The 60,948-nt window shown below is 41.9% G+C and overlaps 1 protein-coding gene across 1 annotated transcript; it reads right to left on the bottom strand.

Moving 5' to 3' along the window:
* Positions 1 to 21,453: 21,453 nt before the first annotated feature.
* Positions 21,454 to 24,515, bottom strand: LOC147431560 (putative folate-biopterin transporter 7). Its single transcript, XM_086494115.1, has 2 exons — positions 23,011 to 24,515; positions 21,454 to 22,589 (listed from the first exon to the last, which is right to left on the bottom strand). The coding sequence occupies exons 1-2, from the start codon at positions 24,167 to 24,169 to the stop codon at positions 21,523 to 21,525; spliced, it is 2,226 nt and encodes a 741-aa protein (XP_086350241.1). The 5' UTR covers positions 24,170 to 24,515; the 3' UTR covers positions 21,454 to 21,522.
* Between the last annotated feature and the right edge of the window lie 36,433 nt (positions 24,516 to 60,948).

The raw sequence follows: 60,948 nt of genomic DNA, 5'->3' as shown, positions 1-60,948 counted from the left end.
GGATGATGTATTTCTCATTGTGGTTCTTTATGTTGATGATTTGCTGATCACTGGACCAAATGAGAGACATATTGCTGAATTTAAGGCTGATTTGAATGCTACTTTCAAGATGAAAGATTTGGGGCTGTTGCATCATTACTTGGGTATACAGTTTAAGCAGTGTGATGGTGGTATTGCCTTGTGTCAGAAAAGTTACATAGAGACATTGCTATGTAAGTTTGGACTTGAGGATTGCAAACCTATTGCCACTCCCATGGAAACAAGTTTGAAGTTGAGTCTACATGATGCTGGCGATCCTGCTGATGTCACTCTTTACCAAACTGCTGTTGGCTGCCTCATTTATGTATGCAACACGAGGCCAGATATTCAGTTTGCAGTCTCGCAGGTCAGCAGATTTATGCATAGCCCAGGGTCTAAGCATTGGCAGGCTGTCAAGAGGATTTTCCGCTACCTTAGTGGCACTTTACATCTTGGCTTGTTTTATCCCAAGGGGGGATCATTGCCGCCAGACTTACATGCTTTTTCGGACTCAGATTGGGCTGGTTGTTTTGACACGCGAGTGTCCACAAGTGGTTTTTGTTTCATGCTTGGCAGTTCATGTATATCATGGTTGAGCAAGAAGCAACCTACTGTGGCCACTTCGAGTTGTGAGGCTGAGTACAGGGCAGTCTTCACAGCTACGGTTGAGTGTGTATGGCTCAGACGCCTTATGGCTGACTTGGGTGTTGGACAGGACACTGCCAACACTATCTACACTGACAGTCAGAGCGCATTGGCAGTTGCGAGGAACCCAGTTTTTCATGCTCGCACAAAGCACATTGAGGTGCATTACCACTATGTCAGGGAGAGGCTCTCAGCAGGAGAGATCAGCTTGGCTTATGTGCCAACACAGGACAACCTTGCAGATCTTTTCACAAAGGCATTGTCTCGTGAGAAGCTTGAAGCTTTCCGCAAAGCTTTGGGCTTACTCCCCTTTGTGGACTGATCCTGTCCTCAGGGCATGGCACTTCCCTTTACTCATGTGCCAGCTCTCGTTCACCGCATCACTCCAGGGGGGATTTGTTACCATATACATGTGGTAGTGATGTGTGTGAACACACTAGGACCGCCGGGGCATTTTTTCCCTCTTTAGGAGGTTTTTTCCCCCGTGCATTGTATATACGCCCATCACTCTAGGGCTAACAATCTTTCCATTGCACACTAAGTAACACACTCTCTATTGTGTGCCTTGAGCTTCCTTCGTCTTCTCCAAGCTGTGTGTGTTTCTCTGCAACCCTAATTCCAACAGAAAGAAATAACAATGTTTGATTGATGTATGTCCCATCCAAAATGAGATGCCAATGCACATAGAAAACAAACAATAGTCATACGACAAGTTGGAGAAAAAGTATCTTCATAATCTATGCCTTTGTGTTGTGCATAGCCTTTTGTAACTAGTCGAGCCTTATAGCAATCAATCTCATCATCTATCTTACATTTCAACTTGTAAACCCACTTCTTACCAATGGCACATAAAGTCCATGTGTCATTTTCTATAAGTGCATCATATTTTGATTGCATGCAAGTACTCGCTCGCTTGCTCTCTCCCGCAAGGTCACTATGTGGAAATGACTAGAAAATCCCCCTAAGTTAGTATATGTGCCTAGTGCTTCTAGAAACCCATTTTCCTTTTTGATCCCATCATTCACTGTGCATACCTTAGATTTCTGCCAGATCTTCAATTTTCACTACATTGATGGTATCATTCTACATCTTAAAGTTGTAGGGAGAGAGAGTGAGCTCTCTATACACCATTACTTGTGGTATATAGGAAAGCTTCTTTGAGTTAGTTATAGCATTGCAAGGGAGTGAGTGATTTATAACTTCCAATCAAAGTTCTACCTACTCTTGGACATCAATTGAATTGATAATTTGGATGCAACCACTATTAAAAACTCTCTTTTGAGTCTCCATTTTCATTTTGAGATTCTTTTGTAGTATTTAATTGTATGTGATTCAAGAGATCTTGTGTTTGTTTTGTTTCTTGGGAAAACATTATAAGAGGGCTGTATGGCGAGAGGGTTCCCGTAACCCTAAGATAATGTGTATATTGCAACATCATCAAACTTAATTCTGTTTCTTTGTTTGTACACCCATATCAATCATTAAATTTGAATCTAAATCCTTGCACAAAGTCTCTCTCTCTCTCTCTCTCTCTCTCTCTCTCTCTCTCTCTCTACGTATTTGGTTCTGTATTTGCAACATTGATATTAGTGTTAGTGTACACTTTCTACTCGCTTGTATTGCTCAGGGATTCTCTCTTTTGCGTCCTAGTTCGCTCTCTAACTAGGTGGTGCCGCTTCACTTGTTTGTTGGATGTGGGGATTTGTTGTTGTTTCTCTTGGTTGTGGTTGCCCAGTCCCAATTGAGTAGCACGGGAGCCTTGAGGGGTGTTTAGAGTTTGCCTCTCTTGTTGCCCACCCTGGACCATCTCAACGTGTTTTCTAAGCATATATAGATGCTATATCTTGAAGGCATAGCTCATCTAGCTTTTCCAAATCATCTATTCTTGATGAAAATTCATGACTTGTCCACTCTAGTTGTTTAGCTACTCTCAAAGTCAGGATTAAGAAGTCAATGGGTAGAATGGCATTAAGACCAAACACCATATTGTAAGATGTCATTCCAATGGATGTCTTATATGCCACTCTATATGCCCATAAAGCATAATGTAACTTCTGGTCCCAATCTGCTCGTGATTCCGTCAGAATTTTTGTCAGTACTGTGCAAAGTATTTTATTAGTAGCTCCTGCTTGTCCATTGTGATAAGGGACAGACTTCTTATGAATAATCATGAACTCGTCAATAAGATTTTCAATAACTTCATTTATGAAATGTGTGCCCCTATCACTGAAAATCTCTATGGGTAATCTATATCTTACAAATAAATTTTCATATAGAAACTATGCAGTGGTTCTGGCATGTGCTTTTTGTGTGGCTTTTGCTTCAGCCCATTTAGTGAGATAGTCTGTGGTGACAATGATATATTGTGCATGGGATGTTAAGGGGATGATGAGATTGGTCCCACAAAGTCTAAACCCCACTTAGCAAATGCCCTTGCTTCCATCATCAGCCATAATGACATCTTGTCTCTTTTTCAAGGTACATTGGCACACTGGCAATCATCACAATTCTTAACATATTCATCCGCATCCATGTGCAATATAGGCCACCGTATTCCAGTAATTAAGACAATCTTACCTGTCTTATCTCCTAAAAAATGGTCTCCGCTGATTCCTCTACGTGCTTGCTCTAAGATAGGTAAATATTTATTTTTTATTGCACATATTCCAAGTTGTCATAAAATCTAATATCTAACTAACCCAAATTATTTTCTCATATTAAATTGATAATTTAATGTTAGAGAATAAAAGATAACAAGAGTTAGAATATTGACATGTGCTCATGGATCTATCTCAACACGATGGAAAGGGGGAAATGGAAAAACCACCAGCACATTAACTGAATGCCTCTCTATAGCCCAGTGATCCGACATCACCCCTATCCCCTAGCAAACACACACCTAGACTCACAATCTAGCAACGACTATGATCCAAGACCAATCCCGACCAACCCCGTCTATATACATCCATTCACAAGGCACATCATCATGGTTTCTACTTATAACCTTCCAAAACACCTCATAGCCGCACACCTATGATAGAAAATAGATTAACCCATGCAGATGCTTTCAGGAGCACACATCCACTCTATCACAATCTACTCAATTTTATGGCATACACAAACTTTTTGAGATCATTGTTTTATACAACATTTGAATAGATAATCCCCACATACGAGAGCTACTTAGATTTATGACACCCCCATAAGCATGTGTGTTAGGGTAAAAAAAGTGATATGTTCACTAAAACAACAAGTACCAAAGGACTTAAAGACAGATATGCTCCACTTTTTTCACCTCCTGAATCCACTCTCGCTTTAAACCAGCGCTGATTTACAACCTCCCACTTGACTTCCGTATCACTGTTAGGCACCACTACCTCCTTGTTCATGGTCCTTGGCGGCCTCCTGCAACTGCAGGCCCTTCTCTCCCCTTGCAGCAGCGCCCCTTGTCCTCTCCAACTAGCAAGCACTTCCTTCCTCCACGCCACTGGCCGGCCCTCGGCCCTCGGTGTCAACCCTCCACAGGCTGCTCTCGGCCCTCCTCCTCTGTAGCCCCCTGGCAGCCCCTTACAAGCCGACCACCCTCCTCTCTTCTACCAGTCCTTGGCACCCTTCTCCTGCAGCCCCTTGGCCGCCCTTGATACCCTACTGTAGCAGCCTGCGGCCCCTGTGTGGCCCTCACTGAATATGGCAGCCCTCCTTTTCGACGCTCCTTGTGAGCTCCCCTGTGATGCTCACAATCATACCCCCAAGCCTCACACCTTCCATGGCGGCCCCTCAGGCCCTCTCGTGTCTGTAGCCGGCCATCCCGCGGCTCTCCAAAACAGTGCCACCCTCTCTGGTCTTGCAAAACTGGCCCTCTTCACCTGTGATATCGGGCCCCGTCTTGTCTTGCCAAAACTGGCACTCCTGCAGCCCCGCCACCTCCTACATCATGCAAGCTCACCGCCATCTGCTCATGCATGGCCCAAGTGGTGCAATCCTCCTGCAATCGATGCCACCCTCCATCCACATGGTGTCTCTTTCCTGTTGCAGGTCGTAGCGCTGCCATAAAAAGGCATTGCTTTTATTTTTTTAGCCTTAACTCTAGCTTACTATTAAAAAAAAAAACTAGATCTTGGCCTCGCATCCCACACCTATGTAACCGTCAAAGGTCGAAAACTTTCACCAAAAATAACTACTCTTGTTGAGTTCCTCGTCGCCTCTTTTAAAGCTCTACCCTGCATGAGGCTTTATAAAAGGAGCATTTCTCATGGCGCCGATGAATCCACGGTCGCAACCTGATATAACTCGTTCTTTTAGCATCCCGACCAATATGGTGGAAATCCATCCTTGCCCTGCTCAATATCACATGTGACATACATATTAACTTATGACTTGTTGAACCATGCATCATGCAGCTGCTCCAGCATTATGTCATCCACCTGCTAAGCCTCCTGTACGTACTTCCTGCAAGCCCTTGGGTCGACAGTATTTGGCTGCACCAACGGGGCCAAAGTCAATGCGTCCAAATGCGAGATGGTCTATCAAAGAGAAATGCTAGTTTATGGAGCTTGAAAGACTGTCGGGTTAGCTTCATTAAAGACCTCCAAAGGTTAGTGTTAAAAGTCCTTAGACCTAGGACATTAGGCAAGCTGGGGTTGTGCTTGAGGTGGGAACCCGGTCCAAGCTTGAGGTGCTTCATGACTATGGTGCTTAAGGTGCTCCATGACTAATGTACTTGAGTCTTAAGGTGTTCTAACTCTTGTTCAAGGCAAGCCTAGTCTAAAGAGGCAACAATGACACATGTCAAGCTGCTCTCCATGTTGCCCTCATAAGGTGCCTATTGGTTGGACTCTAAAGGGGTCCAATAAGCTTTTAGCTAATTAAATTAATTGTTTAAGCATTTATCAAGCCCTCTCTCTCAAAGGGGTAAGAAGGACAATTGTCCTAATGCTAGCATTGTTTCTTGATATGACTAAAGCATGTGATTGGCTAGGCTTGTAGGACTCCAATCAATTTCATTTTTGAGCTACAAGGAGGGGTCAACCAAGGCAAGTTGGGGGTGTGCTTTGGGGCGTATACTCTCTCTCACACAGACATGTGCTCATTCTCACTTGGTGAAAGTGCAAGGACTCCATCTCCTTCTCCAAGCTTGTTGAGAAGTTGAGAGCCTACACCAACACTCTTGCCTATGGAATGAAAATTGAACCAAGAGCCATGCTTCAATGCTAAAGCTTGCCATATTCTCCATCTTCATTACTATGCTAAGCAAGAAGAGTGATGATAAGTAAGGAACTATTTCTTTCTCGTCGTAAGAATGTTTTCATCTTCCTCTTCCCTACCCTCATTCCGTGCTAGCTCTCTCCACCTTTGAAGGTGTTTGAGGTCTTGGGATTGAGGCCGGGGACAAGTTAATGCTTTTATTTAGCTAAGTTATGGGCATAATTGTGGTGCATGAAGCTCTCTAGCTTCATTGCACCATTAAGGTCTCAAGGAACATAGCTTGTATTGTACCAAGTCTCTCTTTATGGGAGAAATTATAATACAAAAGTCTTTTGGAGGGGGGGGCGGCTCCACATAAATCCGGTCCTCAACTGCTTTCAAGTTCTCTAATTCTTTCTCTTACAAAGTATTGTTCATGCCAAGTTAATTAAGTATAATGGTTATGTCGCTCACTACAGTCCTCTTAATTCCGCTATTCTCAATGTTCATAGGCCATTTCCATTACACTAAGTTGGTTATCCTTCCCTCTCTTGTAGAGTTGATTTTTAATCAACGTGAAGTCTTGAGCTTCCAACTCAATGGTTGTTTGTCTAGTTCTTGTGATATTTTCAGGGGATGTCCTTGTTGCCAAATATATTGACTCCATTGAGGTGAAACTTCTATCTGAAAGAATGTGGCATATTCCAATGTTAGCTTGTTCTACATGTAGCACAATTTAGAACATAACTATGTACATCCGCATGCATATTCGGTCAATACATGCCTAGTTGCTTTAGGTGCTGGTGTATCTTCTTTTGGGAACAATGGAAGGCTATGTCTTGTACATGGGCTTCCATGAGATAGCACTCATATTCTTTTGGACTAATGCATAGTCGCAGTATTCCTTTGGAGCCTAGATGGTACAAGCATCCCCCTATTATCTGAAAGTTTGTAGCTTGCCTGATTGTTTGTCGCTTATGGGTTTGTTCAGTCTTATCAAATTTTCCAGTGTAAGTCAAAAGATTGACTACCTCTTGAGACCACTTAGGAACCATCTTGATATTGAAGAGATAAGTGTCTGGTATATCATCATCAACTCCTTCGAGTGCTTTTCCATTGGGTAACTTAGAGAGTTGATCTGCTCTTAGATGTGTTCTGCCCTTCTTTACCATAATCGCAAACTCAATCTCAAGCAATATGACAAACCATCAAACAATTCTTCATGTATTGCAAGGTTTTTTTACTAGATACAAGAGGGCTTGGTGAAGAAGATAATTTTGTTAGACACAAGATAATGCCTAAATTTATTTATGGCATATATCATTCCTAACCCTTCTCATTCCGTGGTAGGGTAATTCTTTTTTGCATTGTTCAACTGTCCAGTAGCATAGCAGAGTGGGAATTCCATTGTTCCTTCTCTAGTTAGAAGATACAGCCTATTGCAAATGTCGAGGCATGAATGTGAACATGTAATATCTTATCCCAATCTGGTGCTTTAAGTAGGGGTGCTCATATACGCGCATCCTTAGGTTTTGTGAATGACTCTTCACACTCCTTTATCCAATCAACGAAAACTACCAACTTATACAAGGGTTGTGCGATGATTGCATACATGTATATGAATCATCGATAGTATTCCATGAAAGATTGTACATGTTTGGAATTAGTTCTCCTTGGGATTTCCACAATCACCTTGGTCTTGTTAAGATCCGTAGATATACCATTCTCTGAGAAAATATGTCCCAAGATTTTGTCATGTCTTACCACCATGAAGACACATTTTTCAAGGTTTAGGTAGATTCTATAAGTCTTGCACTTCTCGAATACTTTTCTGAGATGCTCAATGTGCTCTGCCTTGAGGATAGAATGAACACAAAGGTCGTCCATGTAAATTTCTAAGAATATCCATCAGTATTCTTTAACAGCGTGCGTCATTAACATTTGGAATGGAGCCGATGCATTGGTTAAGCCAAAAGCCGTCATCATATAAGCATAGATTCCCCATTCTGTGGCGAATTCCATTTTGTATTGGTCTTCTACCGCAATAGCAAGTTGGTTGTATCCTGAGAATCCGTCTAAAAATGAGTAGGCTTGTTTACCAACCACTCGTTCAAGCACATGTTCCGTGATTGGTAAGGGATAGTTATCCCTTATGGTTGCATCATTCACTTTTTTGAGATTCACACATACACATAATTTTTTATTTTATTCTTAAGGACAACCACAATGGGTGACACCCAATCAGTGTCTTCAATCTCATAAATGAATTCTCCCTTCTTAAGCTTATCAATCTCTTCTTTGATTTGTTTGGCAAATGTGTCATTATAGGTATAGGGACGTTGTCTGTAGGGTTTAGCGTCAGGCTTCAAGGGAATTGTGTGTTGGCATATCGACGGATCCACGTTCTTGAGGTCTTTATATGACCATACAAAAAAATATCTATACTCCTTGAGAAGTTGGACAGCAGCTCTTCTTCTGTGCTCAGATCCGTTGGTATGTAGACTCGTCTTGCAACCTCTCCAGGTCCTGCTAGGTCTATTCGCTTTACGTTTTTTGGGACATCATAAGATTCATTTCCCTTTTTCTCCCTTATTGGTTGGGTCATCACTATTTTTCTATCATGGATAGATAATTTCCAATAGTGGGAAGGGACATCCATAGTTTCTATCTCACTGCTCTCTCCTTCCTCACTTCCTATCTCCGTTGTCCATACGTCCTTTAACGTTCTTTTGAGTTCTTGGTATTTCTTTTTACGCTCGACCTTGGCCCATTTTGGTTCTTTGAAATCATCCATTTCTGGTTCTTTTGGCTTCTTTGTTTTGTTTCTTTTTCAATCTTTTGAGCTTGCTTTCTCAAGTTCCTAATACCTTCTTTTGTTTTTGTGTCCTGTGTTTTTGTGAACTGACCTGAGATTTTGTCTTTTACAAGAATATTTTGCCTTTACAAGCATCAAGAATCATGTTTTACCTTTTCCTCTTGGCATCAGATTTTCTTTGACAATGTTTAAGGCTCTTTTCTTCACATAATGTAATTGCCGCTTGGGTTTTCGATTTGGAAAGTCGCAAAACCTAACATCCATTATAGTTTCTGCTTGGTCGCTAGGGTTGTCAAAGCAATCGTCATCCAGGTCGTTATCATACTTGAAATGCTTCGGAGAGTCGTAAAACAACTCTTCCTCTCTATCTTAGTCTTGTTTTCTTTTTTGGCTTGGTTCTTACCTTGTTTCTCAACTGTATTGACCATGTAATATGGGATCATGTCATTGCTATCCTCGTCACAGAACTTTGTTGTCGGACCGTCGACCACAGTGCACACATCCAAAGTTGCCAAATTGTGTTCCCATTCTAAAGGCTCTACTTCTTCTTTTGGAAAGATCTTTGGGATATAGTCATTGTCTTCTAAAACCCTTTCTAAGATACACTTCTTGAGCTTTAAGCTTCCACAATCTAAAGTGTAACATTTAATGACCTAATAACTTGTGTGTAGCGGAAAATAGCATAGACATAGTAAGCATTTCATGAGAATAGATTCCTAATGAGCATAGCAAGAGTGCTTGGATGGAGAGAGAAACAAAAAGCATAACACCTAGTTAGATAGGCATGAACAATACTTCAAAAGAGAGAGAAATTAAGCTATTGACAAAAGTTGAGGACCGGATTTACATGGAGCTGGTCCCCCCTCCATAAGGCTTTGCATTATAGGTTTCCCCCATCAAGGGAGACAAATACAATTCTTTTTGTTCCTTCAATAACTAGCTAGTGCAATGAAGATGGAAGCTTCAAGCACTAAGCAAACACTTATAAAACACAACATCAATTCCCTGATGGTCTCAGACCCAAGACCTCACACACCTTCGAAGATGGTGAGAGCTAGCGGGGTATGAGAGTAGATTGAGTGGAGGAAGGAGTAGTCTTACGAGAAAGAAGTATATCTCCTCACATAATCACTCATAAAATCTTAGCATAGCTTAGTAATTAGCATGGTAGAGGAGATGAGCATGCATTGAAGCCCCTCTTGCTAAATCCTCTTGTTGGCTTCCCATTGGACCTCTCCAAGCTTAGCCAATAGGATTTAAGAAGCATAAGTGATAGTCTTGTGACATGTGTCCCCCTTTCCCCTTTTGTGAGAGCTTTCGGTAATTAAATAATGCAACTAAACTCTCATTGGACCCCTTTGTCTCTCGGCCAATAGGAAGCAGGCAAGCCATTGGACTGTTGAATGCTCATTGGACCCCTTGGGAGACTGTCCAATAGTCTTCTAGAGAGCTTAATTTTTATTGGCTCTTTTATCAAGTGTTTTTAAATATATTGAACTAGATTTACTCTAGCCTAATTGTCATTGGCCCACCTCTATGGCCATCCAATAGGATTTGAGTGCACCTTGTTGGCAATTGGCCTAGGGAGCTGACATGTGTCCCCTATTCCCTTTGTGTAAAGGGAGCCTCTGTGTGTGTGTGTGTGTGTGTGTGTGTGTGTGTGTGTGTGTGTGTGTGTGTGTGTGTGTGTTTCTCTCATCCCCTACTTACAGGGCTCGCCCCCTCCTATGTAGGAGTCTTGAAGACTCTTTGGCACACTTACTAAGCATCCAATTTTACTAAGCTTGACCATTGGACACAACCTTTGAATTTTGGAACCTTAGCAGTTTGGAAGTCTTAATGGGCTGAACCTTAGGGTCTTTAAAGCCCATTGTTGCACATTGCTCTTCTGCAGATGGCCCCCCCTTTGGATCCCTATTTTCCCTCCTTTAAATCCCTTTGTGGTCGGTCTGCCAGCGAAACCAATGTTCTAGCTTTTTCTCCCGTGGCACTTCCCCATATTAAATGATCAGTTTAACATGAGAAAATCATTTAGGAGAATTAGATATTAGTTATTATGACACTACCTCTCTCTTGGAATCATAGTCGTCCTCGACTATGGGGTAGAGAAAATAAATCCTACTCATTAGTCCTTTTTCTAGCGGGTAGAGGATCCCTATCTTACCCTACGACATCGTTTCAGAATGGATGACTAATCCATTTGGCGCTTGAGAGCCTAAGCTTCCGCAAGCATGTCTGCACATTAGTCCTATCAATCTTTCATAGTAGAGTGACAAGCTCTACTTGGTGTTTGGAAGACGTCGTCTCCACAAACTTGATTGTAAGTATGCATACTACTTAACATTTGTGCACAATAAAGAAAAAGAGAGTCTTATAAGACAAAAACTTTGTTCATTTTAAACATTTGTACATTTGCTTACTCTAGGAAAGCATTGTAAGCATTGACAAGGTTTAGGTTATCCTTTAATTGAATGCCTTGCATCCATCTAGCATTTTCAAAAGGATAATTCTTAAACTTAATAAGATATCATCGGATAGTCTTACCGCCTCTTAATACCTTGTCTTCATGTCGGAGAATGGATTCGGATTGCAGCACCTCTTCTTGGTCCTCGATCTCCGGTGGGTCTTCAATAGTTGGTTCTTGAGGTGGCTCTCCTTTGTAAGGCTTTAGTAGGCTCACATGGAAAACATTGTGTGTGAGCCAATGACTAAGCAACTTTTAGTCAACTTGAGTTGATAGGCCATCTCATTGATTGGTCTAATAATTTGGAAGGGACCATAGTACCTTTTTGCTAACTTAGCATAGTACTTTTGGTGTCTTATAGGATTCTTGCCCGTCGTGTGCCTTAATCGAGCCTTGGGAAATTAAGCAAGACCCAATCATTTTCTTTAAAGGCTTGGCTCTTCTGTGCTTATCAGCAACAATCTTTTGCCTTTGCTGTGAGATAGAGATAGCATCCTTAATCTTTTAGAAAGATTCTTGTAGGTCTCGGCTATACTCATCTGCAACAAAGATCTTCCCGTGTACCTCAAGTAGCAGGGGACTTTTTGATCTTCCCTCAATTACCTCGAAAGGTTCTTTTCCCGTGGAAGTATATATAGTGTTATTGTAAGCATACTCCACTAAGGGTAAGTACTTCTCCCATTGGGACCTTATCTACTTCCTTTACATAGGCTTTTGGTAGATCAAGGATTGTTAGGTTAGCTATTTAAATTTGGCCATCCGTTTGGGGATGATAGGCCAAAGAGAAGTTTAGCCTTGTCCCTAAATTCTCAAAGAGACCCTTCCAGAAATTACTGGTCATTCTAGGATCTCTATCCGACATTATGGACATTGGCAAGCCATGGTACTTGAAGATTTGTGATATAAAGAGGGTTGCCATTTGATCGGCTTTGATTGTCTTTTTGACAGGTATAAAATGAGCTTGTTTGCTGAACCTATCTACTATCGTCCATATTCCCGTATTCCCATGGATAGACATAGGCAATCCAAAAATAAAATCCATGGATATGCTCTCCCATGCTGAATTAGGGATTGGCAAAGGTTGAAGCAATCTAGGTTACTTCCCTCTAGAAAACTTCGTCTTTTGGCATACCACACATTTAGAAACATACTCTTGTATGTTTGCTTTCATGGTAGGCCAACAGAAATATGTTTCAATCCCTTGTTGGGTAGATCAAATCCCTCTATGTCCCGCATAAGGAGGAGTGTGAGATTCATACATTACTTTCTCACGTAGTGAGTTAGTAACGTATAGTCTATTGCCATAGAGAAGATAACCATCTTGTAAAGTAAATGGTTTCTCTTTCTTCCCTAATGCAAGGGCTGAAATCACATCTCTAAAATCGGGATCAATAGCATACTCATCTATCATAAAAGATAGATCATTGTGAGTTGCTATGGAAACCGCATTCACTCTTGGTCGTCTTGAGAGTGCATCGGCTACTTGATTATGCTTGCTAGCAATGTGAGCAATATGAAAATGAAATTGCGAAAGGAAACTTGCCCACCTCATTTGTTTGTCGGAGAGCTTGGTCTGCGTCATGAAGTACTTAAGGCTTTGGTGATCCGTCCGCAAAATGAAAGGAGTCCCCAATAAATAGTGCTTCCATGAGTCTAAGGCATGTAGAACTGCGAGGAGTTCCTTTTCATATATGCCTAGAGCTTGCTCAACAGGGTCGAGCCTTCGACTTTAGTAGGCTATGGCGTGCCTTTTTTGGAGCAAAACAGCTCCAAGGCAATCACCACAAGCGTCACATTATTCGACCTCCAATGGCTTTGAGAGATCCGGCAGTGTAAGCACAAGTTGAGAGATTAGCTTTTCTTTAAGCTTTTCGAAAGCATTGTTCTCCTTGGTAGACCATGTATACCTGACATTTTTCTTTGTTAGGTGATGTAATGGTCCCGCGATTTGTGAGAACTTTTCTATGTAGCGTCTATAGTATGCGCACATACCTATAAAGCTTCTTAGTTCATGAAGATTCCTTGGATTAGGCCATCCTTTTATTACCTCTAGCTTTGATGGATTCATTCAGATGCCATCTTGAGAGATAATGTGACCTAAATACTGATCTCTTGTAAGAAAAACTCACTTTTTTTTCGATTAACATAAAGTTTATTCTCTCTTAAGACTGGAAATATTACCTAGAGGTGTTGCTTGTGTTTGTCTAATGAATTAGAGTAGATGATAATATCATCAAAGGACACTCTAATAAAGGTTCGGTGAGGCCTGAATAGCTTCTCCATCAAGCGGTTGAATGTGGCTGGTGCATTGGTCAAGCCAAAAGGCATAACAATATATTCGTAAAGACCAAACATAGTGCGAAATGCGGTATTTACAATGTCTTGATCAACTATCTTCATTTTATGGTAGCCACTTTTTAGGTCAATTCTACAGAAGGAGGTCGACCCTTGCAGCTTATCAAATAGGTGTTCTACCCGTGGAACGGGAAACCTATTTTTGATAGTGATCCTATTTAGTGCTCTATAGTCGACACACATACGATATGTGTCGTCTTTCTTTTTGCACTAATAACACAAGTGAGCAAAATGGAGATGAGCTAGGCCTAACCATGCCTTTCTCAACTAACTCATGCACTTGCCGCATAATCTCCTCTTGTTGAGCTTGAGAAACTCTATAAGGAGATTTATTAGGCGGTGTTCAATTGCATGGTCATCATTGCCTCGTTTAGGAGGTAGTTCACAAGGGATGTCGTCAATAAAGACATCTTGAAATCCCTTGAGAAAATTGGATAACTCTAGTTCCTTGTGATTATTTATATTCTAAAGCATTAGCTTCATTTTGAGAATCTATAACAAAAATCATGTACATGGAAATAGAGCTCTTTATTGACTTATTGAAAGCTTGCGTATGTACAATGGGTATGGTGTTACCCATCTCTTTGGCATCTATGTACATATATTTTTCCCTGTACTTAAAGTAGATTTTCCTTTCAGGGAATTTAACATTGACAGCCATGCGATCAAACCATGGTGCCCCTAGGATTACATCCTCATGCTTGAGAGGAGAGATAAAGAAGTCCTCTTTGTCCACATAGCTTTGGACATGGAGCCTCAATTTCCCAATTAAGGGAGTGACTAAAGCTTCTTGCCCCTCGAAAGCACCATCTGCGGGTAGGACATCTCCCATCTCATAGGCTTGGATGCCTAGCTTGGTGGCCAATTCTGTGGATATGAAATTGTGAGTAGAACCAAGGTCAAAGAGAATAAAAGCATCATGTTCTCTTACCTTTCCCCCAGCATGGCATAGAGGAGATCCTTTGTGGTGAGCTTCCTCTTCTTGGATTTCTACCAAGGTAGCTCTAGGAGGCTCATGGCGGGTGTTCTTTTGGGGGCAAGTGCGGTACGCATGTCCTTGCTCGCCGCACATGAAACAATGGTTATCCTTGCGATAACGCTCAAGCTCTTCAGGAGAGATTTTGTTTTTGCCTTTGTAAACTCCTTTCTCCTAGCTTTGTTTGTTATTGGAATTTCCCTCAGGAGACTTTTGGACATTGTCCTTTCCCTTAGGCTCATTGGAACGCTTGTTTTCCGTGGGCTTAAGATTTCTCTTAGCCCCTATTTGGGAATTGATGCGAGAAGCCACCATAGTATGGTGTATGACCGCAGATATGGTGCGTGGCCTTAGAGAGTTCACATACTCCGCTTAAGCCCGCGCAACATTATTGTTTTTGCTCTCCAAAATCCATCTTTTTGAAGACAGTGGCTTTGAGATGTAAGTCCCAAAACTTGTCTACATATTTGTGAATGGATTCATAGGGAGAGAGCTTCAAGCTTCGCCATTCGGTGAGTACTTTGTCTTCGGCATCGGTGGCCAAAAACTGCTTCATGATGGAAGCTCTTAAAGCTTTCCATGTTCGTGGAGCTTCACCGTTTTCCCGTAGGCTAAACCATCATTGCCCGGCAGACATGGCGTAGCTTAGAGGACTCCGTGAAGCCCTCATCTCCAAATGCCGCATCGAATTGCTGGATGAAAGCCAAAACTTTGTCCGTAGCACCAAAAGTGCCATCTTAGGTAAGAAAAGAGATGCTCTTTCCTCCCTCTTTGAACTTCTTGAGCTTGGACGACCTCTTCCATGTGGCATAGGATTTCCTATGGCCTCTTCTTTTTTATGGTTCAAAAGTTGCACCATCGCTTTCTTCAGAAGATGAAGAATTTGAGGAAGATGGAAAAGAGGGTGATTTCTCACCTTTTTTTTGCCTTGATCCTCTTTGTCTGCACCATCACTTTCTTCATAAGAGGAAGAAGATGAAGAAGATGGAGAAGAGGGTAACGTCTTTCTCGTCTTTTTTTTCTCTTGTTTTCTGTCATCCCTCTTTGAATTATGGTGTGGAGAAGTGTGCGATGGTCTTCTCCGTTTAAGAGGTGATGGAGAGTGTTTTGCCCGCCATCTTCATGGAGCCATCTCCACCGAGGTGGCAAGAGACTCACTTCTTTCTCATTCCTTTGGTGGGGGCTCTTGAGTTCTCCTTTGGGAAGGAGATGCATTTTCAAGAACCAAAATTTTGAGCCCTGCGTATAGATCCTCTTCTTCTTCCCTAATCGGAGAGAGGCCTCTTTTGGAAGTCTTGCAAGGAGGCTTCCTAGGTACTCTCTCGTCATGGTGGGGAGCTTGGAGAATCCCATGAGCACGAAGCTACCATTGCACTTCACTTTGGAGGGATGGATTGCCCATGGCTTGTTGAAGCCTAGAAACAAGGTAGTTAACAAGCATAGGGGCATCATTAGTAGCCTGCTCATTAGCAACATTAAAGCTATCAACATTAATTTCATTCTCTTTACTATTTTCATTCATTCTAACAATTTTTAGGTGTACTTTGGCACTTCAGCCCTAGTTGCTGCTCCTCTTTACCCCTTTAGAAAAGCACTCAAGCTATTGTACCCGTGGCTCGAATACCGTTAATTGCAAGGAATAGAAAAGTGAATCTTTCAACCCCAAAATAGCACCGGCTGTTGTCAAGCTTCTAATAGCTCAATAGTGGTTAAAGCCGTAGGCAAGCCCCGTAGGACTCCACTATTAATACCATAGCTCTCGACGGTAATGCCCCGTTATCTGCACGAAGGCAGGCGCACTACAAGGCTGAAAAATCCCTATTCTACTTACTCAATTGCAATTAATAATAACAACCATTTATAGCTAGCTTGAGGACCTCCCTTCTTGAGTAAGAAAAGAGAAACCTTGTGCTCTGATACCAATGTAACATTTATTGGCCTAGTAACTTGTGTGCAGCGGAAAATAGCATAGACATAGTCAGCATTTCATTAGAATAGATTCCTAATGAGTATAGCAAGAGTGCTTGGATGGAGAGAGCAACAAAAAGCATAATACCTACTTAGATAGGCATGAACGATACTTTAAAAGAAAGAGAAATTAAGCTATTGACAACAGTTGAGGACCGGATTTACATGGAGCCGGTCCCCCCTCCAAAAGGCTTTGTATCATAGGTTTCTTCCATCAAGGGAGACATTTTACAATACAATTTTTTGTGTTCCTTCAATAACTAGCTAGTGCAATGAAGATGAAAGCTTCAAGCATTAAGCAAACGCTTATAAAACACAACATCAATTCCCTCACGGTCTCAGACCCAAGACCTCACACACCGTCGAAGATGGTGAGAGCAGCAGGGTATGAGAGTAGATTGAGAGGAAGAAGGAGTAGTCTTATGAGAAAGAAGTATATCTTTTCACATAATCATTCATAGAAGTTTAGTATAGCTTAGTAATTAGCATGGTAGAGGAGATGAGCATGCATTGAAGCTTGGCCCTTGGTTGGATTTGCATCACAAAGCCAAGAGTTGTTGGTGTAGGCCTCCCTTCTCACAAGCTTGGAGTAGATAATGAGTTTTCCATTAAATCTTGAGAAGGAGAGAGAGAGAATCTTCTTGCTTCACACGAGATTGTGTGAGTGTGTGTGTGATAATGCCTTTGAAAAATCAACCCCCTCTCTCTCTTGGCCGACCCCTCTTGCTAAATCCTCTTGTTGGCTTCCCATTGGACCTCTCCAAGCTTAGCAATAGGATTTAAGAAGCATAAGTGATAGTCTTGTGAGACAGGTGTCCCCCTTTCCCGTTTTGTGAGAGCTTTAGGTAATTAAATAATGCAACTAAACTCTCATTGGACCCCTTTGTCTCCTAGTTAATAGGAAGGATGCAAGCCATTGGGCTACTGAATGCTCATTGAACCCCTTGGGAGACTGTCCAATAATCTTTTAGAGGGCTTAATTTTTATTGGTTCTTTTATCAAGTGTTTTTAAATAAATTAAACTAGATTTACTCTAGCCTAATTCTCATTGGTCCACCTCTATGGCCATTTAATAGGATTTGGGTGCACCTTGTGGACAATTGGCCTAGGGAGCTGACATTTGTCCCCTATTTTCTTTGTGTAAAGGGAACCTGTGAGTGTGTGTGTGTTTCTCTCTCATCCCCTACTTACAAGGCTCGCCCCCTCCTACCAAGGAGTCTTGAAGACTTTTTGGCACATTCATTAAGCATCCAATTTTACTAAGCTTGACCATTGGACACAACCTTTGAATTTTGGAACCTTAGCATTTTGGAAGTCTTAATGGGCTGAATCTTAGGGTCTTTAAAGCCCATTGTTGCACATTGCTCTTTTGCAGATGGCCCCTCCTTTGGATCCTTGTTTTCCCTCCTTTGGATCCCTATTGTGGCCACTCTGCCAGCTTAACCAATATTCTAGCGTTTTCTCCCCTGGCACTTCCTTATATGAAATGATCAATTTAACATGAGAAAATCATTTAGGAGAATTAGATATTAGTTATTATGACATAAAGCTCCGCACATCCATAACTATTTGGACTTACCTAACCATGCTGGGAGTTTAGATCCGGCTAATGTAGCTGAATCAACCCCCTCAACAGATGTTCTTGTTATATTCTTGTAACTATGGTTCTTCAGGTTTATTCTTGTTGTTGTCTCCATTTTTAACTGTCTCATGAATGGTTTTCCAAGTATGATGTCGTAGTTGTTCTTCTTGTCAAAGTTGACAATAGCAAATGTATGCTTATACTCAATTTCGCAAGAGGTGACAATTAATTTCTTTAGAAGCCCTAGGAGTTTCTCCATGTACCAATCTACAAGCTATAGTTTCATTTGTGTTGCTCATTAACGCGACTTTCTCCATTTTTTCATTTTTCTTTTGTAGCAATGGCTACTCCAACCCCACTGTCAAGAATTGCCATGGTGGTGACACCTTGAAATTCCATAGGAAAAGTCCTGTTTCCATCTTCTCCTTCACATTATTCTCCGACTTTGTTTATCGCTACGGTCTGGTAGTAAGGGGAGGTTTTTCGAGCTTCAGATTTCCTCTTGGATTTGTGTCGATGGATCCTTCACACCAAACTTTTTCAAACAGTTCCCTATCATCATCCACATGTTTGGTCGTATTCGTAATAGCTTAGCTAACATTATTGTGCATGTCACAGGTGTTGACAAAACGTGTATCACTCCTTTAGAGTCAACGACCTTCTTGAAAGAGAATCTCTGTGACGAGACTGCGACCACATCTGACTTGGCCTCATATTCTCCCATATAAGATGATAGTGTAGCGAATGGGATTGGTTGTCTATAGATTGAACAAATCCTTGGACTCCCCAATATGATTGCACTTATAGATTTATTTGAGATCCAACTTCAAATTCCTCTATCAGTAGAAGAAACGCTCCACCCCCATCATTGTTCTGATTCACGTGTTTACTTAGGTCACTAGCTTCATTGGTCTCTCTGATTTGTTTCCATAGTTTATCAACACCGTCGATTTTTCTACAGTCCTCTGGTAATTCGCGGTAGAATCCCTTCAAAGAATTATCCGTGGTATTCAATCCTATCTTTGGTTCTGAAACTGGGTCCTTGAGCTCTGGTTTGTGCTTGTAACTAGAATCTAATTGTATTCATTCTTGATTTGGTGGGATCATTGGTGTTGGTGGGACAAGGATCACATCCTCAGAAACTGGGTACTTGAGCTCTGGTTTGTGCTTGTAACTAGAATCTAGTGTATTCATTCTTGATTTGGTGGGATCATTGGTGTTGGTGGGACAAGGATCACATCCTCAAGTTTACTGGGTACTTGAGCTCTGGTTTGTGCTTGTAACTAGAATCTAGTGTATTCATTCTTGATTTGGTGGGATCATTGGTGTTGGTGGGACAAGGATCACATCCTCAAGTTTTTCAATTGGTGGTTCTAGTAAAGGTTGGACGGTTTCAATCATTTTTGGCACATTTCAAACCTTTGCTTTTCTAGTTCCGCATGTGGATATGTCATCCACCTTTGTTCTTGAGTTTGATTGTTTTTTGCGTCATAGGCGTTAAGGAGGGTGTCTAATGGTTCGTTAACCTTTTCTACCAAAATCGATCCTCCTAAACTAGCGCTTTGAGGTTTTTCAACTATGCTTGTCTTTGGTATTACCTCAGGGGTTCCCTTTTCCTCGTTCTTTCCTCCTTACAGATTTCTCAGTTTTTCTCTTGTTTGTTTCATTTCTTCGATGAAGGAAGTCTGTTCCCGTCCCTTCTCAATGAGAAAATTATAATACAACACTCTTGTTGGAGGGAGGACCGGGTCCAAGCAAATCCGATTGTCAACAAGTTGTCAATTTTAATGTGATTTCCTCTTCATGTGTTGCATGATTTGATGTTTTAGTGTGTAAAAGATGCAACGAAATCACTTGCAATTCTCCTCCAAAGAAAACTCTTAACAAAAAATTCTCCTTTCACTAACTAAATCTGTTGTGATTGTATGAAAATACTAGATACTCGTTTCCTACTTGCATTAGAATTAACTCTCTCTCTCCCTTCTCAATTTGTTGTGATTTACACACTAACTAAAGCATGGAAGCTCACTATCATTTCCGCCATAGACCATTCCTTTGACCTTGAAGAAATCGAAGGTGCTTCTTTCCAGTATTTGATGTGCCTTGAAATTGGGCAAACATCACATGGAATTAACAAATGATTTTCAACAACTTGGATGCATTTGTTAGTATCATGTTGATAGGTTTGTAACACCAAGCGTTGGAAGGCATGCGCACACAGTAGGGTGGAGTATTTATGAAGCCTGTGCCAGCATAGATATACCCAAGAAGGGCCAACCAAGGCCTGATTGAAGAAGCTTTGGATCTGTCCCCCACCAAGTGGATCAAGTTTAATTGGCTATTTTCACATTGTGCCACATACATGTCTGCATGTCTTTGGCTGTGGGCATGTGCATGAACACATCTTAATAAGCCTGCAAGTTGACATATGCTGGCTTCTGTCAGGACCTTGAAGCCTAATACTAAACTAAAGTATCACAGGTAAAAAGTTTAACCCAATAAGGTATTCAACCGTTCCATATACGTCAGATCTCCCAAGGACAGGTATGGCAAATCAGCCATAGTAAAGAGATACAATGAAACAAAACCATCGCTTTCATCAAAGTTCGCTTGGCAGCTCTTGTTGGTCGGAACATACCTCAGTCGAGTATGAGGAGTTCATTTTTAAATGGTGATAGGAAGAGAGATTCTCCAATGATAACAGTACTTTAACTACCGTTCCAAAAATTTGACTGCATAAAGTGGGAAAAAGCTTCCCTGAGTTTCAAAAGCAGCAAGTTCAGGTCATCCATAGCAACAATCATCTCACTCGCAAAAGGCCCCAGGATAAAATATCGTACATCCTAGTATGGCAGAAGAATGGCTGATAGCACATTATGTATTCGATACTGCCACTTTAACTGAATATTGCAAAGAGCATTGTATGTGGTTGATACCACCTCCCTCCAAAGGTTTTAGGCTGTGCACAAATGTGACACTTTCCTACATCGAGAATCGATTCATTCACCCCTTGCAACCTGTATTCTACTTGCAGAGGATCCAATTCTAAAATGTGGTGGCACAGGAAGCCATTATGGAAAAAAAATGCAGTCTTTTAACATTTTATCCTCCAGTCAGGTAATCCATAATAGCATTACCAAGATCTTACTCATTGCCTCCAATAGCTCTCCCAACATTACTTCACACCATGCACAATAACCATTTTTCTCATATACCCACAGCTCCACTGCCACTGCATTTCGCAAAAAGATTGAATCTGTCATTTCAAATTTTCCCATATACTTTTCGTCCACCACAATTAACATCAACACTAACCATGCCCTTTCCCTTACATTTTCTGCAGATAACCACTGCTTAAATTTTGCCATGCACATGTACATTACCCTAGACCACAATAATTTTCTGCTTTAACAAGCAATGAAGAATTGACTCATTGGTCTCATATCTGCAAGGCACTAAACTTTCAACATTCCAAAGTCCAAGCAAAACTATACAGCCCGTACACCATGGACAAATCATTGTACTGCCACTTTATTGGTACTGCTTGGGATGCATGATATCCAAAACAGAGGAATCAACGCCGCCAATGACTGTATAAGAATGCCCAGTGGCAATCCAGAAAAATTGTCTGCTGAGAGATGAAGGAATGAGCCCACTATTGTGCCCATGTACCCACTCATAATTGAAGCAAGACAATGGCAGGACATAAAGAATGCGAGAAGAGAACCTTCACTTCCCGCAGGGCAAAGTTGGGTCAAAAGTACAGTGAAAGGCAACACTTTGAATTGGGCTATTGCCTCCACGAAAGCAGAGGCTCCCAAAACAAAGATCTGGTCAGGAATACCCAATTTGATGTTCATGCGACTGACTAGCAGGATGTCCGACAGCATACATCCAGATAGCAAAATTTGCACAGCCAAAAGCATTTTACGAGGTGACGAGCTTTTCCAATAGCGGTTGTAAAGCAAACTTCCTGCTAACAAACCCATCTGTCCCATCACCTTCGCAAGTCCCAAAAACGTCGGGTGGATCTTTAGATGCTGTGTTTGAAAGAAAAACAGGCTACCTCCCATGGCAGGTATGCAAGCATACGAAGCTGCAAACCATGCCAAGGGCAGCGCAATCTCCGGCATACTTACCAGGCCTACAAGTTTACTTGCTTGCAGTCGTAGCACCTTAAATGCACTAGTGCTGTTTGATGAATCCTTGCTCTTGAGAGACGTTTGAGATTTGAAGTTAAATGATGACTCTTTTACAATTGAGCTCACCACAAGGTGCCCCGCTGCTAACATTGCAAACACAGAAAACATGGTGGTTGAACTCAGCCGTGACATGGCAAAACCTCCCGCCAAGTTACCTATTACACCCCCAGTTGCGAGTGCAAGCCATACAAACGACTGCAGCTCACCCTTCGAACGGCCAACCTCTTTCTGAACAGATTCAGCAACCAGTGCATCATTCACTACTTCAGCTACCGCAGCACCAACATTGCTCACCAATAACACTCCCATCAGTGGTGCAACTGAGGACCTAATACCAGAATGCAGAGCAATCGTGGACCATGAAAGCACTTGAAGGGCACCTGCAACAAAGAAACCAACATAAACATAGCACAGAAGCAAAAAGAATTTGACATTTAAAGCGTGCCAGCTCTCTATATATGCCAATACAAAATTGCCATTAATACCTATTAACTCTACCCATGTATATCAATTCAAACTCAAAGACCAAGAACATGATGAAACCCATCAAATTTAGGCTACCCTGGCCCCTCCAATTCATTTCAACTGCATGCATCACTCACTGACTTGATTGTATGCAGTGAAACAATGAGTACTTGGAAATGATCCCCTCAGGTGCGCCAAGCAGACATCTCTCAAGGACTTGACTGCATGCAGTGAGAAAATGAGAGTTCGGAAATGATACATTCTGATGCACCAAGCAGACATCACTCAAAGGACTTGACTGCATGCAGTGAAAGAGCAAGAATCTATAAATAATACCTGCAAACATGAGATAAGGCATCCTCCTTGCTCCGCCAATGTATATTACATCAGATATAATTCCGTAGGCAGGTTTGGCAACCATGGGCAAATTTACTGTTGACATCAAAAACTGTAGTGTCCCAGGATCGACTTGAAGTCCATCTTTTAAGTAGAAAGACATGGCCATCCATGGGAAACATCTGAGCCCTTGGATCCAGTATCCCAAAACCAAAAGGCACAGAAGAGAGCTTCCGTATCTATCCCCCATTTGTGCAAACCAACCCAATGCTTCACTTGCTGCAAGATTCATGCAATCTAGGGTCGTGGACAAGGGGTCTTGCTTTAACGGTACAGATATGGCAGGCACACTAAGCACGCCTGAAGCAAACCTTGTGGGAAGAAGCACTTTGGTGTACTCTTTGCCTACAAGGGAGTACCGTCGTCTCGCAAAAAGGGTGCTGTTCAATTGGGCCCTGCAATGGGCGAGGAATCTCCACCAATGCAAATTTCTGCCCATTGCATGCTGGTAAAGCAGTTGAGAGAAAGGGTCGAGGACTTCAGGGTGTGGAGCAGAGTATGTTTCTGCATGCGAGGCGAAGAACAAAGACTTCTCATATGAATCCTCCAAGAGGGGCACGTACATCTGTGTGTTGGAAAACCCCATGTCCGTAGAATGGGAAGCACATATGAGCATCTTCGCTCGTTGGCAAGAAGCCAGCATGCCATTATGTTTTCTGACATGGCTACAATGAAGGTTATCTCCTCTGTCAGGGAAGCCCAGACTATCACGGGAGATTACATTCAGAGCTGAATCTCTTCGTTTCTGTGTGAGAAGGGCAGGGTGGGGAAGATAGGGCAAGCACTCACCTGCCGACTTCTTATGCGGGGAGACTCTTCCAGCTCCATAATCACGCTCAGAGAGGTTATCTCCTCTGTCAGGGAAGCCCAGACTATCACGGGAGATTACATTCCGAGCTGAATCTCTTCGTTTCTGTGTGAGAAGGGGAGGGTGGGGACGGTAGGGCAAGCACTCACCTGCCGACTTCTTATGCGGGGGTACTCTTCCTCCATAATCACGCACAGAGAGAGACGAGTCGAGTCGAGAGCCCGAAGTACCAAATTCAGCTACATGCGAGGAGGTGAATTCCGACGCAGGCAGCGGATGGCACAAAGGCATGGAGAGGGTCTGGGCGCCTCACTTGTAGGAGGAAGGTGGGCGATGGGGGGCGAGGAATGCAAAGTGTCGAAAAAAAATGGGCAAAACACCCGGGTTGGTGGGCGACGGGCAATTGCTAAGCCGGGCAGGCCAGGCTACAGGGCAATGCCGGGAGGGCCGAGTCGAGTCAGTGGACGATTTCTGTGTGAAAGAGAGGAGGCCCGATATGGCAGGAAGGAGAAAGACGAGGTAATAACGAAAGCTCAACAGGTAGACCGTGCTACGGAGGGGGATCTAGAGGTTTCTGCGACCATTTCGCGATGCAGAAGCGGGGCAAAATATACGCGAAGGTAGAGCGGTGTGAGGGAGAGCGAGGGCGAGATAGAGATTTTCCGACTAGGAGCGCCACGTTACCCTAATGCCGAGAGCACATTTGTTCAAAAATTGTAGCGCGGTTCCACGTTGGCTGCGGGGCCCTTTTCCCTTCACACCTCAGCAATCGTTCAAGACCAACACGTGGATGGCAGATACTTCTTCTCTGTCGAATCACGGCCTGGAGGTCAGGGTTGCTTTTGGACCCCCGCCCCTCACTTCATTTGTACTTTCAATAAAATCCTAGACGATAGGCTAGTGCCTTGCATTGTGATATTCGCCTATGCTCTAGCCCTATCAACGAACAAAGAAAGTTTAGAGGAAGAAAGTTTCAAGGGCACCTTGTCTATTGCACCCAAAAGAATTTTGGTCCGCATATTCTCAAGTTTCAATACACACCTTTTAGATTGTAAGGTTTAGTCATTCCATGCATCTATCTAGATCTATATATGTATTCTATAACGGAAGAGTACCCTTTACACGTGTCAACGTCTGCGAGTTGAAGATTAAATGTCAAAAGTACGGAAAGCTCACGTGCACGGGATAAAGAGGGAGAGAGAGAGAGAGAGAGAGAGAGAGAGAGAGGCCGTCTTCGACGTCCGGCCGTACTCGTTGATCATATGGCCCTCCTATTTCACACATTGATCGTATGGGTGTAGGTCGTGAGCGACTCGTTAGAGTTGTACTTGATCATAGTGTAAGGATGTAGTCACGCGTGCAAAGTTATCAATGATATATAGCCAAGGCATAGTTACAAGAAGCCTTGCAGAGTTCCATATAAGACAAATAGTTGGTGCACGTGTGATCGTGCAAGTTTCAAAATGTAACTGATAACTATGCATTGTGTGACCATTAGTTAAGGGTTCTCCCACTGAGTAGGGGTGGGTAAGTTTGAATCCCTCCACCCACCTGAGCACTATCTAATACAGGGCATTTAATGAAGTATAAGTTGTGGGATCTAGGGCGCTAAAGTGAAGCACATTTCTTGCGAAACACAGACACCGTTCGATTTGTCCTTGTTTACTTTTTTGGTCCGTGTTTACTTTTGCCCTTGTTCGAGTTCACTTTATGAGAGAGTGGCTTTGCCCTTGGGACAAGCAACCACACGTGGGCTCGTGGTTAGGGCATAGGACTGCCAACGAGGAGATCTTGCATTCAAGTCTTCGATGGGGGGGTCACATGCCAATGCACTAACTTTTTCTCCTCTGTCCGCCTTCTTCGAGATCCCCGCAGCCCGTTTGCGATCATTGATCCCACCGGTTTGGGGTCTTAATGACCCCGTGTTAGATAGTATTGAGGCTCCACCCCCCCTTTCGGCACCCTTTTAACGTAAATACCCTCCTCCTTGCGTGGGAGAGAGAGAGATATATCACACCCAATATTGGAGCCCCATGCTCATGGAACACCCATCAATAAAGAGATAAAATTTATGTGTGGGGTGGCTGAGCCAACTAGCACTTGCACCTACAACTCCTTCACACAAAAAACCTCAACCTTCTCACATAGACAGTTCCAAATGATTTCTTCCCCTCTCTTTATTCGAGCAATAAGACTATGGTCACACGATGAGTTATTTGAACAGATAACTAAGCCTCATTCTTGGTCACACACAAAAAGGAGCATTGAATGGATATCTATACCCACCCTTCCAAATGATTTCTTCCCCTCTCTTTATTCGAGCAATAAGGCTATGGTCACACGATGAATTATTTGAACAGATAACTAAGCCTCATTCTTGGTCACACACAAAAAGGAGCATTGAATGGATATCTATACCCACCCTTCCAAATGATTTCTTCCCCTCTCTTTATTCGAGCAATAAGGCTATGGTCACACGATGAGTTATTTGAACAGATAACTAAGCCTCATTCTTGGTCACACACAAAAAGGAGCATTGAATGGATATCTATACCCACCCTTTGTAACTATGCCAATTTTGGCATAGTTGTGAATTTCAAGGCTTATAGCTGGGAGGATGAATGAATAAGTAAGCCTCGTGTGACCATGCAAGAGGCTTAGTTATTCATTTAATGCTCTGTCTCGGCATAGTTGGCTTGATTATCTATAACTGATAACTAAGCCTCGTGTGACCATAGCTTAAATAGTAGCAACCCCATAGCTCCAGTAACCTCCTCTCATATATGCACAACACCTTTTTGTCATTTTCCTCTACCCCATACCACTACTTCGACCTGAACTATGCACAATATCATGTTATCCTCTGCCCCAAAATCGTTCCATAAGGACATCACACAAAACCGAGAGGTAAAGAGAGATAAGAGCATAATGGAGGCAACAAACTATGGTAGGCAATCATGTTGTGTATGGAGGCATGAAAGGGAGATGCATATTTACTTGAAAAAACACCAAGTATGTGGGGTACGATTCTGAAGGTAGGTGTTTTGATGGAATCTCAAGTGAACTCCATCTCATTTATGACAAATAAAAGGGAAAACGGAGGGAGGTCATGGGCGAAGAGCGAGCTAGCAGCAAGACACATGCCACTAGAAGAAAAAGGAACACAGGTAGGCATAATGGCGACATTGTCACTGTCTTGTAGGAGGTATGTGGAAGCCAAGTGGGCTGGCGACGTCCAAAGAAAGGGGAAACCAAGCCCGCAAGCCAAGGTGGAAGGAGGCGGCGGAGCCAGGAACTAGTTGGATTGGCGGCATGCAGGGGAGGACGCAACGATAACACATATTCTTTATATTGAAGTCCTCACATGGAGGAGAATGACCTAGATGGGGTGTACTAGCTTAGCGCATGGATGCCATTGGAATTGTCACGTCGAGAGTTCAATCATCGACTATGAGCTGGTCTTTTACATACCTGCACTAGAATTGAGTTTAAATTTCAGAAAATCTGCGGAGATTCCATCTAATAATAGATTTGGGAAAGAGCCAAAAATAGGTGAGTCTTGAAAGTGGGTGGAATTAATAGGAATCTTGGGGAGATGCCTTGGGGCCAAGGAGGAAAAGGCAGGGCAAACACCAGATGTCGCATCGTGCAAGGCAGAAATGCAACCTAAAGATGCCAATTGTCGGGCGAGGACGTAGGAAACATGTAAATATTGTTAGATACTACTACTTCAAACATGTGTGGAAGGACAGAAACTATCGGATCTTTGAGAAACCTCTGAAAACAGCTAGCTTCTTAGAGATTATTCAAGAAAGTAGGGAAGCAATCGTTGCCATTGGGAAAAGAAGAAACTCTGAGGAATGGATCAGGACGATTGATGCCACAACGACCGGTTAGGTGATGTTTCACTCATACCTCTACAGTGTCCTGGGGTGGCCCCCCTATCAGCCAATGTATCTCAGTAGGTAGGAGAGGTCATGGCTCATCACGAGCATGACTAAAATTTATAATTTATTAGTTTTGGTAATATAATCCACACACCATTGTGAGTTTTGCAAAAAAAAAAAGATAATCACTTTAGATTCCCCTTAATGAAGACCTAAAAAAACATTGAACCCACGTTTTTGGACTACATGAGGAGTCCTTAGTAAAGCATTGGATTTTTGGTGCAATTGTGGACCATTGGATAAAACTTGCATTAGTGCCACATGGCAAAAAAAATAAATTATATATATATATATATATATATATATATATATATATATATATATATATATATATATATATATATATATATATATATATATATATATATATATATATATATATTCTAGGTCTTTGTGAGAGGTGTTGACATTTGTGTACCTCTCTCTTTAACGAGAGCCATTTATTTGGTTTAGTTATTATTTTTTATGCTTTTGAAATATATTATGATCTAAATTAGTCATTGTTACACTCGTTTCCAAAAAAGTTGTAATACTCTATTGTGAAAAAAATTAAAAATAAATGCTTTTAAGTCTTTGTGAGAGGTGTTGACATTTGTGTACTCTCTCTTTAAAGATAGCCATTTATTTGGTTTAGTCATTATTTTTTATGCTTTTGAAATATATTATGATCTAAATAAGTCATTGTTACACTCGTTTTCAAAAATGTTGTAACACTCTATTGTGAAAAAAATAGTATTAAATGCTAGTGTCACTTTCTGAAATTTTTTCTCTCCTAAAGAACCCTCTTATTATTAAATTCCTATCAATAGCATTATGTAGGCCATAGTGAACTTTCACCTTGCTTTTTATGCTTTGGAAATATATTGTATTTTATATAATTCATTGTTATACTTTTTTTTTCAAAAAACATAATATTTTATTATGATACCACATGTTTTAAAATACTAGTGTCAATTTTTTGTTTTTCTTTCACATAAAGAATCCTCTTATTATCTCGACAGTCTATGTAGTCTATGTAGGCAATAGTGAATTTTCAGCTTGTTTTATAAACAATCCTTTGAATAAATAGGGACCAACGTGAGTGATGAGTGCCTTTTGGTGTATGTCTTTTCACTTGTCTTTTTGAAAGATGTGATACCATTTATGTTTGGTGTGCCAATTTAGACTCCTATCTCTTTCCTTGGGCCTTGTATCAAGTTGGATGTAACATTTTGGTTTATGAATGCAAGTTCTACAACAGTGGGAATGAAAAAAAAAGCATCTTTTTAATAAAACCAAAAAATTATCTTTAAAAAAAACCCTTGGTTCACTTTAAGCTTCAAAAATTCGAAGGGGGTTTTCACAACGAAGATCGTCTATACATTTGTGTGTGTGCGTACCAAATGTATGTGCATCCACGCTTGCCATTACGTTGATGTGGCTTTTTTAGCATGTTAAAACATCCCTCATTGAACAAGAAGGAAGCCCTACAAATTTTTTTATCCATTATTTTTTTTGGTAAATGGTCTCCTCATTGAAGAGCTTCATATGCGACTTCTTTTTCAATGTGGACAGGGGATATTGTAACGAAAGGGAACATATTTCGGCACCTGGGAGTCCCTTGGGGGTTGATGTAACCCATAAGCAAAGATTCCTATGGGTGATGGAAGAAGGTGACGTGCAAGATGCGACGGTGGGAGTATGTGCTCCTTCGCTTTCCGAGCAGAATTAAGGTTATCAATTCCTTCTTGCTCCCCTACTTAGCCTTCAATGGGTCGTTGCTTAATCTGGCCAAGTGCAACTGGAAAGAGTTCTTGAAGCCAATTAAGAGATTCTTGTGGAAGAACAACAATAAAGGCTCAGCGTCTTGGCAGTGGGCTAAATGGGAGACTGTTGCCAGGCCTGTGGAGCAAGGAGGTCTTGGGATTCTTAATCCTAGCATTCATGCGAAAGCCCTGTGCGCAATTTTTGTGGGTGTGTTCGCAAAACAGGACCACGTGTGGGCTATTATGGCTAAGGAGATGATGGATAACTCTAAGATACACTCAAAAGGTGGTTTGTGGGAAGGGCTTGTGAAAGGCCTAGGGGAGTGGAACGTGTGATTCTCCTCCCAATCGTGTCCTATATAGGCCCTTGGCCTGGCTAAATATAGGAACTCCCTTAACGCACGTTCGTCCAAGCCCTTGGCCTTGCCCGGTCCTACCCTTAGCATGACATTACTCCCCCCTTGGAGAAGCGTTTTCGTCCTCGAAAACAAGAGGGATGAGACACTAATGTTTTCCACAGTGGCATCCTTCATGGATCCAGTTGTTTGCTTGACCGGAACATAGTTCAATAGGAGGTTCAATAAAACGAAGAATACCATCTTGATTTTCCACATTGTTGTCCATGTGCAACCATCTTGTGTTACTGGTTCCTATCTAATCATAGTGTGTAGACTCCATATAGAATGCACATGAGCAAGCTAAATGAGTTATCACAACAAAAGATGTACCTGAAAGAGTACCACTTTCCATGAAAGTAACTTGCTAACATAACTCATCAGCCAAGTTTAAGTCCTTGACTTGTTCTCAAATTTCATCAGTAAACAACTCCATTATAACTAGTATTCAAGGTTGAGAACCTAACTTATACATGAAGAGACCAAACCTAGTCGCAAACATGCTTTAACTTAAGGTAAGCAAACTCCAAGTAGAGCCACAATAAATGCTTACTAATTGGATTGCTTGGTGCTAAGGTACGCACTTTGCATATCCTTTAGCACAAAATTACACTTTGTAATTTGCCTATCTCCTTGGATAACAGACAGTACTGAGGTGTTTTTCCACACGGTTGACATACAGTCTTCCCAGAGGACTGGTAAACGTGAATCACAATATCGTAAACATTGCTAAGGAATCAACAATGTCCTGAATAACTAGCGTGGTTATTTTGAAAGATCCACAAGCACCCAAATCGAGCCATGACCTTTATTGGTGATTAGTAGATCGAAAGATAATCTCATAGAGATACTGCATATAGAGTGCAAAATGCTTCATAAGCAATTAGTGTGATGAATATGCATGCCGCTCCAAATCAGTCTTTGCTAAACATTAGGGCCCATAACACCTAGTGTGCATGCTTTTAGCAAAAACAGATCCGAACCTATATATTCATGACCATCCTTGCCAATATTGATGGCGAATGTGATGCTGCTAGCACACATTGGAAAGGAATGTAAATAGTTCGGAAAAGAAACTAAATACTTTTTGTTGCAATCATTTGCAAGCCGTACTGAAATGGTTGAAACCATAATAGAAGGTGAAACATTAGGTACAAACAATGATATTGTTTCATAAACAACATATAGCCTTGCTATATACCTAGACAACCATCGTTTTAGTAACACTTGTAACCTTTACAAGTCGTTCTAACTACCAGACAATTTTTGGACACTGAAATTGTTCCTGATACGACGTGCGAAAAATGGTCTAGAAAACGGAATTGACCAGCACCGAGGGAATCGTCGCGACACATAATTGAAGTAGCGGCGCTAGTGTCAGTCCCATAGACTCATATTCTCCACATATGGAATATGTCTCAAGTAAGGATGTCTGGAAAAAAAAAAGAACATCTTGCAAGTACAAGATGTACTTGGGTGTGGAGGTAATTGTAAACACGCATGCGACGTGTGTGAGAGAGACCCTCATTATCCATGCTCCACACTGGCTAATCTGAACTTCTGTAACTGTTTCAACAAGAATCAAACCTATCGTGGTATCCTGATGAACAATGAAGGGAGAAAGTGACAACACTTTCTCAGAATGCGATGCTCTTACATGACCTTGTCACATGGCTAAAGAGCAAGCTGGATGAGAACCTACTAGGTCAAACATCCCTTTGACAAAGATAAATAAATTGAAGCTTGTAACCTTGGGTGTTGCCTTGGCAATCCAGACCCTTTGATTAGAATCTACGTAGTCAAACCCCTTGGTAAGACCCTTTATAGGAACTACTCAACTAGATAACTAACATAGTTGACCATGTACAAACATGATTGGAATCAACTTGAAAAGTTGAATTTGTCCACTACCCCGTGGTAGATTGTGGACTTCTTTCCTTGAAAGTATAACTGGTAGAGATCAAACTATGATCCTCAATGCCTATGGGGTGATTTAGTAATCATCCGCTGGGTCTTACCCCAAAACTGTGCGTCCATAGACACTCGTAGTGCTATAGAGAGAACAAGAGATCCACATAAGTGAGATGTCTAGCTCGTATGAACAGCCATGTTGTCTCAATTGTTTGCTGCCTCTAGACTCCATGGTATAGATCAGCTGATGTGAGTTTAAGAGGATCAGAAACTCAACTCGATTTTAGCATGAAAAACATGTAGTGCTAATAGAACACGCAAAACATCTGTAATGGCAAGACTCTTGCTTGGCCATTAACATCAATGGGGACTCCACTGGGTAGATCTATTCAAGCTGGAGAATAATCACCTAGGAAATGCCAACATTTGGGTCTTACCCTAGGTCTGAAAATGGCTCTTAGCCTTTGTGGCTCATAGCCCTTATGCGAATAACAAAATAGTGTTCAATTGACGAGCCGATGCAGACTAATTTGGGTGGCGTCTTGGCCACTTTCTAGCTGAGAGTTAGAGCACCTTGGCTCAGGCTAACTCACGAAACAAAATATGTATCAAAAGCTTCTTAGAAAGTTTTCATTACTCTTCGAGAGAAAGAAGAAAGAGAGAGAAGGAGAGAATCTGGGATGAGGAACTTTCCTTAAGTTGCTGGAGTGTACCCAATCTGCGTGCTCTTACGCATTTTATGCCTAGCTTGCAGCTTATCCTATAAGTATGCAACGATCTGCCTGTATGACGCTCTCATTGAGAGAGGTAACAGAGATCACGAGTCACATCTTGACCCATCGATCGTGTAGGGGTCGTGACTGGACAAGGATGACATAAATAGGGCACTTTGCCTGTGAAATAAGTCCTAGACTTAAGCTCCTTTTAGTGTTGTTGTGTGTTGACAGCAACCAAAAATCATGTTAAACAATCATCACTTATCTTGGCCTCAATAGAGTTGCTAGTGTGATAGCGGAAGCGTAATTCATGAGGCGGTAGAATTGAATCCACCTAGCTAGCATGCCTTGCATGCAGAATTGTAAGCCCTTGCCGAGAGTGATGGCCTCAAACGTGAGAGCCAAAACAAAAGTGCCTTGCATAGTAGCCTGTATTGTTAGGGAGACATCCTAACTTGATGTTGCCACACAAAAAATGGGAGCAGATATCCGTATTTTACCAATTTTGCAAACGTGTATACCAATGCCCTTGATTTGAAGTCAATGGGCGGTATCATTGTACACGGTAGAAGCCTTACTTCACGTGAAACTGTCAAAGCACTTTGCTTTGCACAACATACAATATTTTCCAAAATAAATGTGAAAACATGGAAAAACAAGCAAAACTTAAAATTATCTGACCTGGTCATCCTACTGTAACCAGTTGTCTTGAAATTTTGAAGTACAAACTCGTTGAAAGATGGCTCATAGCCATAGCTACTGCACGAGAGAGATTTGTTGCGTATATTATGTACACCCTCTTTGCATGTAATGAAATAACACGCAGACAAACCGACAAATTCCTCCAAGTTTTTATGCTCGTAGCATAAGGCATACGGGAAAATCTCAATGCAAGGGGCGGAATTGGAAGCCTTGCTTCCCTTAACAACTTATGGAGGTCTGGGAGCTCATAGCGAAAGAAATTTATGCTAACAAACAGATGTCATAGCAAAAGAAAGTCGATCTTGTCGAGCAGTCACAAATAGTCGACCTTGTCGAATTGTGCAATGTATTCAAAAACAAAAACAAAATACTTGCAAGAGATGTACCTTTGTATATGCTTGGCTTGATTCTTGAGGATTTGTAGATGGAGCCTTGCTCCCATGATGTCTTACAAAACTCATCGGATCACACTTGCCGACAATGGTTGGATCATATCCTGGTTTGGGTGCGTCATGGGCAGACAAATGGCCGAGAAGTCAAGCCCTAGCAACTTGCTTGACAGCTTTCTCCATGAGATTATCAAGCACTACCATGCCCTAACCGTTGCCAGGCATGGGAAGAAGCCTTGCTTTTAAGCGAGATCATTTCTCACTCAAGATGTGCTTGATTGTGAGTGGTTGTTGCGCATCGCATGTTTCAAAACAAAAATATCATGCTTTCAGCAATGCTCACAAGCGTCACTTGTTCCTTGAGTGCTTGACATTGCACAAGCATGGAAAACAAAATTGCACGGCAACATACATACCTATTGCATAGCATAGCCTTGGAGCATATTCTTGAACAATGTGTCAACAAAATCGAAAGCTACTGCTTGCCTCAGTAAGTGCTCCTGCTGCCCGGTTTTATCGTCGTACTAATCAAAGGAAAAATCGACGAAACCTTGATGTCAGATGTTGTTGCCTTATGCTCGCATGCCTTGCATGCCACCCCCGTGCCGGCAAAGTCATTTCCCTTGCTGCATTCGTGAGAAAACGGCCCTTGGCACTTATAGCCTTTACAAGACTGTTTGTTCCTCTTGACGCACCTCGCCATCAATACCTTGCGTGCACGTTGGTGCGTAGCCTTGTCAAAATTGTGTTGCATATGGCGCCTTCCATGCATGCGGTAAAATTGTTGTTGATTTCTCAAGAATCGGTCTCTTTAATTTTGTGAAATTTTTGGAACTGGCTGTGCTGCAGAAATTCTGCAACTGTGTACTTTGATAGCCTCATAAAACCACCCAAGAAGATAATGGGGGGGCCGACCATGGGCACCCCTAAATAAACTTTTTTTTTTCTTATTGACTGTCCAAAGGTCACCATGGGTGACCCAATCGAAAAAGAAAGCATGGCTCAGGGGGAAAAACGGCATCGATCGTTTGCGTAGAGAAGGATGTGCCCCCCTACCCGCGGCGTTGCTCATCTTGTAGCACACCTGTGACAAGAAGTACTCCACCCCCTGTTGCGAACACAACGAGAGAAAGGGATACCGATTCTGTGATGGTCATCTGCACACGCCCTCCATGCAAGGTCTTACTCCCGCGCGGTTAGCCGACTTTTGCTTCCTCTACTGAAGGGGCCATGCCCGCCTTGCAGCAGGGTCTCCTCATGAAGTTTGCCCACGGCCCTCCAGAGAGAGAGAGAGAGAGAGAGAGAGAGAGAGAGAGAGAGAGAGAGAGAGAGAGAGAGAGAGAGAGAGAGAGAGAGAGAGAGAGAGAGAGAACATGCAGCCACCATGCAAGTTCATCTGCCCACCTCTTCCATGGCTCTCCTGCCTAAGCTTTGATACCAATGAAAGGCCTACGGGACTGGAACGTGTGATTCTCCTCCCAACCGTGTCCTATATAGGCCCTTGGCCTGGATAAATATAGGAACCCCCTTAACGCACGTCCTTCCAAGCCCTTGGCCTTGCTCGGTCCTACCCTTAGCATGACAGCTTGAAGTCCACAACAAGCATCTTGTCCCTTAGTGGGCCATTCTCAAACTTGGGGGTATGATAGCGAACTTTCTCGAAAATGCAACAGGGCCATAAAGTCCTTGGAATGGGGAGAGTTGTTTAGGTAATTTCATAATTCTATAACTCATTGGTCCCCTTGGCTCTCCAAGGCTGGAAGCAACCTACTGACCCCTTTCTAGAGAGAAGCTGCCAAGAAAACTAATAACAAAGGTATCAAACATCTTGGTCAACTTTGGGATTAAACCAGATGTAGTTGGAAAGGAGCGGACCAGCTAGCTCTCTAGTATAATATGAATGGGATAGAAAGGTTACTGACCAGTAGAGCTCTAGAATGGATAAACAAGGTGTGTTTACCAGATTGCGAATCCAAGTTTGAGTGGAAAACATGGCAGTGGCCTAAGAACAGACAATTCCGCAAACCTTAAACTAACGAACTGTACTATACACTTATGTATTCAAGAGATTGGTTCTCACCATTGTCGAGAAGTTTCGGTCTTGCCAGGAAAGCACCGGGCTTTTGGCTGTGAGAGTTTGTGAGAGAACTTCAAAAAACTATATGAAGGAGTTATACCATAGATGCCATGAAGTCTAGGGTTTGGAAGGAAGTGCAATCACAGAAGCCCCACTCTTTCTCTCTTTCACTCACACACACAAAGAAAGAACACAAAAGAGAATATCAAAACAACACAAAGATGAAAACATCAAGGCTATGGTCTTATCGTATCATGGGTAATATGAAAGGGTTAATAGATGAGTTAATGGCGTTCAATATTTGCCGACCAAACAGGCTACAAATTGTTCTTTGGAATTGTAATTTTGTGCTTACCATAATATATATGTTTTGCCTCGTGATTATGATTAATTGTGTGTACAAATCCTCTTAGTTTGTAGCAAGATAACTACACTTACATCAAATGAAAAGTTATAGTCTATAAAGGGTAGTATGATAGGATGCGATGAAAGAAGTATTTCATTGAGCCTTTTTGGGCCAAAGAGAAATACTATAGTTGTTGAAAGTGTATTTTACAACTAATCCATATGTTAATTGTAATAGATCGCACAGAGTGAAAGCGATAGAAATTCACATCATGTGGGTTATTCATCTAGGATAACTCTAGTATGTGCAAAATGTAGATATTAGAGAAGTGAAGAAAAGAGAATTTCCCTCCTAAGCCCTATTCTTGCTCGTAGGCAATAAAGATACTGCGGGGAGAGATGTACCTGTAGCAAGGAGAACCTAGAATTTGTAGAGAGAATGACTTTCTCAGAGTGAGAGAGATAGATTTGGTTGGAGAGGGAGATGAAAGTTAGAGATATATGTTGGATTAGAGATGAAAAAGAAACCAACAAAATATCAAAGTAAAACACATCTTACTTGACAAACCCTTCGAGAGTTATTCACCATTTTGATGGAGAGAGAAGAATATGGAAGACTTCAAGCCTTGATTGATGCACCAAGTTCAAGTCCTTCCTTGATTAGAGTTTATCTTCCAAGGATAGCTTACAAGATTGGCTAGTCTTCCTCTAGAAGTAAGTGTAGGCTTAAGCTTATGTTTATGGCTAAGTACAATTAGGCATTACTACTCTCACTTCCTCGGGAATGGTTTTCAAGGAAGAAGAGGTCCCCTTTTATAAGTGAAGGGAACCCTCAAGGGTTACACAAGAAAGAGAAGAGCCAATGCGAATAGGAACTGGCAAAGTTTAAAATAAGCTGTCCTTGCATGATGTGGTAGACTGGGGTTCACCATTTTGATCATATCTCCTCAATCGTGGCTCCAAATAAAGAAATAAAAAAAAGAACCAAAAAATTTCAGGTCATAAGCTATGACTTCCATTTTATATACGTTTTTCAATTCGGATTGGAACCTTGTGTAATAAAATCATCAAAATAGGGTACAGTTTTGGTAGCAAAAGTCTTCTTGTGGTTCCCTTAGCCTAAACTTTCATTTGATTCCAATGGACATCTCATGCAATATGAAAGCATGATATTTCTCCAAAGTTTTGTAATCATGCTTGCAATAATGTATTAAAATAGGTGTATCTTTGAGAATCATGCAAGCTAGTGTCCCACTAGGATTTGATTCCTTCATAATAGCTATTAAAAAAAGAAAAAAAGAAAAATACATAGAATATATATATATATATTGAAAGTTACCCTAGATATAAGATCTAGTTAGGGTGTGAGATTATTATGAGATAGTAGAAAGAAAAAACCAATGCTTTTTGCCCCAAGTTAAAGAGGCAGAGCTATTTACGCTTTTCCCATAGTACTTTTTGACGGTAAAGTAAAAATATGTTACCCTCAAGATGAATAATTGGATGAGATAGAAAGCTTATTATAATACTTAGATATGCATATGTACATTATAGGAAATATACTTACGTATCTAAAAAGTTTTCAAGATAGATCTTGTAGCATTTGTTCCCACTATGTACGTGTCACAGCACGACATCCATCCCCTCTAAATCTGCACATCCTCTAGTATGTGCCACTTTTGATCTTTGCAAGATCATTCCTCTTGTAGGTCTTCCATGATTTCATCTTCATTGATAGCTTTCAATGCTTCATCTTCACTTTGATCTTCACCTGTGTTTTGCTCTTCCTCCTCCTCAATATCTTGTGGATAACTGTCTTCTCTTCTCTTAACCACTTTGATCCTTTTTCCTGCAATGGAAATCTTTACTTTTGTACCATCTAGTTCAGACAAACTGTAAGTAGCATTTTCATGCACATGCTTTACAACATACGGTCCAAACCATCTTTTTGAGAACTTATGCATGACTGTGTGCTGGTTATCAAAGCTACTATCATACACTGAAACCCAGTCACCTTTGTCAATTGCTTTGCTCCTGAGCCGATCTCGCTTATCAAAGTAGTCCTTGTTTTTCAACCTTGCATTTTTGAGTCGTTCTTTTGCAGCCTCAATGTCTCCAGGTCTTCTCTCTAGTTGCATTATGCGCAATACAAGGAGATCTTCCCTGCTAAGCCCCTTTTGCCAAGGTAGTACATTCCATGTGAGAATTATATATGGAGAGAGAAGAATTCAAGCCTTGATTGATGCATCAAGTTCAAGTCCTTCTTTGATTAGAGTTTATCTTTCAAGCCTTGATTGATGCATCAAGTTCAAGTCCTTCTTTGATTAGAGTTTATCTTTCAAGGATAGCTTACAAGATTGGCTAGTCTTCCTCTAGGAGTAAGTGTAGGCTTAAGCTTATGTTTATGGCTAAGTACAATTAGGCATTACTACTCTCACTCCCTCAAGAATGGTTTTCAAGGAAGAAGAGGTCCCCTTTATAGGTGAAGGGAACCCTCAAGGGTTACACAAGAAAAAAAGAGCCAATGCGAACAGGAACTGGCAAAGTTTAAAATGAGTTGTCTCTGCATGATGTGGGCAGACTGGGGTCCACCATTTTGATCATATCTCCTCAACCCTGGCTCCAAATAAAGAAAAAAAAGGACCAGAAAATTCAGATCATAAGCAAAAACTCCCATTTTATATACTTTTTTCAATTTGGATTGGAACCTTGTGTAAAAAAATAATCAAAATAGGCTATAATTTTGGCAGAAAAAGTCTTCTTGTGGTCCCCTTATGTTAACCCTCACGCACATTCCTATCACCTAAGACGGACGCCGTATTATTTATTTGGTAGAGTCAGGTACCGGGCTTGTCGGTCCAATAAGAAAAGGGGAAGAGTGATCGCCAATGAGAGGTGCACTCTAACTGGAACATTCAAGGGATTAGTTGACTAAGCATGGGCGCCCAAGTGTGAATGGGGCGAGCTCATATAAAAGTCAACTAAACCTAAAATTCACTTATTCTCTCATTTGTGCAATTGAAGAGTGCTCTTGCTCCATCTCCATCTTCTTCTTCTTCATCTCCTTGTGTGTGTGTGTATGCATGTGAGAGAGAGAGAGAGAGAGAGAGAGAGAGAGAGAGAGAGAGCATTGCAATGACGGCACGACGGCGACGAAGCGGTTGAGCGCAGCACAGCGGCGGCTCCTTCTTCTTCGCGATGAAGAATCCTCCACGATAGCAAGTGTAGAGTGGTGAGTGACACACCATCGCCATCTTTGAGCTTACTAGTTTAGGCTAGTTGCGTGATTGGGGCCATTTGTGGCTTGCACACAGTGTATCGGCAAGTCCCTTGCATTGACACGTGCGACAGACACGCACATTTTTGGCGCCGTTGTCGGGGAATGCCATACACTAAGCTTGAATGGCACTCTGTGCTTCTTGTGGTGCAATTTCAAATGTAGGAAAGGTAGAGAAGGAAGGTGTGTGTGTTGAGAAGAAGGAGTTTTCTTTTGCTGCTGTGTATTATTTTGTTAATAAGGAATCGAAAGGTAGTGTGTTTTCTTTGTTAATAAGGTGTTAGTATTAAGGTTGTAGATCCATAATGTTAGTTCTGTGTAAAGTAAAGTAAGTAGTTCTATTAGACAGTGAGTTGTTGTAGTAGTGTGTTAGTGTGTAACAATAGTTGTATTAGTGGTAAGTGGGTAGGTTAGGTGTGTGTGTGCTCGCACGCACATCGCAGCCGCGGCGACTTTATCCCAAAAAGAAAAACTACTTAAAAATAAAAAATAAAAAATTCAAATGTAGGACCGGGATCGGGAATATCTCCCATACCCAAGCCCAAGCTCACGCTCAGGCTTAGGCCTCAGTCGCCCTTTAAAATTACGTATTTTACCCTCACACGTAGGTAAAACTCGACCTTTATGAGGACCAACGGAGCTTCAGGTGACCGAACGTTGTGCTGTAAAGCACACCGCAACCCTCTGAGTGATATGCTCGTTTTGAGCTATACACACTTTAATAAAAAAACCGATCATTAAAAAACATTAAAAAACATCAAAAAACGAATAAAAACGGACGCCTGAAAAAGTAAGCGGTTAACCTTCGAGGTTATTCGCCGATGCTTGTAGGGTGCCAAAGGCACATGCATCTGTGCTCTGGTCGTGTGCTAGAAACGGAGCAACTAGAGAGAATTTCGACTTACGCGAGTTCTCATTATCCACCTACCTTAGGTTCCGGGCCCTCGACAGGGACCCAAGATAGTACAAACCAAGACCCAAACATAGCGGCTAGTGACTCTTCCTCTGACTACGACGTCATGGAGGGTTATCCAATGCCTAATCCTGATAGCTCAAGCGAAGACATGCATGCCATGGGTCCACATTCCGGGCCGAGCGTACTTAGCCGCTTGAAGGAAACCTTTAGTAGAGCCACTCGCTTCGAACATGGAGCTAATGATGTGAATGAGGGGGGTGGGAAAGTAAATTCGCCATTCATGACCAACGTAGACCCTATGCCCTTAGAGAGTGTGCACGTGAATACTTCATTCACTGCACCCCCTAACTCTACAGACTATTCCCCTCCGAGGTCATATTACCCGATGGTAGAAGCCTTGCCGAAGTGCAAGAGGTTGAGCGATATATCATTGCGGCTAGGGAAAAGGAAATCGAGAGCTTACGCAAGGTGGAGCAACGAAGACAGTTAAAAGCGAAAGCCCCTATGTCAATATCCTTGCTAGGAGAGCAATCGAGTGCTCCTGACTTAGCAACCTCCAAGGGCCAACCCGTAGAAAGCAACATTGCATCTAACTTAAAGGACACCCCTAGCACCTCAATCCTAGATGGAGCATTCTTCAATGAGAACTGGGAGTACGAACTACAAACGAAAACTCTAACTGACCTATACATAGGTCACACCTATCACATGGGTTGGTTAGATTTCCTACAATCCACAATGGGTACTACTAATGTGGAGGATCAACAACAAAGAGTTTGTGAGGTCATCCATGGGGTCATTGAGTTAGAGAGACAGAACAAGGGGATCAACATGCCTTCAACGGATCTCATGAGATTCTTGGATACAGGAAAGGCTAAAAAACCGACCTTATCGCAAATGGAGACTCCCTGGGTAAGTCTGATGGATCCTCCATATGTTGTTTCGCCAGGGGTCTCAGTGAAATTTGAGCCCACAAGTGATAGCTTTACCTTTCCAAGTCTAGCTCATCTTTCCCTTGATGACACCACGGCTACCATGCCTACCCCAATGATGGGCATGCCAAGAAACACGCCATGAACCTGATTTGTTAGTAAAGTACCGCTACATGGTAGCTCAATGCCTGCAACAGTACCTACAAGTGTGTACCAATCGTATACACCCATGGGTCCTCATACTTATGTAGCCCCTACCCCTCCCATTGTTTCAACAACCTATGCTCCACAACCACAACACCCAAGTTCTTATTTCCATGGGACTATACCAGCTAGCATTAGCATGTCACATTCGACGTCTGCTATGCTTAGGGCCACACATATGAACTTTGGCCCACCACATGGCACAACATCGTACCCAACGGGGAACCCAAGGGCTTCCTATGCGCCAAGCCCAATGCCAATACCTACTCCACATGTAGTCTCTGGAGCACCTTCACCCACGGTGCCTGCTCACTTAGGTGACTTGGCAACATTTGCTCAAGCTATTGGTCGGTCTATTGCTAAGAATATGCGTAACATGCATGATAGAGAGCCTAGAAGTAAGGCAGTACAAATCGCCAAGCTCACACAAAAATTTAGTGGAGACGGGGATGTGAGAAAGCATATCGAAGTGTTTGAACAAATATGCGATTCTCTAGGAGAACACAATGACTTGCATAAAAGTAGTGCTTTAAGCCTAACCTTAAGTGGGAAGGCAGGGGATTGGTATAGAACCCTAAGGGTGGAAGAAAAAACGATTTACCCTACTCTTAGGAGATTGTTCTTGAAACAATACACATGAGAGGGAGTGCTTTGGGGGGTAGCCTCTCAGCTTCAGAAAGCCCAACGAGAGGAAGGAGAGTTGGTGAGAGACTTTATTAGTCGATTGAAGCATTTGAATTCTCTTTGTAATCCAAATGAGTGCTTCAATAATAATCAATTGCTTGATAGATTCATTACAGAATTACGACATGAGGATATCTACAATGGCCTAGTCATTAGAGGTATCACCACTTGGGAAGCAGTCACCACCAATGCGATCCAATTGGAGGATAATTTAATGATTCAAGGAGAAAGAGTGTCTGTTGAGCCTAAATCTACTAGCTCGCAAGCATCGAGGCATCAGTCAATGACCCTAAAGCCTACTGTTAAGGAGCCAAAGATATCTGAGATGACTTTAGCAGATCTCACCAAGGCTATTCAAGAGAATCTCAGAGACAATCATGCTCCGCAAAACAATCATATGTATCCAAGAAAGGAGCAACAATGGTGCTCAGTATGCTATGGACCGCATAGTACTAGTGAATGCCCTACTTTTAGAGTAAAATTCAATGGGAAATGCAATGCGTGTGGGAGATATGGTCATCAAGCTAAGGATTGCATAGTATTTAAGCGTGCGATGGTCAATAGAGCAACCTTAGCATGGACAGACACACCTCGAGAGCCTGCATTGATGCCGTCCCCACCTCTTGAACAAACCTCACAACACTTGGTCCCTAGGGCCCAAAATGTTGTTCAAACAACACCCTTACCACCTCCGGTGCTAGGACCGCAACCACCACATCTGAGAATCACTTCTGTGAATCAAGTGGATTGTGAGTCATCTATTGCTTTTTTGGAAGGCTGTGAGGAAAATATAGATCCTAATATTGCCTATGGGATTGATGCTCTTGAAGAAAGTTCACAATGCAATATGGAGGACTATTGGGGACAAGTCAAACATGTCTATTAAGTAGCTGCTCTTGCTGCAAGAGGCCAAAATATCAATTACACTGCTAAGAGAGCACCCCTTCAATGCTATGAGTGTGGAGGTCCACATCGTGTGGCCGAGTGTCCTATTAGGCTACAAAAGAATTCCACACTAATGCAAACCAATCAAGCGAGCACGTCTACAATGCCGATACTCATGTGTAATCGATGTGGCATAGATCATTTGATTGCCCAATGTCCAAATAATCCAAATGCACCGAAGATCATGCCATTCAACTTGATTGAAGTTATTGAGGAACCATCACAAAGTACACCTATGGTACCAATAAACGTACTGATCGATGCTCCAAAAACAAAATTATATTCTTGAGGAAAGAGACATGGCATCAATTGCCCAATCTAAAAAAAAAAGAAAACACGAAGGAAGATATCGCAAAAAGCAGCAAAGTCAGACCCCAGTTCAAAGACCAACATAGGTATATGAACGACATTGAAGAGGATTCTTATTCAGGAGAAACCATGGAGACCAAAACGACCACTAAGATAGAAACCAACAAGGAAAATCTTCATGAGCCACAATGGTCAGGATCCAAGAAGAAGATATGAACTTATCCAAACCCTACAGAGGAAATTGAGCGAGTCAAGCAATTAAGGAGTTTGGTAGAAGATACCCAAAGGGATCTAGAATTAGCACCTAGGCAGATCCAGATTATAGACACCGTGTTCCCTACGCAACAACAACCTCACCAAGTCCATAGACCCTTAGCAATACCTAGTGTCATCCAAGAAGAAAGTGATTTAAAGTCATGGGAAAGTGGGCGTACTCACTTCTTGATGGAAAGAATGTTTAGAGAGGGACTACCTGATCCTATCAAAGAAATGGAGATCCCATCTTCCCCAAGTCAAGGGACTGAAGCCCAAAAGGTGCCTTTAAACATTGCCAAATTGATGGGTTTCATGTCTTCAGAAGTTAGAACCACCATCATGTCCAAACTATATAAAGGCCTTGAGCTAATATCAGCTCTTCGAGCCTTCCTCAATGGAGAACTGAAGTTTTGGCTACCACAATTTGCACAGATGGATGGACCTGGGGAGATGCCAATAGAGGAGGAACACTTAGATGCACAACCCAACCTAGATGAGAACCTTGTTGTAGAAATACATGCTAACAAGTTGGGACAATACTTTGAGGCCGATGAATCCAATGCAACCATACCAATCACTACTAAGGGATTTACTGTGAAGGGAATCCTTGATGGTGGCGCTGGGGTTAACATTGTGACTAAAAATTGTTGGGAAACTATGGGAAGATCTCACCTTGCGACCACAACCATAGTAGTGAAGATGGCCAATGGGTCTATTGTTAAACCTATTGGGATGCTAGAAGATCTCAAGATCAAGGTCTTTGGACATAAAATAAGAATTACCTTCATTGTTATGGATTTCTCTAAGCACACTATGGTATCGGAGATGATCTTAGGACGTCCTTTCATGAGGGAAGCAAAAATGGTGCATGACTGGTCTAAAAACCATGTCTACCTACAGTTCCAAGATTCTGTAATTCGAGTGGATCTTGTAACTGGTCGATCATATCCCCTAGGAAACATATTTATAATTGATCATACATTTGACACCACAATTCACTCGGCCCTATTGTAGTATTGTTACACGTGTAAAGTGGACATTGATGTTGGGAAAGATTCTCCTTATATGGATGTACTACCTGGGATGACTGAGTCGGACAATGTGGATTGGGTCCACCTAGCAGCAACCATAGACACTTGAGGAAACATGGGGATGACCTGGGTAACACCTGAGGGGGATGAAATGCCCGTACCCTTAAATATGCTACAAGCAATGCATATAGCTTCTGACAAGACTCATCCTAATATAGCAAAGAAAACATACAAGTGGGTCCCTAAAGCTTCTTTAGCGACCATGGGTGATGGTAAAAAATAGAAGCCTTGTATGAAACGTCCCCCTCGCTCCAAGAAAAGCAAGGAAATGTGACGGTGGATTCCTAAACAACTATTGTAAGCCCAAGGCTACTATCAAGGAAATGATCAAATCTGGGTGCCATGTTAGCGGCTGGACACACCCAACGGACGATGATTGAACGGCGGGATACTAATTTCCTTTGTAATTATCCCTTAATTGAGAAGAAACCGTCATTTAACCTTTGTAAATAGTGGGGCTTGCAGAAGCTTCCAAATTGTATCCCATTTTTGACATTTAGACTTAGTAAATGGTCAAATTGGAACATTAGGGTTTAAGATTGTAAGGTATTTATACCATTTTTGACCTTAATGCAAGGACCTTTGTCATTTTTATAAGTTTTTGTCTGTGTGAGTTGAGCGTACTCTGTGTACGAGAGAGAGTGAGAGTTTCATCTTGACACTACGCGCACACTGGTGGTTGGAATCAAGTGCGGAGAAGTGTAGCGTGTTGTCCCCGAAGAGAGCTACGCGCCAACACCTACATTGCAGGTGTACGGCCCGGCTTCGCGAGATCGACTCATGAGCTATATCGGGTGATTCGATGAGCATACGTTGTTTGTTTTTGCATTTCAGTGTATCCACGCGTTCTCAATGAGTAGAGCTACACATTAGGTACTTTAGTTTTTAGAAACGTCGACTTGCAAATTTCGACTAGACATCCTACGTGATTTTGCACCGGGTGTTTAGGGTTGGAGTTTTGGTTCTTGGACCTTAGGGAGAGCGACTTATTGGTGTTAATAGGATTTCCCTCAAGTTCCGTATCGTTTCGAGAACGTTTGATGGATATTTGGCTCTTGAAAGCGTTGTAGGAAATCTCCTCTTGTGTACTCTTGAAGGCTGTAGCTTAGACATTAGGTAGAGACCTCTGAAGGAAGTAGTCAATAGTCGGTAGAGCGTAGGTTGACACCCTATGCTTGCTTCCACGCGCCTGCGGGTCGAGCTTCATCCTTAGCTGATAAATCTTGTTAGGCGAGTTCTCGCTGTGCTAGCGTCCGTCGCGGCGTATCCGCCAACATTAGCGCCGTTGCCGGGGACGAAAACCCTAGGTAGGTGACCTAGACTAGTCCTTGAGGATAGGGATTCTCTGGCTTGCCAAAGTCTTGTTTTACATTTAGATAGAATCAGAGGGTGGGGGACGATCTCTAGGGCTTAGGAGGAGTCTAGGGAGCGAGTGTCTGGCCTAGATCCTTAGACTTAGGTAGACTTAGGTAGTTTTAGGTATTAGTTAAGTTGTGGTGTAGAGAGTAGGAGTTGGAGTGGTAGAGGTGGTGAAAGGATAGCTTGAGAGTCCGGTGAGGCCAGGAAGCAACCGAGACACTAAAATCACCATCTCACATGATGAGTAGGAGTAGGGTAAGTAGGACATCGTGATTTATGATCTGGAGCACTTCATGCATGTTATATTTGTTGTTAGGCTCATCAAAGAGCTGTAAAAGACGGAAAAGAGTGTTTAGAATCTGAATTGAAGTTCAAAAGTTTCTGTGAGTATTTTTGACAGAGCTGCAGAGCATAGGGAGTACTTCTGTCAGAAAAAAGTTAAATTTTAAGACAATAGACATCCTACGCGTAGGATGTCTACAGGGTATTCTGGTGAGAATTTTGAAAATCTGAGTTGACCAATGTGTTTAGAAGGTAGCAATTACCCTATTTTCACCTGGAAAGTGGAAGTTTGACCATATCTTGACAGGATAAGGCCAAAACAAAGGAAATTGCCAGACATCCTACCCAAATTGTGCCAAGGCATTATTTTAAAACCAAAACCATAGGATGGCTTCATGAGCATGATCTACATGATTATTGAGTGCATGAGAAAGGTTTCATCTCAATTGGGAGAGAAAATTGGGTTTTAAGCAGACTTTAGTTTTTTTGACTGAAAAAAGGCTAGGATAGCTAAAATTGAGGTCTTTTGAAATCCAAACTAAAACCTAAGCATAGCATTGGGTTGCTGACATCAAGGGGAAGCTGTGGCTCAAGTTTGGAGTCAAACATATCACTTAAACATGCTACACGTAGGATGTGTTCATAGTGATTTAGCACTCTAAATCCAATTGTGAGCATACCAGAGTGATCAGCACCTTAAGAGGAGTCTGTGGTTTGCATTTGGAGCAATTTTGAGCAATTAGACATGCTACGTGTAGGATGTCTACTGCATGATATTGAAGTCAAAATCTGGTTGTAGGCATAGCAGGGTGTTGTATAGCCTGAGGCAAGTCTCCTAGTCAATTTTTGTCCAAATTGGAGTTGATTTGACTGGTCAGACCAACATTAGGCTACTAGAACAGATTTCCGATCAGTTAACCAGCTTATAGGTGTCCAAATCAAAAAGTGAGAACAACTGTGGACTCAGCACATCAAGGGGAATCTATAGTGCAAATTTCAGCCAAAACAGAGCAGGTAGACATGCTACGCGTAGGATGTCTACAGGGGCTTATTGAAGTCAAAATCTAAATGTGGACATACAATGATGTTCCAATTGACTTAAGAGTTCCAGAACTTCTTTCAGAAGTGAAATTGGACCTTGTTTGACCTTTTGACGGAGCAAAGATAGAATTAAGACTTTCCCTCTAAACTGACAAACATTCGAGTAAAGTACAGTTCCAGATTAGCAGACCTAATCAAGAACATCCGAAGTGTATAAAGTACAGTAGTGGTTGAGGTTAACCCTCCAGTTATACCAATCATTACTAAGACCAGCTCTAGCGGTTAAATGCTTTGATTCGATTGCCGAAATTAAACGCTTGTGTACAGGTATATTCAATGGCAAGGCAAGAAGTTGTGCGGAAACTGATCCCTTGCCAGGTGAGTGGTTGGATTTGTGATAGATTGCATTGCTAAGTTTGATGAATTTAAGATCAAGAAGACACATTCCTAGAGACCCAAAAGTGGCAGGTGATCAGGGTAGCTTAGTGTCCACTGAGGAGAGTGTAACTCAGGCAAGGCTAGATCCATTAGCACCAATCATTGAGGAGGGTAGTGATACTGACACTTCATCAGATAAGTCCTTCTTCATGATGGGTAGTCAAGAGCCAGGAGGTTTCTCCGGTGAAGGACCAATGTTAGGAGGAAGTACCTCCCAAAACCATTTGAACAATGCCAAGTTCACTATAATCTTCGTAGAAGGAACAAACTTTAGGGGAGCCCTAGTTTATTCTGACTATCGGGGACGCAAGAGTATTTGTATCTCAGAGACTAGAGATAATTCGAGTCTATGATGATGGAGATAGATTCCGAGACGAAAAGGGGAACCACTATTTGATAGTTAGTAACCCTGAGGATTACAACAGATATAGAGATAATGTGGCAAAAGGAAAAATGGTCTCAGAGGCTCAAGAGCCGCCTCCAAAAATTGATCGACTTGGAGCTCTTTTTATGTATGATAAAAAAACAACAGGGTCTCTACCTATAATGAGAATGTGGAAATTTACAAGCATGAGAGTGAGGGAGTAGGCTCTTATTTTCGATGCAAAGAACCCTACCCAAATGAATTAAGCAAAGACAAGGTTATTTACTTATTCTCTTATGAAATTGCTATGGGGAAGGATATCATTTTTGTTGATATGTACGGGCGAAAATACAAACGTATTCTCCCAGAGGAGGTAGAAAAGGCAACAGTTCTAGAAACATCAACATATGCCCCCAAAGAAGTACCAAGGTCCACCTATACCCCTAGCAAGTCAACAAACCCATTTTCAGAAGAGTACGAGGCAACATCACATTCTAACCCCGACAAGAGACGTTCAACTACCAGAATCAACAAGCAACCCAACCATCATTGCAGGCATGGCTTTGACAAAGTGCGACATTAGAACAAGACCAAAACGGAGATGATTATCCAGTCGCACGAGGGCTAAGAGATTTACAAGAACCACCACTCTATTCACAGTATCAAGGCAAGAGTAAGCCAAAAACTCAAGAGTCGGCACGGCCTGGAAGACAAACCATAGAACTAGTTCGAAGAGACAAACCACTTCTTGCAAGAACCATCAGAAATTATGGCTTAGGGGCACCTCTGGGAGAGGAACCCTCCCACTACCGAAGGCCAGAGGAGGTATATTGAGTAGGATGAGGAGAACCAATGATGAGATTTGTAGACCATCGTAGAATTAGACCGTCTCAGGTGAAAAAGTGGGTAAACAAGAAATACACGGGAAACAGAGATCCTAGGGATCATGTAGCAGCCTTTGTGCATGTAATTAGAGCTGAAGAAGTGTTGGACTTTCCTACTCAATTTGTAGGGTTTGCACTTACCCTAGAAGAGGATGCTGCTACTTGGTTTGACTCTGTAGAGCGTAGAGACTTTGAGTCTATGGAGGAGGTGTTTGACGAGTTTATTGAGGAATTCTCACAAAGGGGGATAGCTCATAATACAGTCTCACAAATATATAAATTCAAACAGAAAGAAGGAGAATCTGTGAGAAAGGCAGCCTTACGACTAAAAAGATATGTGAAGTTCTGCCCTGTGGAAGAACTGCCAACTTAGTCCAGACTTATGCTTATATTTATTCAAGGACTAAGGAACGCAGATCTCCGGAAGGACTTACATGTGAAGAGGAGCACGACGTTAAATGAGTTAACTAAGGAGGCTCTTTACCTTATAGACAATTGTGCGGTCTACAAGGAGGGTGAATTCAAGGATCTTGATGACGATTGATCCTCACAACAAAGTGGAAGCAAGTCCGCTAAGACAACACCGAAAGGAGAAGTAGCTGTAAGCCAGGAGCAGCTTGTAGAGGAAGTGCTAAAAAAATTTAATATGTATGCCAAGTCTCAGGCTAAACCGTCGAAGTGGGGTGCTATTGGAAAAAAATGGACAAACCATGTGACGGAGGAATGTTATTATAACAAGGGATATGTGAGAGAGCGACCATATGCTCCCCAAGTTCAGGTAGCATCTCCTCAACTTTCACCGATGCCTAGGTATCAAGCAGGAAACCTACCAAGACCTGTAGGTGTAGAAAGACCACAACCAGTATTGGGGCAACAACCACCCCTACTAGGGTTACGACCGGTCGGCATAAGATACACACCAACGATAAACGAACCAAAAGAGAAGGCTTTGGTACCTATGCATGCATATTACGAAGATTCCAATGGATATGCTGCAAATCCTGTCTATTATCCACCTGAAGAACCCTCAACGCCAGAACCTTGGAGCATGATTGGAAGTACAGGACCACCAACAGCTGCACAGGCAGCAGGAGAAGGAAGATACAACTTGGATGAACGAACACTGTTGTTCATAGCCAACGGAGGCATGGGCAGGCAGAGGCATGCATACCAACAAAAAGGAGCTCAAGGAGCACCTCAACAGCCTAAGGGACCTTGCTACAAGTGTGGCGAATGCCAATGGCTAAGAGACTGTCCTCATGATGAAATCATTAGAGTCAATGCATATTGCACCGAGTGTGGAATTACTCACTTGATTCCTGATTACCCTAAGAACCCGAGCAAAGGAGCAAAAACTACTTTGAACATGCTGGAAGCAGTGCCTTCTAGTGGAGGGTCAAAAAACGAGACAGTAATACCTATTCAGGCAGTGACACGAGCACAAGCTCAAAGAATGACAAACGAACCCATAATTGAAGAGCCAAAGACCGATGCCCCAAGTGCAGAAATAAAAAATCAGAGAAGCACTTGGAAAGCTAGAAAGACACGTATGAAAGCTAGGGGAGAACAAGAGCAAACGGCTCTATCCGAGGAGTTAAAACACACAAAGGATAGATTAGATCGGTTAGAGGATCTAACTAGTTTAAACTCACACATTGCGGCAACAATAGGGCCCAAGGAAATAGTAGAACCCAAAAGTGCAGGATCAGGAGGATCAGTGCTGGTAGAAAAAGTAAATGAGCAGTTAGACACACTTTTAAAAGCATATGAAGCCAGAATAAAAAACAACCAAACCCAAGAGCAAAGATGGATGACTTATCCATATGCAGAAATAGAAAAACAGAGGTTGGAAATGTGTCGAAAGATGATTGAAACAGCCCAATCCTTGATAGAAAATCCGCTTGGTAAACCTGCAAGTTGGCACGAGGTACCAACACCAACCCCTATCAAACCAACTCTAGAGAAACAAGTGGACACGAAGGAGAGACTCACGACTGCCTCTGAGTCTAGAAGAGAACCTATCATAGTGCTAAATACAACAGATGAGACAATTGATGGTTTCTAGCCTAAAAAATTGGTAGAAATGGGTAAGGATTGTAACAGTCTAGATGACCTGTGGAAGCAAATCCGGGAAGCAAATGAAGCTAGCAGGGTGAACCACCAAATAAATAGCACGAGAAAGGAGGAAAATGAGATCTTACCTCCCATTGAAGAGTTTGAGGCAAGATCACAAATGAACTTTGATATGCATTCACAAGGGGGAGACCAGGGTTCAATTAGTTCGAGGCACATCCAACCAGACTCCCTAAAAACTCTACTCTCCTACCTAGGGGAGTATGAAGCTAAGTCTGAGGTGAGAGCAATCCCATCTCAAAGACTTTCTTCCAACAGAGTGATGGATTCACAAGGGTGATTGAGTTATTGTCCACACCTGTGGCATGCACAATCACGTTAGCCGAACTCCTGAGGTTACGACCAAACATTTGGACCACCGTAGGCAAATTCTTAGAAAAATTTGGAGTAAAAGACCCTACCTCGAAGCTTCAAGAAGGGATCAGAGAATTGGACAAGCCTCAACTAAACACTAGGCCAATACCTTTAAACAAGGTTGGAGAATATTACGAGGGAGAAGATGGAAATACCACACTACCAGTAGAATTCCAAGGAGTAGTTTTCAAAGCTATTCTTGATAGTGGAGCGGGAGTCGCTATCGCCACCAAAGAAATCTGGAAAAAATGGGGAAAACCGGCTTTGAGAGCTACCAGAATGAAATTGCAACTGGCAGATGGGTTCATGGAAAAGCCTCTAGGACTTTTAGAAAAAGTAATTGTCACCTCTTGCGGAATCGAGTATGAGCATACATTTGCAATAGTTGATTTCGACAAAAAGAACAATTACGAGATCATCTTGGGAAGACCATTCATGAGACAATTAAAGATGGTCCAAGATTGGGGTTACGACCACATATATCTCAGACATGGGGATACTACAACCAAAATATACCTAAAAGACCATAGTTACAAGGATGTGAACCAGACACCAGTGGAAGAGTTTGATTCAGCTACATTGGCAAGGTCTGAACTCGCAGCATGGTTCGAGCAGAAAAAAGAGCTATGGATGTGCGGAGCTTCACATTGTGGGAGCTTAAAAAGAGAGGAATGCGTCTTAAAAAGAGCTATTGAGGATAAGGATTACATTCCGGAACCTTTTCCCAAAGATGCCTTAGAACCTCTGGAATGGGAACACATACTAGCAACATTGGATGTCTATACCATTACAAACAGCCCAACGACAAAATTTTGCGATAAGGATGGCTATGATGTGCTACCCTATTACATGGTAAGCCTTATACCAACAGGAGATGAGAATGTAGACTCACTAGAACAAGAAGAGTTTTATGACTCCTCTGAGCACCTGGAATTAAGTAATGATGCAGATAACGAGTGTTCAGACAGCTCAGGCGAGTGTGGGGAAACAACCGGGAATATCAAGTTTTATAATTTTGCAAATCAACATCCTAGACGACAGGAACGCTATAGAAAAAAAGAGCAGAAAACAAAATGAGAGAGAACCTAATGTCCAGGATAAAAGATAAAACTCACTATCTAATGCTTGTCAAGGCAGAGGATTGAGTAAAAGATCAAATATCAGGAAGATTCACAAGAGTTCGAAGAGAAAGGACACATGAGGAAATAAAACAAGCACGAAAGACTAAAACAGAAACAAAATCAAGAAAATCTCAACAATCAAAACATGAAACGACAAAAGATCCAGAGTGGACCAAAATGGAGCGTAAAAAGAAACACCAAGAACTAAAACGGTCGTTACGAGAGGTATGGACTACTGAGGGAGAAAGTGATGGTAAGGAGGATTCAGAAAAAGGAAACATGAATGTACCATCCCACTATCGAAAATTCACCATCCAAGATAGAAAAATCATAATGACACCACCAATAAGGGAAAGAATAAACCAAGAATCTTACGATGGGCCGAAAAATGCAAAACGGATAGACCTCGCTATGCCAGGTGAAGAGCCTCAGCCTGTCTATATAGCAAATGATTTAGAGCCTGAAGAAGAAGAAAGGCTAACACAACTTCTCAAGAAGTATAAGATGTGTTCGCATGGTCTTACAAAGACCTCAAAGGAGTTCATCCATTGATATGCCAACATACAATTCCTTTGAAATCAGATGCCAAACCTAGCAAACAACGTCCTTACACATATAATGACACATTTGTCATTCGCTAAACGAATCAAAGAGGAGATTGACAAGCTGATGGATGCTGAATTCATCTATGAAATCGAGTATACAGATTGGGTGTCACTCATTGTGGTTGTCTCCAAAAAGAACGGAAAGCTGCGTGTGTGTGCGAACCTCAAAAAAGTGAACGCAGCCACAATAAGGGATAATTATCCCTTGCCAATCACAGAACATGTGCTTGAGAGGGTGGCTGGAAAACGGGCTTATTCCTTTCTAGATGGGTTTTCAGGGTATAACCAATTGGCAATTGCAATCGAGAATCAACACAAAACAACATTTGCCACAGAGTGGAGAATATACGCGTATAGAGTTATGCCTTTTGGCCTAACCAATGCCCCAAATACCTTCCAAAGGTTAATGACTCATGCGTTCAAAGAATACCTGAGAATGTTCTTAGAAATATATATGGATGATCTCTGTGTCCACTCTCTTATACGAGAAGAACATATTGACCATTTTCAAAAGGTATTTGAGAAGTGCAGAACATATCAAATCTGTCTCAATCCGAAAAAGTGCATTTTTATGGTTAGGCAAGTCGCATCTTAGGACATATTGCCTCAAGAAATGGCATATTCACTGACCTAGACAAAATTAGAGTCATAGTAGGCTTGCCCAGGCCTACTAATGCCAAACAAGTACAATCCTTCATGGGACACTGCGGATATTATCGAAGATTCATATATATGTATGCGATCATTGCACAACCACCATATCGCTTATTAGTCAGTTTCGACTGGACTGAGGAGTGTGAAACTTCATTCCAAAAGCTTAAGGAAAACCTTGTATCAGCACCTGTACTTAAAGCACCAGATTGGGAAAAGATATTCCATGTTCACATTGATGCATCTGCATATGCAATTGGGAGTATTTTGGCTCAACCTGGAGATGGAACAATGGATTTCCCAGTTTGTTATGCGAGCCGATAGCTAAATAGTGCAAAAAAGAACTGCACCACCACTGAAAGAGAGGGATTATGAATGAGTTATGCTGTAAGGAAATTTCGGCATTACTTGCTTGCAAACAAATTTGTGTTCTTCACAGATCATCAAGCTCTTTTGTATCTAGTAAGTAAACCATGCAATACTAGGAGAATTGTACGCTGGTTTATTATATTGCTAGAGTTGACTTCACAGTGGTAGTAAAAAAGGGTAAAACTCATCTACGGGCAGATCATTTTTCAAGGCTACAAAACGGGGAAGCTCCTGAAGGAGTAGACGATGACATACCTGATGCTTATCTTTTCAATATTGAAATGATACCCAAATGGTCTCAGAAATTGTTAGCATTATTTCCTTTGGAGGTAGATTTGATAACAAGGAAGACAGATCCAAACAACAAACATTTCGACAAACAAAAAACTTTCAGTTGATTGCAGTACGACTGTACCATCTAGACTCGGACCAAATTCTACGATTATGTATAAATCCAGAGGAATTCGAGCGTTATCTTGCAGAAGCACACATCCAGGATTGTGCATTTTATTGTTCAACAATGAAAACACACCAAAGATTGAAACACTTAGGAGTTTATTGGCAACTATGTATGCTGACCCACATGCTTATGTTACCAATTGTACTATATGTGGTGCCAAACGACCGGTGGATCACGTGACGTTGTTTCAGGTAAACATTGTACCTGCATGGAGTCAATATATCATTGATTTCTTAACAACAAGGACATTTCCTGAAAACATAACAAAAGCGCGAAAAAGATCTATAGAGTTGGAGACTCGAGACTTTAATTTAATTGGAAATCAACTCTACAAGAGAGGAAAGGACAATCAACTTAGAATCTGTGCAAGTAAAAGTGAATACCTGCTGATTGTAGAACATGCACATGGAGGAATAAGTGGAGGTCATTTTTTAGGCGATAAGACGGCAAAAATTGTCTTAACCGCAGGAATATGGTGACCTACATTGCACATGGATGCTAAGGTGTTTGTAAAGCATTGTGATGCATGTCAGCGCACTAAGGTGTCGATAAAGAGAGATGAGATGCCACTACGGCCAATGATGGGAGCACGGGCATTTGCAAAATGGGAAATTGATTTTGTGGGACCTATTTCACCCCCTGCATATTGCACCCATACCCAATATATTCATTGTGGCTATACGGACTATCTCACAAAATGGGCGGAAGCCAAAGCAACACAAAAAGCAGACGCAAGAACCACTGCACAATTTTTGTATGAGAATGTCTTTGTACGATACGGATTACCAGTAGAAATTGTCAGTGACCGAGGAACACATTTTTTTAATGAAGTCATTGAATATCTGCTAGAGGAATTCATGGTCATACATAGAAAATATGCTCCATATCATCCACAGGCAAATGGACAAAAATAAAAAACACTATGCACTGTTTTGACTAAAATTGTATCAGAGTCAAGGACAGACTGGGATTAGCAATTACACTCAACACTATGGGCATACAGGGGTAGCTTACAAAACATCAATCGGAACAACACCGTACAACATGGTGTTTGGTCTAAACGCTATATTACCCATAGAGTTTTTAGTTCCAACTCTACGAGTAGGGAAACGCTTAGAATGGACAAGGCATGAGCTCTCTTCAAGAATAGATGATCTTGAAAAGCTAGATGAACTTCGACTGAGAGCTGTAGCTTTGATCTATGCTAAAAAGAGAAGACAAAAAGAGTTTTTTGACAAGCATGTGCGTACGAAAGAGTTCAAAACAGGTGATTATGTACTTGTTTATACTTTGAAGCAACATGCCAAAAAACTTATAAAGAGAGGGATGGGACCCTTTGTGATTAGTGACTTATCACAAAGTGGAGCTGTCAAACTTGCTACATTGGCAGGAGAAGAAATGCCAAATTGGATTAGTGGGTGTCAGTTAAGAAAGTATTATTTACCACTAACACAGGATATGCTTCAACAAATCCATCAAGAAAAACAATGAATGAAGGAGAAACAGAGGGTACGAGAAGAAGCACAAGCAGAAGCAAAAGAACGCATTGCAAAAAGAAGGCTTCTACGACAACAACAACAAAGTGGATCACCGTTGCGAATAAATGCTATTCGATTAAAGAATTTTGGTGAAGACACAGTGGAACCAATAATTGTAGTCAAAGTGGGTAGCAATCAAGTTTAATCGACGGCATTGCTTGATTCTGGAGCTCAAGAAAATCTGATCTCTTACAAATTATATAAACAGCTCAAGCCCAAAGATTAACTACATCCTACTTAGCAAGTGCTGGAAAGTAGTACACCACATTCGCTAGGAACATTGGGTTGGACAATATTGCATGTACAAATACATCAATATGTTTATCCCCACAAGTTTTATGTGGTTGAGGATGGGAGCACACTACACCCCATGTTGTTGGGACAACCTTGGCAGAAAGAGTATAATGTGCAGATAGATTGGAATTCGGATACAATCAAAATTCAGCATGCACAAGACCAACAGGTGGTAGCCTTTGCTCAACCAACCCGGAAGAACCAGATGACAGCACCACCATCACTGGATAAAGAACAAAAAGGATGGGTGCCAATAAAGCACAACACGATACCCATGGAGAACGACCAAGGAACTGCCAACCATGTTCACTACAAAAATAAGACAACACAGACCACGGTGAATAGATCAAGGTTAGCAACACGCGAAAAACAAGTATGGGTATGGAAGGATAGAGGTGACCTGGCATACAATCCACAATACAACACCAGAAGTCAACAGAAGAACACAGTTAAACCAACAACCACGGGAATAAAAAAAATATGGATCCCAAAGAGAATGCTTAGTAACCACTTAAATGCGACTCGCATTTGGATCCCCAAACCAAAGCAATAGGAACTCCCTTCAGTACAAGCAACACCAGCAGCCAGACACTCACTACATATGAAACGGACAAACCGATCTATGGGGGTGCCGATCCGCACAACAACAATGACGACCACGACAATTCTCTCCACGGATACAACCACAGCCATATCGACAGTAGCGGCAACCCAAGCAACTTTTGCAAAAAAGACGATCAAATAGAGAGCTGTAGAGTTACAACTTTTACTTGCAAAGAAAATCCGCCAACCAAATCAACAACAAACAGGAAACCTCGACGACGAATGCCAATAAGCATCTTGCTTATTCCCTCCTCTCGCACAACATTAATTTTTCCATGCATTGACTGAGTATGCATCAAATAGGGCCACATTCCAGGGCCGCGCATTAACACAATTTTTAACCCATGCAATGCACATACCTTGAGGCGATACCTTGTCGTCCGAGAGGACTCCGACTAGGAGGGGGGGTGGCATTCTCAATGCGGACCCAATGAAGGTGAAAAGAGCAAAAAAGGGCAAGTTTTTTGACTATTTTGAAGGGTTTTTGTTTGATTGCGAAATTGAGAAGGACTAACCTAAGTACATATGCCCTTATACAACACGAATCTACAAGTATATGGGACCAAACGCCAAATTAGGCCTCTAGGTGTGTGTATATATGTAAAAATAGCCACTTTTCGGGCAAAATATTGGTAAAATGGAGAAATCCGGCCATAAAAATTGCATGTGAGTAACATAGTGTTTTGCGGTGATATTTTTGAGTTATTGTGATTTTTGGGGATTTTTTGGGTTTATTTTGCTTATTTTTTTAAAATTTTACTAATTATCTTCAAAAATACAAAAAGCAGGTAAACTATGGTCGTAATGAAAAACAAAAAATATGGGGATAATCAGTGACTATAGGACAACCTATGGTACAATGGGGGTGCAATTATGTGAATGAAGCGGGAGGCGTTTTTTGGCCAGATTTTGACCGAAACATCAAATTTCTCGAAAACTGGGCAAACGGAGTCCAAATCAAGAACTTTTCGAGCCTAAACCGCATCTTACAAGATGTTGGGAGCACATGTCAAATTTCATAGAAAGTGGTCTGGGAACCCCCATTATAAGATTTTTTCACTTCACGTAGAGCTCATTTCTACTACTTCCTTCTTGAGAGAGAGCTCTAGCCACCTAGAGCGAACCGGACTTCCAGCTGCTTCTACGATGCGCACGCCCACCTGACAGGCTCCAGTTATGAGAGGTAGGCTCACCACCTTGAGATTTTCGCGTATGTTTGATGTTTTGTCGCGAAAACTAGTGTGGGGTTCACACGGGGAACGGGCAGTAGAGACCTACAAGTAGAGGTAGCCATCTAATGGCTAACCCAATAGCAATAAGTCTTCATAGGGGGTTTACCCTAGCATAGGAGACCACTCTTGAATGCACAAAGGCAGCAAAAAACCAACGGGAAAAACCCTAACTTCGAGAGCCCTACAAGAGGCCACCAAGTGGTAAATCGGTGGAAAGTCGCCCAAATGCTACCATAACTCATGGGTAAGAGCATTTCGACATACTCTACAAGGCTATATAGCCCACATGGCCATAAGGCGACCTGAAGCGAGACTAAGCTTCAGAAACGGCATCGGACACACAAAGTGTCAACTGGCTCGCACGGCCAAAACCGGATGTCCGTTTGCCACCAAACTTCACGAGCGGCTTTCCTAGACCATCAACAACCAAGTCCTATGGGGGTAGACCACCACAAGTCATCGATGGCATGCAAACGCAATCATGGGCGCTTCCAGAGCGACAAATTGCCAAACGGAGCTCCAGTGAAGCCAAAGCCAACAAAAACCATATGGCAAGGTTCCCCAAGGAACCATGAAGCTATGGAGACTGACATCAAGAAATTTCATCGCTGAAAAGCACTCCAAGAATCAGAAAACAACTCAGAGGCTCTGAAAGTCAAACAGGGAGTTTCTATCTATCTTTTTGAATTTTTTTTATTGAAATAAGGCTTAAAGGGGACTCAGGGGGGCTAAGGGCATACACTAGTAGAATTTCTATAAAAAAAATCATCAAGAGACATCCTACACGTAGGATGTCTCAAGGCCATGGGCACCAAACTCAATATCTCACCTCATACACAGCTTCTACATAGCTTATACATGCTAGCCATCAAGTTTCATTACATTTGGACAAGAGTTGACCTCATATGCATCAAAAAATGGAAAGTTAGAGCATAGAGGCAATAAAGGGTCATAGACCTACCAAAACTAGTCCAAATCACATGAAACTTGCACAATATACTCATTATCACATTGCCAAGCTAATAGTGGAGTCACATATGAAAAATAATGAAATAGAAATCCTACGCGTAGGATTTCTAAATGCCCTATTTGACCTCCAGCTGGTGTTTTTGAGTTCCACATATCTTTATAACATCTTCACAAGCTCATATATCAAATTTCAAGCCAGACCCATCACATTTGGCCCCCAAACCCTCCAAGATGCACTTTTCTGAGCCTAAAAAGACTACACCATTGCTTATCCAAATCAAAATCTAAGAGCAGGGCCATGTTCTACATGCTAAGGGCTACCCACAGAACCAAAATCAAGTCATTCTGAGAAAGTAGACATCCTACACGTAGCATGTCTCCAGGGTCATATTGACCTTCTGTGCAATAATTGACATCATGGGAGTCTTTTACATGGTATAAGAAGCTTATATATCAAATTTCAATCCAATTGGATAACAATTGCCCATCCATATAGGACATCCTACCCATTGTGTGAGCCAAAAGCCTAAATCTGCTAAAAATTGCACTTTTTGATGTCCAAACCAAATTCCAAGTACATAGTCATGTTGCACAGGTCAAGGGCCACAAGCATGTCAAGTTTCATCAAAATTTGAGAAGGTAGACATCCTACGCGTAGGATGTCTAAATGCTTATTTTTCAGCCAAAAATCTACTTTGGACACATGCATGGTTTTCCTAGTCCCTTTTGAGTTCTTATTTCAATTTTCAAGTCATTTGGGTAGTCAGAACTCAGTTCATCAGCTAATCTGTAAAAAACGCTAACTTTGGACTACTGAGTGCAACAGGATCCATGGCAGCCACAAAGTCACCTGCAAAGAAGAAGAGGATGACTATCAATTGTTATCCTAGAGGGAACCCCGAAGCCCACAAGCACTTGGATTCAAGATGACCTACTAGAAACCAATGATCTGAGAATCTACCAAGGAGTGTTTAAAGATCCGGAGGGAAATGCAGTGGAGCTACCCATGATCCCTCAAGAGCTCAATGAACTTGTCAGGAGCAAGATGGGGGACTACTTGGAGAAACTGCATCTCCACAATTACTTTGAAGCCTTGCCAGCAGGGATTGATGTTAAAAGAGTGTGGGAATTTGTCACCACAATCAAACAGGACGGCATAGCCAGAGTTACAGATCTGCAAGACAAGCCTAATACAATGATTGTCATTATAGAGAAGGTGGTGGCAGCAACACTTGACCTCTCTAACAAAGGAGACAGTGTGACTAAGAGGCGGGATGACATTAAGGTCTACTCAGAAAAGAAAAATAACTATACATTTGAAGATATTGCAAACCTGAAGGTGGCCATCATGAGACAACTATACAATCAGTACTTCCACATGTGTACCAAGCGGCCACAGAAATACAGGATGCCACCTGGAGCTATTGCCACCACTTTCACTTGGGCGATGCAGAAGAGCCGCCCGAGGGAGATAAACTATGCCGCTTACATTCACGACAACTTTGTGAAAATGGGGACCGAAAATCCCACTTA

The sequence above is a fragment of the Adiantum capillus-veneris genome, chromosome 21, assembly GCF_014529385.1.
Source record: "Adiantum capillus-veneris isolate H3 chromosome 21, ASM1452938v2, whole genome shotgun sequence".
Taxonomy (NCBI): domain Eukaryota; kingdom Viridiplantae; phylum Streptophyta; class Polypodiopsida; order Polypodiales; family Pteridaceae; genus Adiantum; species Adiantum capillus-veneris.
Note: the sequence above shows the minus strand (reverse complement) of the source record. Positions and strands in the feature narration are given on the sequence as shown.

Bases quoted from the DNA above. Each gene is read 5' to 3' on its own strand.
- LOC147431560 (XM_086494115.1), bottom strand. From the start codon at position 24,169: ATGCCTTTGTGCCATCCGCTGCCTGCGTCGGAATTCACCTCCTCGCAT. The intron at 22,590-23,010 runs GTATTATTTATA...TCTTTGTTGCAG, and splicing joins GCCTTATCTCATGTTTGCAG to GTGCCCTTCAAGTGCTTTCA.